The 72089-nt window shown below is 43.6% G+C and overlaps 1 protein-coding gene across 1 annotated transcript; it reads right to left on the bottom strand.

The window, feature by feature from the left end:
• Positions 1 to 31675: 31675 nt before the first annotated feature.
• Positions 31676 to 65588, bottom strand: LOC126199660 (proline-rich protein 36-like). The gene is made up of 4 exons (XM_049936588.1): positions 65574 to 65588; positions 40714 to 40989; positions 33372 to 33514; positions 31676 to 33275 (listed from the first exon to the last, which is right to left on the bottom strand). The coding sequence occupies exons 1-4, from the start codon at positions 65586 to 65588 to the stop codon at positions 31676 to 31678; spliced, it is 2034 nt and encodes a 677-aa protein (XP_049792545.1).
• Positions 65589 to 72089: the final 6501 nt, after the last annotated feature.

The following is a 72089-nucleotide window of genomic DNA, read 5'->3' as shown; positions in this document are numbered from 1 at the left end:
AATTGTCATGGTAGTGGTTCCAATGCAGTTAGAATCTGCATCTCCCTTTCCTATCCTGTTAAAACCCGTGTAATTTAAGTCAAGTGTAAGATTCTACTCTACTATTCTTTGACTGTGATCCTCATCCCCCCTCCCCTCCAAATTGAAGTTCACTGTAAGTGAATTTCACTTAAATTAACAACCCTTAGAATCACACTGCAATACCTACTTTTCCAGTGTAACGAGTCCGACGTTCAGTCGCCCAGTTAACTTCACCCGAACCAGCAGGTAGAGTACCGGTACTTATTTCTGTTACAGATATTCGATAGCTGTATCATAACAACAAGAACTGCATTCATACAAAAGACCTGCAAGTTGTGTGTATAGTGACGGGGTCACACGATATCTACGTCTACGTTTACATACATACTCTGTAAACCAATGCAAAGTGCATAGCAGAAAGCACTGAACCACATTTCTGGTTTCTTCATATTCTAATCGCGTAAGAATGCTTAAATGCATCTGTGCACCCTGTAATCTTGTCTTCACAAACTGGTAAAGTGGTTTTCAGCCGGTAATTAAGTCCCAAGTGGCCGTGCGGTTAAAGGCGCTTCAGTCTGGAACCGCGTGACCGCTACGGTCGCAGGTTCGAATCCTGCCTCGGGCATGGATGTGTGTGATGTCCTTAGGTTAGTTAGGTTTAATTAGTTCTAAGTTCTAGGCAACTGATGACCTCAGAAGTTAAGTCGCATAGTGCTCAGAGCCATTTGAACCATTTTGAACCTCACGAATATCTTTAGATTCTTCACTTAATACTGGTTCTTGAAACTTTGTAACAAGGTTTCTGTGGGATAGCAGGCATCTGTTTTCATGCGTTTTCCCGTTCAGATTTTTCAGCACTTCCGTGACGCCCTCAAATAAACCTGCGTGAGTTTAGAAATAGCTATTACAAAAAAAATATCAGCACTGCTTCACGAATTGTATTGTTCTGGGTGCTTAGTCTCCGCAAAAACAAACTACAAACATCTGCATTGAGTTATTTGTTATCTGTCTCTTTCCACCGTAATCGCACAAATCACGTGTTTGCCAATCTCTAACACCAAACGATTTTATGGCGCACTATGCGGAAAGTTCGTTAATTGCCCTCGGATTATAATGAGCGATGTTGCTGTATCACAGCTGCCGATTTTACTTGGACTGTCATTTCGAACTTCGACTACCGTAAATGCCCCAACTACGGTCCTTGAGCACAACTATGGTCCAAACTGTTATGAAGACTCCACCCAGTACCGTTTGGTAACGGCCGAGAGCTACCACCGCTCTCGAAATTCTGAGGTGCTCTGCCCTCTACTGGCAGGTTAAGAAACTGCGAGGTCGGGCACGGTAAAGCACCAACCACACTTCACAGTAGCCATAGCGAAAACGTGAAGAGGCTTGTTTTCAACTTGGTTGTCCGACTTTCCTTCGTACTGAGAGCAAGGTAAGAGTTATCTCCTTTGAATTGCCTTTATTTAGCTTTTAATATATTTGGAATAGATTATCTTTTTTTGGTGCATATCTGCTGACGTTATCTATGAGAAATGTGCAATAAAAGTAAAACGTGTGACACTGAGCACATCTATAGTGCACTTTCCAGGGTGGACCATAATTGTGTCCCATGTTCTTGACTGTTAAAAATACATTTCTTGGCACGTAATTAATAGCATGGAGACAAATGAAGAGTGATATGGCATTTTTTTTAGGCAACTCATAGACAGCAATGAGTGATCGTAAGAGATCAATGAGGAAGACTGAGGGTCCCCCATACAAAACTTATTCTGAAGCTGTGACACAACAATGTTTGGAAGATACTGAGGCAAAAAGACTATCGTCTCGCAAGTGTATATGTGTGTGGCGCCTCTGGTGTGAAGCGCCATGTCTTTGAACCGATGTTCTTTGACTTTACTTTCAGTTCACTTTGTCTATGTCTCGCTGCACACCATATTCGACAATTCTCTTGTATTTGTTTTGTTCAGTGTTAAAATGTTCATCAACTGCAAAATTGTGTTATTATAGTTCTACGCCACATAATACCTACAGTGGTGACCCTGACATCATCGGCGTGTGTTCGAAAATTATTTTGTGCTTCTTTTCATCATTAACAGACTTCATGTGCCAGTCCACATTGTCTTCAGAATAATGGATCTACAAGTGTCTTCCAGTGCAAGCATAGCAGACCTAATTGACTTTGCTTCTGGTCATGAATATACAGATATACCTAAAGTGTGTCTGGTTAAAAGTGGACAATTACCCATTCCCAGCCATGCCGGCAGCCACTTAACCTTATATGGCTCAACATGGTCACCATCGAGTGCAACTACACAGCAAAGGCTGCTTCATGGACAGTGCTGGTTCCACGCTACTCATGGGGACACCGCCCACTACTGCCGCACACCTTGCGCCTTTTCCAACCAAGACCGGTGGACGTGCTTAGGCACCACATCCCACCACGACCCTTCACGACACCTCCCTTCTGACGCCACACCACTTGCTCCAAAAAAAAAAAAATGGCTCTGAGCACTATGGGACTCAACTGCTGTGGCCATAAGTCCCCTAGAACTTAGAACTACTTAATCCTAACTAACCTAAGGACATCACACACATCCATGCCTGAGGCAAGATTCGAACCTGCGACCGTAGCCGTCACGCGGTTCCAGACTGTAGCACCTAGAACCGCTCGGCCACTCCGGCCAGCCCACTTGCTCCAGCGGCGCAACGCCTCTATGCCACTGATTTGTCATCGGGCACTTGCTTTCTCATCAACACTGGCTCCAAAGTCAGCATTATCCCAGCCAAGCACATGGGCAGCATACTTTCTCCTGCTAACCTTGCTCTGATCGCTGCAAATCACTCTCCTATCGCAGTCCTTGGCTCCATCAAAATGTCGCTTCGCCTGTCACCGGTCGCCGCCTTTCCTTGGACTTTCCACATTGCCAACTTGGATGAACCTGTGATTGGGTTGGACTTCTTACGCCGGCCGCGGTGGTCTCGCGGTTCTAGGCGCGCAGTCCGGAACCGTGGGACTGCTACGGTCGCAGGTTCGAATCCTGCCTCGGGCATGGATGTCTGTGATGTCCTTAGGTTAGTTAGGTTTAAGTAGTTCTAAGTTCTAGGGGACTGATAACCACAGCAGTTGAGTCCCATAGTGCTCAGAGCCATTTTTTTTTGGACTTCCTACACCATTACGAACCATCGCCAGACCTGCAGGCCGCCACGAATCTGGTTCTACCGTTCCGTGCTCGAACGAGTTCAGCACGACTTCGCTCTCCGCCTCCTTGGCAACACTTTCTCCATATGCATCTCTGCTCGAGCATATTACTACACAGCTCTCCGATTTGCCAGCTGTGCAACCACAAATCAACAAGCTCCGCACACAGAACGAGGCATTATGCGCCCGCATTGCCGACGCCTCTGCTGATTTGTCACATGCTTGGAGTACGATCGACAGCCTGTCCCCAGAGCCACTTCTTTTGGAACTGTCATCCGCTTCTACTGCATCTTCACACTGCATCACTCATGTGTCGAGTATCTCTCCCCCTGCTACCGGTTCCATGCCGTCGCTGGTGAATCTACAGGACGCTCATGTTCTTGCTTCACAGGATTCCTTGCATCGCGTGGCTGCTGCGCCACGAGTTCTCGTCTGATACCGACACCCTGCCCACACCACTCCGGCCCTGCAAGGATGCTTATGTTCTCGCTTCGCGAAATTCCTCACATCGTGCGCCAGATGCCACCTTCATCTGCCGCACCGGCGCGAGGATTTTGTGTTGAAGTGAGCTAGCTTCGCCCCTGTGCTCCACACTGCTGGGGCAGGCGAGGGGGGGAAGGATGCTCTGTGGCGACCATGGCGTGAAGCGCCATGTATTTGAACTTATGTTCTTTGACTTTACTTTCAGTTCACTTTGTCTACGCCTTGCTGCACCGTGGTTGACAGCTTCTCTTGTATTCGCTTTGTTCAGTGTTAAAATAAATGTTCATTCAACTGCAAAATAATAGTTAGCTTTTCAACGTAATTTTGATGTTCTTTGTGGTTTTCAAACTTAAAAATTTGACATATAGAAGACTCACTCATCTAAGACAAAGACAGGGATTGGCAATGCACACTTTGTTATATCTATATATGCTGGTGTGCAAAAGGACGGAAGTAATTTTCGCTCCATATGTCAGTTCCAAGCAACATAGCTCGATGAAATTTGGACCATGCCTAGAAAGTACTGCTATTTTATTGTACGGAAGGTACCTGAAAGAAATACGCAATGAGACGAATAGAAATTATACTTTTATGTAAGGACAGTGGTAGCTGCTGCTTAAGAGCACAAGAACATCCTAACTTTTGACAACTTGTGGATTTATTGGTTATTTTTCTCTGAGTGCTGCTAAGCATAATATAGATATGGTAATCTGAAACATACAGCTCTTAAATTTATTGTGCTATGCTACACTGCTGCTCCTCTAGACTCTATGAAACTTGGCATCAGGGTCGCGAGCACATCGGTTGTGCACGTTTCGAGCTGACATGACATAATTGCCTTATGAGTCAAATACATACAGATATGATAAACAATGCGCACGGTTGCGGTTCGTGGCATGCACAGCTGGGCCTTACCATTCAACTATAAGTTTATGTCAATGTCACCAGGTGGTAGAACACTGCGGCGGACATTTATATTTGTTCCTTTGGCAGTTGGCATAAATCCCGTTAGATGGTAGCACACTCCTCAGACATTCACTATATATTAAAATGATATTGGTCATCATTATAACAATAATATTATTATTATTTTTAGCAGTGGCTGAAATTGTATAAATTTGTTCATAATCATAACATTTGTACAGCAGTTGCTATTTCACACTTTCAACATTATCTAAAATTAATGAACATACAAAATTTATACTCACAAGCTGCCACAGCTTAAGCACAATAGTTACATTGAAGTCACCGCAATTCATGGTGATCCCCTGGGTGTTACAAAAGGTGGGACACAATTCTCAATTGGATGCGTAATCACCAGAGGAGGCAAAATACGTGCTCTGGAATGTGCTCCTATGCTGGCGACGAAGTTGGTAAGCAGATCATACGGTAGCCCGCTCCATTCCTCCAACAGCAACTGCTGGATGGTCATTGCTTCATGTGGATGTGCTGCAGAACGTCTCACCAATGTGCATCTCACAAGTGCTCGATGGGATCTAAGTGGGGGGGGGGGGGGGGAGGCACTCCATTAGCCATATATCCTCACGTTCTGAGAGCCCCTCCACCTGCACAGTTCAATGCGATCGCGTATTGTCCTCCCATAAACATGAAGTCAGGGAGAAATGCCCCCCTGATAAGTCACATATGGGTAAAGTGCATAGTGTCACAATAACATCAAACGGTGAGTGTATTGTGTTCAGACATATGGAGCTCAGTACGCCTACGCAACGTTATGCCCCCCACTCCATAACACCTGGAGCACTAAAACAACACCGAGCGAGGTGGCGCAGTGGTTAGACACTGGACTCGCATTCGGAAGGACGACGGCTCAATCCCACGTCCGGCCATCCTGATTTGGGTTTTCCGTGATTTCCCTAAATCGCTCCAGGCAAATACCGAGATGGTTCCTTTGAAAGGGCACGGCCGACTTCCTTCCCTAATCTGATGAGACCGATGACCTCGCTGTCTGGTCTCCTTCCCAAAACAGCCCAACCCCCCAGCCCAACTAAAACAATCACGTTCGACAATGTTCCTGGGCGCATTACGTGTTCCCTCCTCTCGCCATGTGAAGGTATGTCCAGCATTTCCATGTTTCACAATGTTTCTGGATGCATTTATGTGTTCCCACCGCCAGTATTGTCGAACATGATCGTTTTGGTGGTCCAGGTATTATGGTGTGGGGATGTATAATGATGCAAGGTTGCACTGACATCCAAATCTTTGACCATGGTACACTCATTGGTTGACGTTATTGTAGCACTGTACTTCTTCCCTATGTGTGTCTTTTCAGAGGAGCATTTGGCCCAGACTTCATTTTTATGGATGACAATGCGCGACCTCGTCGATATGTGCAGTTAGAAGAGCTCTTGAAATGGGAAGAAATTCGGCTAATGGTACGGTATGGCCTGCCCATTCTCCAGACTTAAATCCCATCGAGCACACGTGGGATGTGTTGGGGAGGCGTACTGCAGCGCTTCCACGAGCACCAACGACCATCAAGCAGTTGTCAGCCACACTAATGGAGAAATGGAACGCTCTACCACGAGAACTCCCTACCAACCCTGTGGCCAGCATGGGAGAACGTTGCAGAGCATGCAATGCCGTCCGTAGTGATCACACACCCTGTTAAGTACCATGCTCCATCTTTTGTAGTGCCCAGGGGATCGTCACAAATCACGGTTACTTCAATGTAATTATTGTCTTTGAATAAAAATGTCACTTGTGTTCGTCTTATTGGGCGTTTGCTGTAGTTATTTTTCGTACCTTCTGCACTCATGCTCATAAATTAAGGATAATGCTGATACATGGTGAAACAACGCTCTGGTGGGCGGTTTGCGGGTTTCAATCACCTCGGGGTATGACCATACGGTGCATCTGACCTGCGGTCGTCGCACGGTGGCGCTGGCAGCAGTCCACATACGCAGAGGTGTGTTGGTGCATGTCAGAGTACGGTGCAGCGAGTAAGTGTGCAGACGTTTTCAGACGTCCTAATGGTGACTGTGTGTTGAAAATGGCTCAAAGAACACATATTGATGACGTTATGAGGGGTAGAATACTAGGGCGACTGGAGGCTGGTCAAACACAGCAGGTCGTAGCACGGGCCCTCCGTGTGCCACAAGATTATGGTAATGATTCCAGCAGACAGGAAACGTGTCCAGGCATTACAGTACGGGACATCCACAGTGTACAACACCACAAGAAGACCGATATCTCACCATCAGTGCCCGCAGATTGCTACGGAGTACTGCAGGTAGCCTTGCTCGGGACCTTACCACAGCCACTGGAACAGTTGTCTCCAGACACACAGTCTACAGACGACTAAACAGACACGGTTTATTCGCCCGGAGACCTGCAAGGTGCATTCCACTGACCCCTGGTCACAGGAGAGCCCGTAGAGCCTGGTGTCAAATGGTTCAAATGGCTCTGAGCACTATGGGACTCAACTGCTGTGGTCATAAGTCCCCTAGAACTTAGAACTACTTAAACCTAACTAACCTAAGGACAGCACACAACACCCAGCCATCACGAGGCAGAGAAAATCCCTGACCCCGCCGGGAATCGAACCCGGGAACCCGGGCGTGGGAAGCGAGAACGCTACCGCACGACCACGAGATGCGGGCAGCCTGGTGTCAAGAACACAGTACATGGTCATTGGAACAGTGGTCCCAGGTTATGTTCACGGACGAGTCCAAGTATAGTCTGAACGTCTGAACAGTGATTCTCAGCGGATTTTCATCTGGTGTGAAGCAGGAACCAGATACCATCCCCTTAACGTCCTCGAAAGGGACCTGTATGGAGGTCGTGGTTTGATGGTGTGAGGTGGGATTATGATTGGTGCACGTACACCCCTGCATGTCTTTGACAGAGGAACTGTAACAGGTCACGTTTAGCAGGACGTCATTTTGTACCAGTATGTCCGCCTTTTCAAGGGTGCAGTGGGTCCCACCTTCCTCCTGATGAGTGATAATGCACGGCCCCACCGAGCTGCCTTCGTGGAGGAGTACCTCGAAACAGAAGATATCGGGCAAATGGAGACCTAACCCCCATCTAACACGTCTGGAATGCTCTCGGTCGACGTATCACTGCATGTCTTCAATCCCCTACGATATTTCGGGAGCTCCGACAGGCACTGATGCAAGAATGGGAGGCTATAACCCAGCAGCTGCTCGACCACCTGATCCAGAGTATGCCAACGCATTGTGCAGCCTGTGTACGTGTGCATGGTGATAATATCCCATACAGATGTCGGTGTACATGCACAGGGAATGGTGGCGTTTTGTAGCACATGTGGTTCTGGATGGTTTTCTCAACTTATCACCAAAACTGTGGACTTACAGATCTGTGTCGTGTGTGTTCCCTATGTGCCTAAGCTATTAGCGCCAGTTTTGTGTAGTGACACGTTGTGTGGCACTACATTTTGCAATAATCCGTAATTTATGTGCATGAGTGTACATATGGTCCAAGTTTCATGTAGCTATGTCACTTAGCAGTAACACATCATGCGAAAATTACTTTCGTCCTTAATTTTTGCGCACTAGTGTAAGACCATGGTTTTTGAGGTGATGTCTAATGAAGCAAAATTGGCAGAAGGTTTTTTCATGTCATAAGATAGAAGTATAGGCTTTTCTCTCTTGGTGTATTTTGTAAGGTTTCTGTTATGACAGATAGTCAAAATATGGATGTGTATTTAGAAGCTAGCGCGTTGGGGAGTTGTGAGAATAAGTGAAAATGCGTCTTTGGCCCCAACACCGTGTTTATTGGTCTTGTGTTAAGTGTGGCGGGCAGTAGCAGTCAGGTGTCACTTCTTGGCAAGCTGTCTTAGTTTTGTAACGCTCCTGAGCATCTGACTTTGAAATAATTCGTCTGCGGATGAAAAGAAAGTTTTCTGAAATACTGGGCGATCTCGTGAAATAGTCCAAGGTTTAATTATCCAGATAATCCAGTTTTACACAGCTTCATGTAGTATTCTGTGAAGTTTTATTACAGAGGGCAAGGCTACCAGTAGCAGTGGTGGTTGCAGTGTAAGAGCACAAGAAGACCCTAACTTTCGACACCCTGCGGATTTATTGGTTATTTTTCTTTGAATGCTGTTAGCGTAACACAGATGCTGCAATCTGAAATATATGGCACTTAAATCTACTGATCTACTACTCCGCTAAGACTCCATGACACTTGGCATCAGGGTCGTGTGCACACCTTCAGTTGTGCACGTTCTAAGGAGCTTTTGCGCAAGCGCAACTCGCGTGACGTAACTGCGTTATGGGCCAAATATATAAGGATTTGATAAACAGCGTGCACGGTTCACGGTGTGCACAGCTAGTCCTTGCCACTCAACAAGACGTTTATGGCAGTACCACCAGTGGTAGCACACTGTGGCAGACTTTTACCCCCGTTTGCTCGGCATAAATCCTGCTAGATGATGACACACTCCTCAGATATGCTAATTCACTCACTATAGACTGTAGTAAAATTAGATCGGACCTCAGTATATGTTATTCTTGTACTGACAGTAAACCTATTTTGTAGGTTTCTGAATGAGTTATGCTATATTATGTTATTAAGTTTATCATGCAGTAATCCATTTGAGGGGCTGACAATGAGAACCATAAGGGCCTAAAGCACATCACTGTAGATTGTGAGACTGTAGCATTTATTCATGATTCTGAAATCTGTTGACCTTATGGTGAGTCCGGTTTATCAGTGCTCTAGGCCCACACTGTATATATGAAAATTCAAGAAAAGCTGGATCACTGGTTTCTCTGATATTCACTTAAAAGTGGGATCGACGGCAGTGTTCTTTAGGCCCTTATGGATCTCAGCGCCTCGTTTGTGTTCCAGACAGGTGACCATGTTGGTAGACATTACTATTGTAGTTTAATCATTTCCACAAATGGCAGCTTCTGTTTGGAGTTTGGTTGTTGACTGTGGAAGAATCGACTTTCGAATGCAGTGTAAACATGAACTATGTTGAATCTACACTCCTGGAAATGGAAAAAAGAACACATTGACACCGGTGTGTCAGACCCACCATACTTGCTCCGGACACTGCGAGAGGGCTGTACAAGCAATGATCACACGCACGGCACAGCGGACACACCAGGAACCGCGGTGTTGGCCGTCGAATGGCGCTAGCTGCGCCGCATTTGTGCACCGCCGCCGTCAGTGTCAGCCAGTTTGCCGTGGCATACGGAGCTCCATCGCAGTCTTTAACACTGGTAGCATGCCGCGACAGCGTGGACGTGAACCGTATGTGCAGTTGACGGACTTTGAGCGAGGGCGTATAGTGGGCATGCGGGAGGCCGGGTGGACGTACCGCCGAATTGCTCAACACGTGGGGCGTGAGGTCTCCACAGTACATCGATGTTGTCGCCAGTGGTCGGCGGAAGGTGCACGTGCCCGTCGACCTGGGACCGGACCGCAGCGACGCACGGATGCACGCCAAGACCGTAGGATCCTACGCAGTGCCGTAGGGGACCGCACCGCCACTTCCCAGCAAATTAGGGACACTGTTGCTCCTGGGCGAGGACCATTCGCAACCGTCTCCATGAAGCTGGGCTACGGTCCCGCACACCGTTAGGCCGTCTTCCGCTCACGCCCCAACATCGTGCAGCCCGCCTCCAGTGGTGTCGCGACAGGCGTGAATGGAGGGACGAATGGAGACGTGTCGTCTTCAGCGATGAGAGTCGCTTCTGCCTTGGTGCCAATGATGGTCGTATGCGTGTTTGGCGCCGTGCAGGTGAGCGCCACAATCAGGACTGCATACGACCGAACCACACAGGGCCAACACCCGGCATCATGGTGTGGGGACCGATCTCCTAAACTGGCCGTACACCACTGGTGATCGTCGAGGGGACACTGAATAGTGCACGGTACATCCAAACCGTCATCGAACCCATCGTTCTACCATTCCTAGACCGGCAAGGGAACTTGCTGTTCCAACAGGACAATGCACGTCCGCATGTATCCCGTGCCACCCAACGTGCTCTAGAAGGTGTAAGTCAACTCCCCTGGCCAGCAAGATCTCCGGATCTGTCCCCCATTGAGCATGTTTGGGACTGGATGAAGCGTCGTCTCACGCGGTCTGCACGTCCAGCACGAACGCTGGTCCAACTGAGGCGCCAGGTGGAAATGGCATGGCAAGCCGTTCCACAGGACTACATCCAGCATCTCTACGATCGTCTCCATGGGAGAATAGCAGCCTGCATTGCTGCGAAAGGTGGATATACACTGTACTAGTGCCGACATTGTGCATGCTCTGTTGCCTGTGTCTATGTGCCTGTGGTTCTGTCAGTGTGATCATGTGATGTATCTGACCCCAGGAATGTGTCAATAAAGTTTCCCCTTCCTGGGACAATGTATTCACGGTGTTCTTATTTCAATTTCCAGGAGTGTATTTTAAATGCTAACAGAAAAGTAAAGCTGTGAGGACGGGTCATGGGTCATGCTTGGGTATCTCAGTCAGTAGAGCACATGCCCGCGAAAGGCAAAGGTCCAGAGTTCGAGTTCCGGTCTGGCACACAACTTCGATCTGCCAGAGTGAAAAATCTCATTCTGGGAACAGAAGAGTAAATTACCGCGATAAGTTAGCCGCAAATGAACTGGAGCCTCTGAGAACATATTCTCTGACTGAGAGAGTGACGAAATCAGATAAGCTTGTCTACAAGCGAACTTTTAACAAGGAAGTGTACAGTTAGCACAGGCTATTGTGTGGGTGCAGCGAAAGAACATCTGATTTTCATCCCGGAAGTAAATTCGTGAAATACATTTGTTAGAAATCCTGTTCATTTTTCCGAAATAAATGGAAAAGCTCGAAAATTCCCACTTACACAAAAATGCGAAATGGAGAGTTGGGAAAGCTTACGCATTATTTCATTATTGCCCTAAACTGTACTTAACTATGAACAAAACAACAAAAGTAAAAAATAAAATTGTTTTTTTTTCAGATAAGTTATGCATATTATTACTATTATTATTATTATTATTACTACTATTGTTATTATTATTGACTGTGGCTGAAAGTTGTATAACCTTGTAGATAAGCGTAACTGTTCTACAGCAGATGCTATTAATTTCACGCTCTCATATTTTTCTGAATCTAAAAATTTGTGAACACCCAGCCTGTATATTCGCGAGCCGCCACTGAACAGTAGTGTTGCCAAATGTCCCGATTTCTGCGTGATGTCCCTGTTTTTAGAGATGTCATGACACTTCCGCACGAAACCTTACCCGGGACAATTGAAGATTTGTGGTAAGTTATAAGGGACCAAACTACTGAGGTCATCGGTCCCTGTGCTTACACACTACTTAATCTAACTTAAACTAACATACGCTAAGGACAATACACACGCCCATGCCCGAGGAGGACTCGAACCTCCTACAGGGGGAGCCGCGCGAACCGTGACAAGGCGCTTCGGACCGCAAGGCTACCCCGCGCGACTTTACGAGAGACATCAAGTGCCCCGACTTTTGGGCACTGCTAACAATTCTAAATATAATGCGTATTCACTTCAGAAGTGGTCGAACACATAAAATTTCCGAACTGACTTCCTGAACGTGTCGATGGCATTAGCCATTACCTTACACCAGAGATCGCGAGAATCCAGTTAACTACGGGTACGCCTTAGGGCTTAGGAAATGCCATACCTGTCTGTTTCTCAAATACTCAGCCGCTGTTTTCCAAGGACGTTTAGCTACCAGAGGCCGGCGACTCCACAATGTCCTGGACCTTCCCAACTATAGCACCGCCAGAACACCTGACTGATTCGCTACTAATATACGCCAAAAATCAGTTCTCTTGCCGCTCGTAATCGTGTAGCATTTCTTACCGACAGTTCAATTTCTGTTGTGCCTGTGTTCACTGCAAGTGACCAGAAACGGCTGATACACGAACTGTGTTCGTAGCTGCGAATACTTACAGGGAATGCCGACACTGAAAATTTGTGCCGGTCCGCAATTGCAACCCAGATTTCCGGCTTTACGCGTGCGATCGCCTTATCCGCTTTGGCTGTCCATGTACTGCTCACGGCCAAACACAAACTTCCATATGTCGTCGTTCGTTCGTCACGTGTTTTACTCATACACGCATTATGTAATACCCGTACAGGGAAGGAGACTTTAACTGAAAGTCTTTCTTGGTGCAATAATTTACCAACAGACATATGTATTGTAGAAATTTGTTATATGAACTTCTTATGTGCTACCAGTTTCGGCATTACATTGATGCCATCTTCAGGCCGCTGTACAATGAGTAGAACAAATGTACTATTATAAAAAATATAGAACATACGTTAACAATTGACAGGTATCATGTTAACTATGTAAGTGGCTCCAAAAGACATATTGTACATCATTAAAACTATATGTAACATTAGGGCAAATATGCTTCTGCCTATGTCATGCTGTTGTTAATAGTCTTCACTGTTTTACTCGAACATAGCATGATTGATGAAAATATGTATAACTATTATTCATAAATCAGTATCCCACAGTTGTAATAGGCCATGCAACACATCAAATGTACTGCATACAATCATATGCCCAGTGGAAGGATATTTTTTTAAAATAATTAACCAATATACATAAATAATAAAATAAATTAAAATACAAGAAAATGTGACAAAACCATGTCAGAATACATAAGGTCGTATTGTGTGTGGTACGACAAATAGCTGCCGCAATATTAACGATAAAAAGCATAAAAGAGTTTGTCTTATAACCCAATTGCATTTACGAATTAAACCAATGCAATCGTACTATAAGAACACCTGGTCACCGTAGGCACTTCATTAGAACCCCTATGTAAGACCACCCCGCACTGTGCTGAGTGGATTAATGCAACGGCAGTAGCTGCCTCATATAGTCATAGCTACAAAGATTCTCAATCTCTGTATATCAAAAAATGTCTATCTCCCTACATACAAGTCCTATACAATTATGTAGGATTATATCAAGTGGAATCGAACGAATAAAAAGGAAAGGAAGAAGAAGAAAAAGAAAAATACAGGAGGCCGCCTATAAGTCCGAACACAAACCTCAAAATGAAATGTATACCGTCCCTAAGACTAAGGCTACCACCTGTAACCATGTCAAATCATTCTCATGGTTGCATTAAGGCCGGTTGTAGTAACGTATGAGATGACTATCAGGATCTTAAGTACATCATCCACTGTCATCATATTCTGTCTAATGACCTTAATGAGTCAAACTATCAGCATGGGTCAAACTGTCACGGTACCTAAAAACTGGTCAAAATATTTGACTAGCTAAAATCAAACAATAACGAAAACATACCCATCAGCTAAGTGTCAAGGAAATGAAGTGTTACATCAAGTATAAAACTGGTTAAGTGGCAACTCAAGAGTGCAACGACAGGTGAACAGTACAGTAGTCTAAAGGGATTAGAAAATGATGTTGGACACATTTGCAAGTTATGGCAGTGGACAACTTCCACTGGATATATGATTGTATTCAGTACATTTGATGTGTTGCATGGCCTATTACAACTGTGTGGTACGGATTTATGAATAATAGCGTATACATATGTTCATCTATCATGCTATATTCGAGTAAAACAGTGAAAACTATTAACAACAGCATGACACAGGCAGAAGCATATTTGCCCTAATGTTACGTATAGTTTTAATGATATACAATATGTCTTTTTGAGCCACTTACATAGTTAACATGATACCTGTCAAGTGTTAAATTATGTTATACATTTTTTATGATAGTACATTTGTTCTATTCATTGTACAGGGGCCTGAAGATGGCATCAATGTAATGCCTACACTGGTAGCACATAAGAAGTTCATAAAATAAATTTCTACAATACATACGGCTGTTGGTAAATTATTGCGTCATGAAATACGTGCCAGCCGTTGTCCCACGCTCCATAATGGATCAACGAAGATTAACTGAAAGTCGCTACCTGGTATCGACTGAAAAATACGATATTGAAGTGCTTCCGTTATTCAGAAGAACAATGCCATGTTCCTTCAGACATGCATGCATGTCTGAAGTTCAATTGCATCGTTCTTCAGAACACAGGCACTGTAATGACATATTGAAAACAACTGAGGTTGGACGGCGAGAATAACTCCCGTAAGAGCTTAGGCTAGCTACTGAATATGCACGTTATAGATAATGATTAACGTTTAAATAATTTTTGACTCATGTTCAAGCACGCTGGAAATTTTTTGTTAGCAGTTCGTACTTTTTATGAAGAGGAAAGTACTTTTTAGTGCAGTTGCACCAGTGAACCAACTTCGTTCGTAATATTCACTGAAGCAAAGAAATGGCAGCACCGCAAAATAATTAATGTAGCGTAATGAAATTTCAGAAATACATTTGTCTAGGTAACATATTTAAGTGATTGACATTGCAAGATCACAGGTTTATCAGGCGCTAGGTAAGCCATTGAAAATGTGAGATGGTGGTGATTAATACAGCCAGAATGCTGAATACAAGCATGCAAACGTGCGTGCATTCTGTTGTACAGGTGCCGGCTTCAGTTTGCGGGAAGCAGCACCATGCCTGTTGCGCTTAGTTTGTCAGAACAGCAACGTTCAAATGGTTCAAATGACTCTGAGCACTATGGGACTCAACTGCTGAGGTCATAAGCCCTCTAGCACTTAGAACTACTTAAACCTAACTAACCTAAGGACATCATACACATCCATGCCCGAGGCAGGATTCGAACCTGCGACCGTAGCAGTCGCGCGGCTCCGAACTGAGCGCCTAGAACCGCTAGACCACCGCGGTCGGCAGAACAGCAACGGTTACTGCTGTTTGCGGATGACGCTGAAGTTGCCATCCGATGCTGTTCCATATGTGCTCGATTGGATATACATCTGGTGATCGAGCAGGGCAAGGAAATGTGTCGACAAGGTGTAGAGCATGTTGGATAACAGCAGCGATATGTGGACGAGTGTTATCCTGTTGGAAAACACCCCCAGGAATGCTGTTCAAAAAAATGGTTCAAATGGCTCTGAGCACTATGGGACTTAACAGCTATGGTCATCAGTCCCCTAGAACTTAGAACTACTTAAACCTAACTAACCTAAGGACATCACACAACACCCAGCCATCACGAGGCAGAGAAAATCCCTAACCCCGCCGGGAATCGAACCCGGGAACCCGGGCGTGGGAAGCGAGAACGCTACCGCACGACCACGAGATGCGGGCCAGGAATGCTGTTCATGAATGGTAGCGCAACATGTTGAATCACCAAATTTGATGCACTACAATTTTTCAGTCAGGTTGCGTGGGATAACCGCGAGAGTGCTCCTGCTGTCATACGAAATCGCACCTCCGACCATAACTCCAGGTGTAGATCCAGCGTGTGTAGCAGACAGACAGATTAGTTGCAGGCCTTCGACCGGCCTCCTCCTAATCAACATCACCGGCAACGGGGCAGAACCAGCTTTCATTAGAAAACCCAACAAACATCCACCATGCCCTCCAATGAGCTCTCGCTTGACACCACTGAAGTCGCAAACGGCAGCTCGGGGCTGTTCTTGAAATAATCGATTTGTAACTTTTTGTTGTGTCGCTGTGGTGCCAACTGCTGCTCAAACCGCTGCTGCAGATGCAGTACGATGCACCAGAGCCGTACGCCGAATACGACGGTCTTCCCTGTCGGTAGTGCCACTGGCTGTCCGGGGCCCTTGCCGGCATGGTGTTCGGTCAGAGGGCTGCGTGCCCTCTGTAATAAAAAAACTGAGTCAAGGAATCAACGATCAACTTGAACAGATGTCTTGTGACGTCCGCCCAGACCAAACGCAACGAACTATATCGAACAAAATGAAAAAAAAAAAGAGCCCGGTCTGCTTGCGACCGTGCATTCTCGAGACCACCACTGCCAGTATTCATGTACAGCGGCTACATTTCTTCCAAGTCTTCCTGCAATATCGCAGAAGGAACATCCAGCTTCCCACAGTCGAATTACACAACCTCGTTCAAACTCAGTGAGGTGTTGGTCTTTGTCGCCTTAACGACATTCTTGACTAACGTCAACTCACAATGTCCAATCTCAAAGGTAACCAACGTTGACGACCGTTATAGCGTGTATTCAAAGCAAATCTGATTTGCATTCTCATAGTGGCGCTACTAGCGCCACTCTTATGCTACTGGCGCGAAATTTGAACAGACGTCATCTTTCAGATGTAGAAACACTACCAACTTTCGTTTATGTTGCACGATTCCCTTATTGGTGGTGCATTTTTTTTTTTTTTTTTTTTTGCCTTTAGTGTGTTATAAGAAGATATCTGTATTCGCATGACCAAAACTCTTGTTCCTCCTGCCACCGAACTTCACTAATTCCTTGAAAGGAGAAAATATAAAAATGCAGTAAATGAAGCAGGCAAAAAGGAGTACAAACGTCTCAAAAATGAGATCGACAAGAAGCGCAAAATGGCTAAGCAGGGATGGATAGAGGACAAATGTAAGGATGTAGAGGCTTATCTCACTAGGGGTAAGATAGATACTGCCTACAGGAAAATTAAAGAAACCTTTGGAGAAAAGAGAACCACTTGTATGAATATCAAAAGCTCAGATGGAAACCCAGTTCTAAGCAAAGAAGGGAAAGCAGAAAGGTGGAAGGAGTATATAGAGGGTCTATACAAGGGAGACGTACTTGAGGACAATATTATGGAAATGGAAGAGGACGTTGATGAGGATGAAATGGGAGATACGATACTGCGTGAAGAGTTTGACAGAGCACTGAAAGACCTGAGTCGAAACAAGGCCCCGGGAGTAGACAACATTCCATTAGAACTACTGATGGCCTTGGGAGAGCCAGTCCTGACAAAACTCTACCATCTGGTGAGCAAGATGTATGAGGCAGGCGAAATACCCTCAGACTTCAAGAAGAATATAATAATTCCACTCCCAAAGAAAGCAGGTGCTGACAGATGTGAAAATTACCGAACAATCAGTTTAATAAGTCACGGATGCAAAATACTAACGCGAATTCTTTACAGACGAATGGAAAAACTGGTAGAAGCCGACCTCGGGGAAGATCAGTTTGGATTCCGTAGAAATATTGGAACACGTGAGGCAATACTGACCCTACGACTCATATTAGAAGCTAGATTAAGGAAAGGCAAACCTACGTTTCTAGCATTTGTAGACTTAGAGAAAACTTTTGACAATGTTGACTGGAATACTCTCTTTCAAATTCTGAAGGTGGAAGGGGTAAAATACAGGGAGCGAAAGGCTATTTACAATTTGTATAGAAACCAGATGGCAGTTATAAGAGTCGAGGGACCCGAAAGGGAAGCAGTGGTTGGGAAGGGAGTGAGACAGGGTTGTAGCCTCTCCCCAATGTTATTCAATCTGTATATTGAGCAAGCAATGAAGGAAACAAAAGAAAAATTTGGAGTAGGTATTAAAATCCATGGAGAAGAAATAAAAACGTTGAGGTTCGCCGATGACATTGTAATTCTGTCAGAGACAACAAAGGACTTGGAAGAGCAGTTGAACGGAATGGATAGTGTCTTGAAAGGAGGATATAAGATGAACATCAACAAAAGCAAAATGAGGATAATGGAATGTAGTCGAATTAAGTCGGGTGATACTGAGGGAATTAGATTAGTAAATGAGACACTTAAAGTAGTAAAGGAGTTTTGTTATTTGGCGAGCAAAATAACTGATGATGGTCGAAGTAGAGAGGATATAAAATGTATACTGGCAATGGCAAGGAAAGCGTTTCTGAAGAAGAGAAATTTGTTAACATCGAGTATAGATTTAAGTGTCAGGAAGTCGTTTCTGAAAGTATTTGTATGGAGCGTAGCCATGTATGGAAGTGAAACATGGACGGTAACTAGTTTGGACAAGAAGAGAATAGAAGCTTTCGAAATGTGATGCTACAGAAGAATGCTGAAGATTAGATGGGTAGATCAAATAACTAATGAGGAAGTACTGAATAAGATTGGGGAGAAGAGAAGTTTGTGGCACAACTTGACTAGAAGAAGGGATCGGTTGGTAGGACATGTTTTGAGGCATCAAGGGATCACCAATTTAGTATTGGAGGGAAGTGTGGAGGGTAAAAATCGTAGAGGGAGACCAAGAGATGAATACACTAAGCAGATTCAGAAGGATGTAGGTTGCAGTAGGTACTGGGAGATGAAGAAGCTTGCACAGGATAGAGTAGCATGGAGAGCTGCATCAAACCAGTCTCAGGACCGAAGACCACAACAACAAGAAGATATCTAACTAATGAGCGAAAATAAACATTCCTCTTTATATCACGCCGGCCGGTGTGGCCGTGCGGTTCTAGGCGCTTCAGTCTGGAACCGCGTGACCGCTACGGTCGCAGGTTCGAATCCTGCCTCGGGCATGGATGTGTGTGATGTCCTTAGGTTAGTTAGGTTTAAGTAGTTCTAAGTTCTAGGGGACTGATGACCACGGATGTTAAGTCCCATAGTGCTCAGAGCCATTTGAACCTCTTTATATCCCGACTTTTTGTCCTTGAACCACGGATTTTTTTAAACCACCGTTCCCTAAGTTTCGATGACAACACTAACTCTCACTAACAATAAATGGCTTTATCAGTTTGAACCCTCGTGTAACGCTGCGTTCACAGTGACACCGTCAACGGTCACCAAACGACGTCGGTAGCGGTTGCCCGATCATATCGGCCGGCAGCTTGGCCACAGTGAGTCCGGTCTCCTTCGTCAGTTTATGGTTCGATCAAGGAACTTAGGTTGCGGTAGAATCTGTTTTATCGAAGAAGCTAGTATCTATTTTAGCCCCGTTGGGCGAGTTGGATGCCACGTAATGAGGTATCTCGGACAGATAACCTCTTCCATGCCAACCAGCGCGGATTTCGAAAATATCAAGCGTGTGAATCCCAACTCGCACTTTGCTCTCATGGAATACTGAAACCTATCAATCAAGGCAGTTACGTAGAGACAGTATCTCTCGAATTCCGAAAGCATTTGACTCAATACCACACCTTCGGTCGGCCGGTGTAGCGGAGCGGTTCTACGTGCTTCAGTCTGGAACCGCACGACCGCTACGGTCGCAGGTTCGAATTCTGCCTCGGGCATGGATGTGTGTGATGTCCTTAGGTTAGTTAGGTTTAAGTAGATCTAAGTTCTAGGGGATTGATGACCTCAGATGTTAAGTCACATAGTGCTCAGAGCCATTTTTTTGAACCTACGCTTATTATCAGAAGTGCGGTAGTATGGGGCGTTAGCTGAAATTTGTGGCTGAATGAGGACGCAGCATGTTGTCACGGATGGAGAGGTAACTTCGGATGTATCCTAGGAAAGTGCGTTGGATCCCTTGCTATTGACCTTGCGGACAACATTAGGAATAACCTCAGATTTTTCGCAGATGATGGATGCAGTTATCTATAGTGAGGCGTAGTCTGATGAAAGATGCACAAATATCCAGTCAGATCTTGATAAGATCTCAAAATGGCGAAAAGATTGTCAACTTTCTTTAAATGTTTAGAAGTGTAAAATTGTGCACTTCACAAAACGAAAAAAAAAAATTATCCTGTGACTACATCACTGAGTCAATATTGGATTCGGGAAATTCGTACAAATACCTAGGTGTAACATTTCGTAGGGTTATAAAATGGATCGGGAAATTCATACAAATACGTAGGTATAACACTTCGTAGGGTTATAAAATGGAACGGTCACATAGATTCAATGATGGGTAAAGCAGGTGGCAGACTTCGGATCATTGGTAGAATACTGGAGAAGTACAATCAGCCTTCAAAGCAGATTGGTCACAAATCACTCGCATGATCCATCCTAGAATATTTCCCAAGTGTGTGGAACCTGTAACAGACTGACAGGGGATATTCAACGTACACAGAGCAGAGCAGCACGATTACTCACAGGTTTGTCTGACCCGCGGGAGAGTGTCACGGAGATGTTGAAAGAGCTGAACTGGCAGACTCTTGGAGGTCGACGTATACGATCCCGAGAAAGCCTACTTAAGAAGTTTCAAGAACTGGCTTTAAATTATGACTACAGGAACGTACTACAAGCTCCTACACATCGCCCCCTTAGCAGATGAGGACAAGGTTAGATTAATTACAGCACGCTCAGAGGCATTTATACAACCATTCTTACCGCGCTCCATGCGTGAATCGAACGGGGAAAATTCCTACGCTCTGCCACGCATTTCACGATGATTTGCAGAGCATGAATGTAGGTCTAGATGTAGACGCCCCTGTGCCTCGAGACAACTGCTGCATTGTGGACTTTCCAATTAAAAAGACGCCGAATACATGAGAATGAGCTATCTCTCTCTCGAAAAGAACCTGACGGGTTCTCTGCACTCTTTCCTCAGCTGCTGGAAATTCTAGACAGGTTTTACGGATATGGGGGATGAAGACATACTCGAGATGATTCATGGTGACATTAAAAAAAAAGGTATACACTCTGTACAACTTCAAATAAATGAAGGAAAAACCGCGGTATGCCAGCTTATCTTGAAAGACTGTCATTCAGCATACGTGTAAAAGACAAACACGTATTTTAGAATAAGATATTCTGAATACCTTAAGCACTGAAAAGTTGAAACGAGTACAGTACATTTGCAATCTACTTCATATAACAGAATCATCACCGTATCGGCATTAAACACCCGTTGTTGTTGTTGTTGTTGTGGTCGTCAGTCCAGAGACTGGTTTGATGCAGCTCTCCATGCTACTCTACTTGTGCAAGCTTCTTCATCTTCCAGTACCTACTGCAATCCACATCCTTCTGAATCTATTTAGTGTATTCATCTCTTGGTCTCCTTCTACAATTTTTACCCTCCACGCTGCCCTCCAATACTAAATTGGTGATCCCTTGATGCCTCAGAATATGTCCTACCAACCGATCCCTTCTTCTAGTCAAGTTGTGCCACAAACTCCTCTTCTTTGCAATTCTATTTAATACCTTCTCATTAGCCTCCTCATTAGTTACGTGATCTACCCATCTAATCTTCAGCATTCTTCTGTAGCACCACATTTCAAAAGCTTCTATTCTCTTCTCGTCTAAAACTATCTATGGTCCACGTTTCACTTCCATACATAGCTACACTCCATAGAAATGCTTTCAGAAACGACTTCCTGACACTGAAATATATACTCGATGTTAACAAATTTCTCCTCTTCAGAAACATTTTCCTTGCCGTTGCCAGTTAAACACCCGTAAACAGTAACAATAATTCGTATAAAGCTAATTTTCGCATATGACAACCCAAAAAAGGTCCACTACAGTAACTTTGAGCATCAGAATTGACGTGCGCCATCTTTCTGACTTGAACACATAACTTTTTGAAATTATAATCTAGAAAGAAAATTTACAATACAGATTGTAACTACACTGAGTATAGACTTGAGGCTGAAACGGCTACACAACCAGCAAACATGCACAACGTAATATACAATGCACTGACAAAAAAAATCATGCGATTGCGTTATGCGCATACACAGGTGGCGGTAGTATACCGTACACGAGGTACAAAGGGCGGTGCATTGGCGGAACTGTTATTTGTATTTAGGTGATTCGTGTGAAAAGGTTTCTGACGTGATTGTGGCAGCACGACAGGAATTTACAAAAAAATGGCTCTGAGCACTATGGGACTTAACATCTGAGGTCACCAGTCCCCTAGAACTTAGAACTACTTAACCCTAATTAACCTAAGGACAGCACACACATCCGTGCCCGAGGCAGCGTTCGAACCTGCCACCGTAGCGGTCGCGTGGTTCCGGACTGAAGCGCCTAGAACCGGTCGGCCACAACGGCAGGAATGTACAGACTTTGAACACGGAACGGCAGTTGGAGCTAGACGCATGGGACATTCCATTTGGGAAATCGTTATTGAATTCAGTATTCAGAGATCCACAGTGTCAAGAGTGTGACGAGAATACCAAATGTTTGGCATTACCTGTCACCACGGACAACGCAGAGGCCGACGGCCTTCACTGAACGACGGAGAGCAGCGGCGTTTGCGTAGAGTTGTCAGTGATAACAGACAAGCAAGACTGCGTGAAATAACCGCAGGAATCAATGTGACGGACGACGAATGTATCCGTTAGGACAGTGTTGCGAAATTTGGCGTTAATCAGCAGACGACCGACCCGAGTGCCTTTGCTAACTGCCCATCGCCTGTAGCGCCTCTCTCAGCCTCGTGACAATATCGGTTGGACCCTAGACGACTAGAAAACCGTGGAGTGATCATACGAGTACCGATTTCTATTGCTAGGAGCTGATGGTAGGGTTCGAGCGTGGCCCAAACCCTTTGAAGTCATGGAGCCAGGTTGTCAACAAGGCCCTGTGCAAGTTTCACAATAGTGTGGGCTGTGTTTACATGGAATCAAACTGAACCGATCATTGACGGGAAACTGTTATATTTCGGCTACCTGGAGATCATTATCAGCCATTCAACGATGGAATTTTTGTGGTTCAAATGGTTCAAATGGCTCTGAGCACTATGGGACTTAACTGCTAAGGTCATCAGTCCCCTAGAACTTAGAACTACTTAAACCTCACTAACCTAAGGACATCACACACATCCATGCCCGAGGCAGGATTCGAACCTGCGACCGTAGAGGTCGAGCGGTTCCAGACTGAAGTGCCTAATATGATTGTGGACGAGAATGCACCATGGCACCGGGCCACAATTGTTCGCAACTGGTTTGAAGTACATTCTGGACAATTTGAGCGAATGATTTGGGCACCCAAGTCGCCCGACATGGATCCCATCGACATTTGTGGCCGGCCGCGGTGGTCTCGCGGTTCTAGGCGCACAGTCCGGAACCGTGCGACTGCTACGGTCGCAGGTTCGAATCCTGCCTCGGGCATGGATGTGTGTGATGTCCTTAGGTTAGTTAGGTTTAAGTAGTTCTAAGTTCTAGGGGACTAATGACCACAGCAGTTGAGTCCCATAGTGCTCAGAGCCATTTTTGACATTTGTGGGACGTAATTGTGAGGTCAGTTCGTGCACAAAATCCCGCAACCGCAGCACTTAAGCAATTATTGATGGCTATAGAGACAGCCTGGCTCAATATTTCTGCAGGAGGCTTCGAACAACTTGTTGAGTCCATGACACGAACAGTTTCTGCACTAAGCGGGCAAAACTAGGTGCGGCACAATATTGGGAGGTACCCCATTACTTTTGTCACCTCAGAGTAAGGCTATGTTCAGTGAATTTTTATGAAATTTTTGAATTGTTCGAAACATGTGGTTTCGAATAAAGTAGCGATTTCAGACCTTATATTCCGAGACGTACCCCTGTTATATTATTTTCTCAACCCCAGAATGCTACAAACTCCTCCTTTCTTCTACTAAACTTAAAAATATCTCACAATCCATCTTTTTCGTGTGGAAACGTCGGCCGATTTGACCGAAGAAACAAACTGATTTGAATTTCACCGATTTTCGTCCGAAATCTTTACGTTCGGGGGATGAGATTGGCTGCACTGAGACGGCGCGCGTACTGGCATATTAATTTGTAAAGATTAGCCGATGTCGCTAGTCGGTGGAATTCCCCAACGTCGGTGCTACAATGATCGCAGCCTAAGACAGCTGCATTCGATTTCCCGAACCAAGAGTTAAAGAACTACGAGACTGTGACCAAGGACAGTATAATGGTGGCGACCTTATAATGTGGAGATTGCCGTTGTAAGCCGAAACAGGTAACGATTGCGTGACAGAATGTGACTGTGCCTGAAACTGAAGGGAGTTCACAATACGTCAGTCACTGATCTCCTCCGTCCGAATGTAGTTTTTTTTATTCTTTCTTTTTTTTTTCAAAGATAAAATGTGCTTACGTCTTGGGTATCGAAACAGGCTACATCCAAAAAATATTGAGGGGATAGTTATCACTCCTTGAGACACAATGAGTTCTGTGTATCTCCTACAAAATTTAATATTTGCCTCACAACACATCTTCAGTGTCACCGAATCGGGTATATCATAAACGGTCAGTTTAGAATCTTCCCCGCCCCCCCCCCCCCTTTCATACATATCTACATGTTTATTTTGCAATTCACATTTAATTTCCTGGCAGAGGGGTCGTCGAACCACTTTCACATTATTTCTCTACCGTTACACTCTCGGACAGCGCACGGGAAAAACAAACATTCAGTTTTTCAGCACGAGGTCTGGTTTCTCTTATTTTATTTCGATGATCATTTCTTCCCTTGTAGGTGGACGTCAACACAATGTTTCATATTCGGAGGAGAAAGTTGGTGACTGAGATTACGTGAAAAGATCTTGCGGCAACGAAAACCGCCTTTGTTCTAATGGCTGCCTCCCCTACTCGCGTATCATATCCGTGATACACTCCTGGAAATGGAAAAAAGAACACATTGACACCGGTGTGTCAGACCCACCATACTTGCTCCGGACACTGCGAGAGTGCTGTACAAGCAATGATCACACGCACGGCACAGCGGACACACCAGGAACCGCGGTGTTGGCCGTCGAATGGCGCTAGCTGCGCAGCATTTGTGCACCGCCGCCGTCAGTGTCAGCCAGTTTGCCGTGGCATACGGAGCTCCATCGCAGTCTTTAACACTGGTAGCATGCCGCGACAGCGTGGACGTGAACCGTATGTGCAGTTGACGGACTTTGAGCGAGGGCGTATAGTGGGCATGCGGGAGGCCGGGTGGACGTACCGCTGAATTGCTCAACACGTGGGGCGTGAGGTCTCCACAGCACATCGATGTTGTCGCCAGTGGTCGGCGGAAGGTGCACGTGCCCGTCGACCTGGGACCGGACCGCAGCGACGCACGGATGCACGCCAAGACCGTAGGATCCTACGCAGTGCCGTAGGGGACCGCACCGCCACTTCCCAGCAAATTAGGGACACTGTTGCTCCTGGGGTATCGGCTAGGACCATTCGCAACCGTCTCCATGAAGCTGGGCTACGGTCCCGCACACCGTTAGGCCGCCTTCCGCTCACGCCCCAACATCGTGCAGCCCGCCTCCAGTGGTGTCGCGACAGGCGTGAATGGAGGGACGAATGGAGACGTGTCGTCTTCAGCGAAGAGAGTCGCTTCTGCCTTGGTGCCAATGATGGTCGTATGCGTGTTTGGCGCCGTGCAGGTGAGCGCCACAATCAGGACTGCATACGACCGAGGCACACAGGGCCAACACCCGGCATCATGGTGTGGGGAGCGATCTCCTACACTGGCCGTACACCACTGGTGATCGTCGAGGGGACACTGAATAGTGCACGGTACATCCAAACCGTCATCGAACCCATCGTTCTACCATTCCTAGACCGGCAAGGGAACTTGCTGTTCCAACAGGACAATGCACGTCCGCATGTATCCCGTGCCACCCAACGTGCTCCAGAAGGTGTAAGTCAACTACCCTGGCCAGCAAGATCTCCGGATCTGTCCCCCATTGAGCATGTTTGGGACTGGATGAAGCGTCGTCTCACGCGGTCTGCACGTCCAGCACGAACGCTGGTCCAACTGAGGCGCCAGGTGGAAATGGCATGGCAAGCCGTTCCACAGGACTACATCCAGCATCTCTACGATCGTCTCCATGGGAGAATAGCAGCCTGCATTGCTGCGAAAGGTGGATATACACTGTACTAGTGCCGACATTGTGCATGCTCTGTTGCCTGTGTCTATGTGCCTGTGGTTCTGTCAGTGTGATCATGTGATGTATCTGACCCCAGGAATGTGTCAATAAAGTTTCCCCTTCCTGGGACAATGAATTCACGGTGTTCTTATTTCAATTTCCAGGAGTGTATTTCCTCCCGTATTTCGCGATAGTACAAAACGAGCTGCTCTTCTTTGAACTTTTTTGCTGTCTCTGTCAATCCTATTTGTTAAGGATTCCACACTGCACAGCAGTTCTCAAACAGAGAACCGACAAGTGTAGTGTAGGCAGCCTCTTTAGTGCATTTGTTACCTCTTCTAAGTGTTCTCCCAATAATGGGCACTATTTGGTTCGCCCTCCCCACAACGTTATCTGTGTGATCGTTCCAATTTAAGTTGTTCGTAATTGTAATCCCTGGGTATTTAGTTGAACTGACAACCTTTAGAGCTGTATGATTTACTGTGTAACTGAAATTTAGCGGATTCCATTTAGATGATCTCAAACTTTTTATTATTTACGGCACATTCCGCGCCATACAGATATCTTATCTAAATCATTTTGCATTTGGTTTTGATCTTCTGACTACTTTGTTAGACAGTAAATGACAGCATAAACTGCAAACGATCTAAGAAGAAAACTATAGACCTATATCTCTGACGTCGATCTGTTGTAGAATTTTAGAACATGTTTTTTGCTCGAGTATCATGTCGTTTTTGGAAACCCAGAATCTACTATGTAGGAATCAACATGGATTCCGGAAACAGCGATCCTGTGAGACCCAACTCGCTTTATTTGATCATGAGACCCAGAAAATGTTAGATACAAGCTCCCAGGTAGATGCTATTTTTCTTGACTTCCGGAACGCGTTCGATACAGTTCCGCACTGTCGCCTGATAAACAAAGTAAGAGCCTACGGAATATCAGACCAGCTGTGTGGCTGGATTGAAGAGTTTTTAGCAAACAGAACACAGCATGTTGTTATCAATGGAGAGACGTCTACAGACCTTAAAGTAACCTCTGGCGTGCCACAGGGGAGTGTTATGGGACCACTGCTTTTCACAATATATATAAATGACCTAGTAGATAGTGTCGGAAGTTCCATGCGGCTTTTCGCGGATGATGCTGTAGTATACAGAGAAGTTGCAGCATTAGAAAATTGTAGCGAAATGCAGGAAGATCTGCAGCGGATAGGCACTTGGTGCAGGGAGTGGCAACTGTCCCTTAACATAGACAAATGTAATGTATTGCGAATACATAGAATGAAGGATCCTTTATTGTATGATTATATGATAGCGGAACAAACACTGGTAGCAGTTACTTCTGTAAAATATCTGGGAGTATGCGTGCGGAACGATTTGAAGTGGAATGATCATATAAAATTAATTGTTGGTAAGGCGGGTACCAGGTTGAGATTCCTTGGGAGAGTGCTTAGAAAATGTAGTCCATCAACAAAGGAGGTGGCTTACAAAACACTCGTTCGACCTATACTTGAGTATTGCTCATCAGTGTGGGATCCGTACCAGATCGGGTTGACGGAGGAGATAGAGAAGATCCAAAGAAGAGCGGCGCGTTTCGTCACAGGATTATTTGGTAACCGTGATAGCGTTACGGAGATGTTTAATAAACTCAAGTGGCAGACTCTGCAAGAGAGGCGCTCTGCATCGCGATGTAGCTTGCTCGCCTGGTTTCGAGAGGGTGCGTTTCTGGATGAGGTATCGAATATATTGCTTCCCCCTACTTATACCTCCCGAGGAGATCACGAATGTAAAATTAGAGGGATTAGAGCGCGCACGGAGGCTTTCAGACAGTCGTTCTTCCCGCGAACCACACGCGACTGGAACAGGAAAGGGAGGTAATGACAGTGGCACGTAAAGTGCCCTCCGCCACACACCGTTGGGTGGCTTGCGGAGTATAAATGTAGATGTAGATGTAGATGGCTGCCCAGGTTGTCTCCTAAATCACGTACATTGATTATGAACTACAGAGGGCCAAAACACTTCCTTGGGGAACACCAGATATCACTTCTGTTTCACTCGGTGGCTCTCCGTCAGTTACTACAAACTGTGACCTTTCTGACAGGAAATCATTAAACCAGTCGTACAAATGAGACGATACTCCATAGGCACGTAATTTGATCAAAAACCGCTTGTGAGGAACGATATCAAAAGCCTTCTGGAAATCTAGAAATACGGAGTCAGTCTGATATCCCCTGCCGTTAGCAACCATTACTTCATGAGAATAAAAGGCTAGTTATGTTGCACACGAGCGATACTTTCTGGAACTGTGGTAACTATGTGCCAATATCGTTTTCTTCGAGGTTATTTATAATGTTCGAACGCAGTATATGTTCCAAAATCCTATTGCAAATCGACCTCATTGATATGGTTCTGTAATTCAGCGGAATACTGCTATTTTTTTTAAAAATTATATATTCGGTGCGATCTGTGCAACTTTCCAGTCTGTAGGTCGAGCGATCGGTTTTGTATGATTGCTAAGTCTGGGCTATTACATCAGGAACTTATTGGTATACAGTATAGGCAGGAAGACTTGTCTTTATTGATTTAAGTTGCTTTGCTAAACCGAGAAGATCTACTTCTATGTCACTCATGATGGCAGTTGTTCTTGATTTGAGTTCTGGCATGTTTACTTCGTCTTCCTTGATGAAGATATTTCAGAAAACCACATTAAATAACTCCGCCTTTGTGGCGCTGTCGCCGGTAACATTGCCATCGGTATCGTGCAGTGAAGGTACTTTGAAGGTACTGATTGTCTCTTGCCACTTGTGTTCTTTACATACGATCAGAATCCATGTGGATTTGTTGCCAGATTTCATTGGGGAAATTCTTAACAGGATCTCGCACTGAAGTTCTAAATTTCGAGTTTCTGTGAAACTTCGCCAATCTTGGGGATTTTGCATTCTTTTAAATTTGGCTTGCTCTTGGATAAATTTCTTCTGACTCCCATTATAGGCAATACAACACCATCTGAAGACGATCTCCCCATATTGAGAATAAACGTATGTTTCCTTCAATAAATTCATTCGACCACGGCATAAGAACCCAGCATATTTTAATAAGTGCCAGATTTCATTACAAAACCAGGTGAAAACCATTATTAGCATCACTAATGAAGAAAAGTAGGCTCATTGCTGCATATAGTAGAGACCTGTGAGTGAAAACGGAAGACAGATACAGGAAAGATAAAATAGAATCGAAGAATGAATAAATAAACGACAACTGACAAAACCAGATTTCTGGTGAAACATGTTTGGATATACACAGACATGAACTTGTGTTCTTGTCGGGTGACGGACTCAGTTAATCACTATTTTGTGCATTTAGGGGAACACAGCTTAAAACACAAGTGATGTGCATGGTACTGGCTACTTCCAGTTCCAGTCGCGTATGGAGAGCGAGAAGAATGTCTGCGAAAATGCCTCTGGGCGCGTTGTAATGTGAACGTACCTTCGCGGCCCCTATGGGAGCCATACATAGGGGGCTGTAATGTATTACTAGATTACTCACGTAATACTCGTTGCTGTAACTGATCATGTTCGACGATGCTGCATGTTCCACCGAGAAATGGGAACATGTAATGTACCCAGGAACGTTGTCGAACATGACCATTTTAGTGATCCCGGTGTTCGGGTGTGGGGAGGCATAATGTTGCATGGGTGTACTGCTCACGACACACTCACTGGTCAATGTTATCGTGACACGGTCGTCCTTCGCCGTGACAACTTTCCAAGTGGATTCGGCACTGACGTCATTTTTATGGATGACAGTGAGCGACCATATCGAATAGCAAAGGTGGAGGAGCTCTCGGAACGCAAGAATATACGGCAAATGGAGTGGCGTGCCCATACCCCCCACTTAAATCTCATCGAGCACGTGTGGAATGTGATAGGAAGACCTATTGAAGCACGTCCACGTACATCAACGACCACCCAACAGTTATCAACTAAACCGGAAAAGGAATGGAATGGCTCAAATGGCTCTGAGCACTATGGGACTCAACTTCTGAGGTCATTAGTCCCCTAGAACTTAGAACTAGTTAAACCTAACTAACCTAAGGACATCACAAACATCCATGCCCGAGGCAGGATTCGAACCTGCAACCGTAGCGGTCTTGCGGTTCCAGACTGCAGCGCCTTTAACCGCACGGCCACTTCGGCCGGCGGAATGGAATGCCCTACCACGAGAACTCGTTACTAATCTTGTGTCGTCATGAGAGCATGTTACGGAGTATTCTTTGCCGTCCACGGTGATCATACCCAATATTAAGAAACATGTCCGACCTTTTGTAATGCCCAGGGGAGCACCGTGAATCGCTCTGACTTCTGTGAATTTATAGTCTTTGAATGAAACTACCAGTTCTCTTCGTGTCATTGCGTGTTTCTTTCAGTTGTCTTCTGTACTATACTGTAGCAGTTCTTTCTACCGTGCTATGTTACTTGGCAAAGACACGTCATGGGAAAGTTACTTTCGTCCTTAACTTTTGCACACCAGTGTATTTCCGCCACTGTATAAACACATGATAGTACTCACAAAAAACCGATTATATCGGATTACATTGTTAGAAGTGACTATCTGGAGGACCTAACATCCTTTGAACATTTAGGAGTAACACTATAAAATCAGCCTAAAATGACTTGAACATGCAAAATCTGTTACAGGGAAGGCTAATGCCTGACTTAGAGTTGTTGGCTGACTCTGTAAAGGAAATCGCGAACAAGAGGCAGGTCGAACCATTTCTTTGGTACTGCTCCACCATTTCTTCATCAAGTATGCACGACAGCAGACACCGAATGTATTCACAGATGCGCTGCGATGACCGTAACACGTCAGTATAGGCTGTACGAAATTGCAAAAGAGATGCTCTGTGAAGTTAAATGAAAATCTTCATAACAAAAATGAAACTCTGTAAAGTAAATTTAACGAATCCGCTTTCGAACAGGATGTGTGACCTTTATGCTACCACAAATATACAACCTGCGTAGCCATCATGAGAAAAATACGAGAGTGATAGTCATTCTTCCCTTAGTCAGTATGCAATGGAATAGGAAAAAGAACTAAAAAACTGTTCAAATGGCTCTGAGCACTATGGGACTTAACATCTATGGTCATAAGTCCCCTAGAACTACTTAAACCTAACTAACCTAAGGACATCACACGACACCCAGCCATCACGAGACAGAGAAAATCCTTGACCCCGCCGGGAATCGAACCCGGGAACCCGGGCGTGGGAAGCGAGAACGCTACCGCACGACCACGAGATGCGGGCTGGAAAAAGAGCTGATAATATTGATACAATGTACTCTGCGTCATGCGCTGTACAGTGGAGTATTTATGTATATGTAGATGCGGAAGCTGTGAGGCACATGGTGGTGAATAAAGCATTAGGTACTTACCACGAAGCTATCTTCCGAGTTGAAGATTTCTGGGCTGTAAGGCTGAGAGTTGCGGAAGGCCGCAAAGGAGCTGACTTCCGACGGGGAGGCCAGAGGGTCGTGGATCTCGTTTGCAGAGTACGGCAGGCTGGGGCCGGGGTAGTAGGTACCGTCGTCCGGTCCGAACTGCTGTGGAGCGTAGCCGCCATCGTGGCTGAAGCTCGGCGGCGAGTAATCCAAGTTGCTGCCATACGAGTCAGGAGGGGAGAACGGCTGGTGGGGGAGACCCGCAGGTGGATACGGCGGTGGTGGCGGAGCAGGTGGATACGGTGCCGGCGACGGGGGAAGCTGAGGTGGTGCAGGTGGCTCCGTGGACGGCTCCAGGGGCACAGCCTGAGGGTAACGCGCCTCCGGACGTTCGGGGACCTCGACCTCCTGCTCCTGTGACACCAACTGTTCCTCCATCGGAGGGGGTTCGAGGGGAGGCGCGTACGTGGCGCTCGGTGGGCCGTAGCTGGGGCCGGGCGGACCGTAACCGGGACTAGGCGCGCCGTACCCGTTGTCGTGCTGTGCCTGGGACAGAGGGTACGGCGAGATCTGGATCTGGAGCTGGGGGATCACTTGCGAAGCGTGGTACGCGACGGCCGGCTCCGGCTTGGAATCGGGCTCGGGAGGAGGAGACCGCGGAAGCTGATCTGCGCCGTACGGTGGGGGGCTGTACACCGGAGGGCTGTACACCGGTGCACCGTACTGTGGCGGTGGAGGCGGCGGCTGAGGAGGATATTCGTAGGGTGCAGAGTACGGTACCGGGCCGTCCGCGTACTGCGTGCCGGTGTCCTCTTCCGGGGGGCTGGCTCCGTTCTGAGGGTAACGTACGGACACGTAAGGCTGACCGCCGGCGACGGGCTGGAAGATGAACTTGGGGGGCAAGCCGAAGCCGAAGAGCCCGGTCTTGATGGGAATCGGGGGCAGGCCGGGGAGCACGGGCAGTGCCGAGGTGTCCAGGTAGGACCCCGGCGGGAGCGGCGGTCCGGCCGGTCCCGGCGGTCCCGGCTCCTCCTCCTCCTCGTCGTCGAAGCCCAGCAGTCCACTGACGAAGCTCGGCAGCACCGTCTTCAGACCCTCCTTCACGAGTTCGAACGGGCCAGGAATGAAAGAGAAGGGGTTGAAGAGGCTGAAGGGTTCCTTCTTGCCGGATTTAATCTTTTGCAGCTTCGAGATGGCGCCCAGCACCGCCAACTTCTTGGGCAGCAGGAGGAGCGACCGCTTGGAGATACGTTGCGGCGACCTCCGCACGCGGTTGGGGTCGAAACCTCGGCCGACGGCCAGCGAGGTGCGGAAGCCCACCGGCTTGGAGTGCTTCAGTTGCTGTAGCACGGGCAGCAGCGAGGATACCGCCTGCACCGCCTGCACTTTCTTGTTGATCGGGCCGGAAGCACTCTCCAAGAGGCCGGACAGTGACCCCAGCGCTTCGAGAGGCGAGCCCCCACTGGCGTCGCCGTTGCCGCTGCCTCCGAATTTGCCGCTCTTGAGGCTGACCAGGTTGTTGATCAGTGGGAGCAGCGAGATGAGCGCGGACAGGGGGCTGCCGCCGCCCCCGCTGCCGCCGCTGTCGCCGCCGCCCAGCAGGCCCACGAGGCCGCCGAGGTCGTCCAGCACGGAGAGGTCGGAGCTGCCAGAACCGCTCTCGGAGCTGGACTCGGACTTGGTGTCGCCGTTGGAGCCACCTTCGGAGGCGGTGAAAGTGTCCGAGGTGGCACTGAAGCTGGTACCCGCGGGCGGCTGGTAACCAGTCACCGGGTACTGCGGGGGGCCGTACGCCGGCGGGCCGTATGCCGGTGGGTAAACCTGCCAGCAAACCGGAGACAGGACGTGATATCTTCATTCACTGTATTACAACATCACATAAATTTAAAACTTTGAACATAGCTGCTAAGGTTCAGTGACTGTGTCAGAATTATATTAGAACAAATAAGCCCTCGGTCACAAATATTAAGTCAAAATTGACCAGGTTTCGACGCTACTATGAGCGTCGTCTTCAGAATTAGACTAACTGTACTAAAACATATTAAGTATATAACACATTAATAAAATTAAAGTTTGTACTGACTGGAAAAAGATGCAGTACTTACGAGTCACACATTAAAAAAAGATCTAAGCCGGAAAGGCGACGTCATGACGTACTGCATCTTTTTCCAGTCAGTATAAACTTTAATTTTCTTAATGTATTATATACTTAATATGTTTTAGAACAGTTAGTCTAATTCTGTAGACGACGCTCATAGTAGCGTCGAAACCTAGTCAATTTCGACTTAATATTTGTGACCGAGAGCTTATTTATTCTATTATCACATAAATTTGTTCAGAAGAATACACAAGATTGTTCTTTCATCCAGCATAGGTGAGGGGAAAACCAGTAAACCCTGGATTCTGTAAAGAATCGAACTGTCGTGTATGAAACAGCTTCAAACCTCTTATTACTCCACAAATGACTTAATATGTTAAATATTTGACATTAAGTATGTAAGCCAGAAAAATTTTTAAAAGCTTTGAAATTATGTTTAAAGTTTCTCAGAAGTTGCCAAGTGCTTGAATACTGGATCAGTATAGTCTGGGTAATTTGCGCTCCGTTTTAAGCAAAAGCTGGTTTTTGGGACATCCTAATGTTTATGATGTCATATTTCCCTGAAGTATGCATTGTACAATGATAAATTTTTTCAGGTACATTCAGTGATAATATATCTGAGGGAGCTATGGCCCTGTTGGTGTTATGGCGTATCTTTTATTGTGAGCTTAATAAGCGTAGCTTCCGGTAGATGGGAGCGAAACGCACTGTAGGAAGTTCCCAAGAGTTAGGACGTTTGGAGGAGTGGAGAACAATGTGGCCTTGAGTGTAAGCCGTCATTTGCTAGAGTAAAACGAAGCTGGATTCTGTGTTGTTATTTTTACTCCAGGTTCGTAGCATCTATTTTCTTAGCTAACAACCATATTTTATTATTTGATTGTTAATATTTCATCAAACAGCTACCTAGACTGTAGTAGCGGATACATTTTTGCGTAATGTAAATATTGATGCGATTACGATACATTGTTTATATAAAAAAAAAAAAACTGTATGATGGTGCGGCCCGTGTACTGCCAGGCGTGCCGTACCACCAAACACTGTTGTAGCCAGCTGCGCCATGTCACAAACACGTTAATAACAATTCAGAATGAATGCTACAGTATGGTTTCTTCCTTGCAGATTTTCAATAATGGCAAAAGAAGATAAGTCTGATGGCAACCAGTTGAAGAGCAGGGGTACATGGACACAGCAATCCTTATCCAAGGCGATCAAAGAGGCGAAATGAAGCAAGATTTCCGTTCTTCAGGCAAGTGACAAATTTATCTCTTCCCGGATTGTACATTTAAATACACTTTTGGTGGTAAACCCACTCTCACTACTGAACAACAAAACGATCTACGTGCTGCCGGCCGCTGTGGCTGAGCGGTTCTAGGCGCCTCAGTCTGGAACCGTGTGATCGCTACGGTCGCAGGTTCGAATCCTGCCTCGGGCATGGATTTGTGTGATGTCCTTAGGTTAGTTAGGTTTAACTAGTTCTAAGTTCTAGGGGACTGATGACCTCAGATGTTAAGTCCCATAGTGCTCAGAGCCATTTGAACCATTTGATCTACGTGCTCGTATTTTCAGAATGCGTAATGTTAGTTATTCAATCACATCCAAAGTTTTGTAATTTAAGGTTTACCGATATTGTACTGAAAACACCATCAGCAACGGTTAGTGCGACGAAAGGCTGGGATGTGGCGGTTGAAATTTTTTTCAACCATAAGCCCGGACGTTTCAAAAAGAAAAGTGCCAAGATTGAACACTGCTTGGGCATAGAAATTAAAAAAGTTAATTTTAAACGATCATTTTCAAAAACTCAGAGCAATTTTTGATGAATGCAATTCCATTAATTGTCACCAAAGAATAAAAATGTTGAAACTTCCTGGCACATTAAAACTGTGTGCCGGACCGAGACTCGAACTCGGGTACTGACGGAAGTAAAGCTGTGAGGACGGGGCCTGAGTCGTGCTTGGGTAGCTTAGTTGGTAGAGCACTTGTCCGCGGAAGGCAAAGGTCAGGAAGTTTCATATCAGCGCACACTCCGCTGCAGAGTGAAAATCTCATTCTGGAAATAAAAATGTTGATGCAAAAGGGTGCAGGAGAATCTCCATTAGGAACCGTCAGTTTTGGCGAAAAAAGGGGATAAGTACTTTCACATATTCGCTAAAGAGCACGGGGAAATTGCCACCCTCTTGCCTTGTGGTGACACTATTGGCACAATCATCCCCCCTAATGATCTTATTCAAAGGCGTAAGAAAAAGCCGCTGATGTGGAAAAATCTGCTGCCAGGAAGTGTGATTAAGCCGACTCAGAAGAGAAGAATGAACGTCGATATGTTTGTATAATTTATGCATAACCTTGTCAGATTCAAGCCACAAGGTAAATGTATGTTGATCTTCAGCGGAACCAAATGTCGCAGACTCCTAAATCTGTGATGCTGCTGAGGAAAACGACATCATCTTGTACAGTTCGACATCAAATAGTAATCATATGTGGATACTGTCTGCAAAACGCATTGTAAATAGAGTTAATAGTAAAGAAGAAATAAATTAAAGCGTCATTCCTTATGCGGCAGCTTTAATGCATGAACTGTAAAAATGTAGTAAGCGATAAACGTTTTCCCTTTCCGTCACTTTGTGTGTGGGGAACGGGGTGTCACAGAGAAAATGTTTCGTAAAAATTTGAAATGATGTGTAAAGTTTGTTACTGTTCACTAAGTGCTCACGTTCTCAAAAAGGCTAGGTGAATATAGTCTGCGTCATGAGTTACAGAGCCTCAAGATATAAACGTGCAATGGTTAGCACAATGGACTCGCTTTCGGGAAGACGATGGTAAAAACCCGCGTCTGGTCATCCACATTTAGGTTTTCCGCGATTTCCCTAAATCGCTTAAGGCAAATGCCGGAATGGTTCCTTCGAAAGGGCACGGCCGCTTTCCTTCTCCATCCTTTCCTAATCCGAGTTTGTGCTCCGTCTCTAACGACCCCGATTTCGACTGAACATTGAACACGAATCACCTCCTGCTCCTCCTCCTCAACACGTATACGACGTTTCTCACTGTAATATTTGTCTGACTGCGTTAAATATTACAATAAGATTGTACCTCCTAATGAGTATATTACGACAGCATTTCAAATTTTTAAATTCGCCCTGTAATTATAAGAAATATTCAAAATCAAATTTTCTTTACCCCTGGAAGCCGTTATATAGGCAACCTGCAACAGGAATTTTGGACCACGGACCATCAACCATGAACCGAATTAGCCGTTCAGTAATATAGATTTCTCGGCCTGTAATGTAACTTTCGGAACCATGCCGTACGAATTCTACGTCTATATTGATACTCTGCAAACCACTGTGAAGTGCATGGCTGAGGGTACTCGTTATTGTACCACACAGGGGCTACTAGAGTCTCACAGCATTCCATTTGCATATGGACCGCAGGAAGAAGTAAGGTTTCTGTGAGCGCTGCAATTAGTCTGAACGTGTCTTCGCGTTGCCTACGTGAGCGACACGTAGGGGGTTGTAGTATATTCTTACTTTCTTCGTGTAACACTGGCTCTTGAAGCTATGTAGAGGTGCTTTCGCGGGATAGGTGACATCTATCTTCAAGCATGTGTCAGCTTTTGGTTTCCAACATTTCCACGACGCTTTCCGTGAGTCAAACGGACATGTAACTACGCTCTAAGTGCCGAATCTCTCATTTGTGAGAAGAATCAAATAAAAACTGAAAGAGCTGAAAACAAGTCGCCAGGTCCGGATGGAATCTCAGTTTGCTTTTGCAGAGAGTATCCTGTGGCAGTGGCCCCCTACTTAGCTTACCGCGAATCTCTAGCCCAGCGCAAGTCACAAGCGACTGGAGAAAAGCGCAGATGACTGCCGCTTGTAAGAAAGGAAAAAGAACGGGCCCGCGTCATTACAGAGGAATATCCTTAACATCGTCCGCCTCTGTAGCGCAGCGGGTAGCGTTACCGTCTACCACACAAGGGGGCCCGGGTTCGATTCCCGGCAGGGGACTGGGTCTTGTGTGTCTTTCATCATCATTGACACGCAAGTCGCCGAAGTGGCGTCAACTAAAAAGGATTTACAATACGGCGGCCGAATCCCGAAGGGGATATCCCGGCCAATACATGCCATACGATCATTTCATTTTATCCTTAACATCGGTATGCTGTACAATTGCTGAGCACTGCGTTAGAATGTAATAAATTTCTTTTAGACAAATAAGCTTTTGTCCAGAGATCAGCGCGGATTTACAAAGCATCGCTCGTGTGAAACTCAGTTTGCTCTTTTCTCGCACGGTATCCTGCGAACCATGGTCGCTGGGCGACATGCAGAGTCCATATAACGAGATGTCGGGAAAGCGTTTGACACAGTACCCTACTGCAGCGGCTCGAAGACTTCATAAGCAATAGAACCCAGTACGTTATCCTCGGCGGCAAGTCTTCGTCAGAGAGATGGGAATCCTCAGGAGTACCCCAATTTTAGAGCCGTAATAACCTTCTTCAGCGTCTAGCTGGTACATCATGAGGAGCTGACGCCAACGCATTGAGAACATCTGCTCTAGCACTCGTCTATTCCTCAGCAGAGTACTGCTTTGCAGTTTGGCTTAATAGCTGCCATACTCACCTTGTGGACGTTCAATTTCGTCACACTATGCGTATCATATTTGGAACATTGCTTGCTACTCCAGTCCAATGGCTGCCGGTGTTGTGTAAAATACCACCTCCTCACATCAGAAGTCAAAACATCTTGGTCATCTGTGGTCAACAGTACTGAATAACTCGTCACTCCCAATTCACGAAGATGTGATCCAGGTTGAAGTCCTGTAAACCGGCATGTAAAACGGCCATGGAATTGTTAAGCAACCATTTCGACCCCAAAGACAGCTGGCGGAAAGAATGGACATCTTCTGCTCTACAGGGTATCTCGAAAGTTGAAGATATAACAGTAAGACTCAATGGTTTGGGCTTGCCAAGACACCTTTGGAGCAGGCTTATCCGTTTCAGATGTGGTGTGGGAAGAAGTGCTTCGATTCTTTATAAATGGGGTTGGGTGGACACCCCATACTGTGACTGTGCTGACGTTCCGCTAACAATGAGGCATATAGCAGTGGACTGCCCACTCCGTGCCTTCCCTGGAAGTCTAGTGGATTCTAACCTGGTAACTTCCGAAGTGGTTGATTGGATCAATGGCTTAGGTATAAAGATCTAAACTGTATTTTAATGTGTGTGGTACTGTGTTTTATATGTTATTGTGATTGTTATGTATCATACGCTAAATAAATAAGTAAAGGAGTACCCCAGGATAGTGTGATATAATCCCTCTTATTCTCTATATAAAAATCGATCTGACAGAGTTAGCAGCAAATTATGGTCTTTTGCTGATGATGCTGTAGCGTATGAGTTGTCGTCGTTCTCTGACTGTAGGAAGATACAGGATGACATGGACTCAGACAGAATTAATATTTCGTGTCGTGAATGGCAGCTAGCCCTGAATGTAGAAAAACCTAATTTAATGCAGAGAAGTAGGAAAAACAACTGTGTTATATTTGAGTACAGTATTGGTTGTGTGCTGCTTGGCACAGCAGCGTCGATGAAATACCTAGGCGTAACTCTTCAAAGCGATATGAAATGGATCTAGCACGTAAGATCGGTAGTAGGGAAGGCTAATGGTCGACGACGGTTTATTGGGAGAATTTTAGGAAGTGTAACTCGTCTATAGGAAACAGCACATAAAAGACTAGTGCGACCCATTCTTGGGTGCTGCTCAGGTATTTGGGATCCCCACGAGGCAGGGTTAAAGAAAGACGTCGAAGCAATTCAGAGACGAGTTATTAGGTTTCCTACTGGTAGGTTCGATCAACACGCGAGTACTACCGACATGCTTCGTGAAGTCAAGTGGGAATCCCTGGAGGGAAGGCGACATTCTTTTCGCGAAGCACCGTTGAGAAAATTTAGAGAACCGGCAGTTGAGGCTGACTGCGGAACGATCCTGCTGCCGCCAACGTACATTTCACGTAAGGAGTGCGAAGATAGACAAGAGAAATTAGAGCTTGTACGAAAGCAAATAGATAGTCGTTCTTCCCTCACTCTTTTTGCGAGGGGAACAAGAAACAAAACAACCAGTGATGGTGCAATGTAACCTCCGCCACGCACAATACAATGCTTATGGAGTGTGCTTGTAGATGTAGATGTACCTCTTTTCGTACACAACTTATTTATATCTAAAAAATTGACTAGGTATTTAGAACCGTAGATTAATGAGGCAAATATTAGAAATTATTAGCAAATACAGAATTTATTAGAACCAGGAAACTGACTGGTTCTAAGGGCCAGTAAGAAAATTTTTTGTTTCAGTTGTCATTAATACTGAGGCACTATGTTTTACTCGTACAGAAATACAACAGTAACGCTTTACGTACTGCAGTAGTAGGCAACGGAAACTGTTTGTCACATCTTTTAATCTTTTCGCGAGAAAATAAAAAAAATAAATTCAAGAAAAAGTCTCTCAGTATTGAGTCCAGTCTATGGATCGGATGCTGCGAAGTTTGCTGTAAAACACCATGTCTGTTGAGGGAGACAACATCGTCAACAGTTCTTTCTGGGTCGGCGCTAACAGATAGAAAGTTAAAATTTACGTCCGATACTAAAGTCTACGGTCCCTTGGCCACGTAAAAAATTTAAGCTTCTATGTCAATGCAAATCAGAGGGTAGGCCATTTATGTTACATATTCTGATACTCGCAAACCTATAGATTAACTACCTATATACAGAATTACGTTCGTACGGAAGGAACACTCAGAGAGCGAGTCCTGCTTGCACTTGTCCGGTTTTTTCTTGTGAGCTACTACAATTTATAGACATGAAAAGATTTCCGCAGTACAGCCTTCGGGTGGTGATAGCAACAACATCAGTGTGAAGATGGTTGAAGAAACTGACCTGCTTGGGCTCGGGTGGCTTGTAGGGCGACCGGACGTCGACGACCTGCACGGGCCGGAGGTCGATGCCATGGTACTTGTGGACCTTCCAGATGGGGTACTTGAGCGGGTCCGGGGCGCCGGCCTCGTCGTCGCCCCCGCCCAGAAAGCCAGTGAGTCCCGACAGCAGGTCGAGGGAGCGGCCCTCTCGCCGGGACCCCTGCGGGCAGCCGCCCACGCATTCCGCCTCCTGGCCGCCGCTGACGCTCGCAGCCAGCAGCACCGCCCAAAGCAGCGCCTGCGGACAGCGCCACAACACACGTCAGGCGGCGGCTCTAACAAGCAGCATCGCTAGTCAGTTAGTTAGATACGTGTTCCATTGATCAATAGCACGGAAAAACCGTTATGATGTGGAACGTGTCAAACGCACAAGAAATGCGCACAGGAAACAAGGTATTTTTTTTTTTTTACATTATAGTGTTGTACCTAAATATTTCTATTATCTACCCCATTCCCTTAAATGGCACAAAATGCATATATTATATCTCCAGATTTATTTACTCGTATTCAAGAATTCATCTACGGTATATGTAAGTAGGCTGTTTAGGTTTTTATATTGGTAACGCCACGTAGCGCTCTGTATGAAAATCTCTGGCTGTGCTGTGTGCAGTCTGTGGCTGGTTAGCATTGTTGTAATATTCGCTATTGTAGTGTTGGGCAGTTCGGCTGTTAACAGCGCGTAGCGTTGCGCTGTTGGAGGTGAGCCGCCAGCAGTGGTGGATGTGGGGAGAGAAAGATGGCAGAGTTTTGAAAGCGGACGATCTGGACGTGTGTCCGTCAGAAAAAGGAAATTTGTAGGATTGGATGTCATGAACTGATATATATATATATATATATATATATATAATGACTTTTGAACACTATTAAGGTAAATACATTGTTTGTTCTATCAAAATCTTTCATTTGCTAACTATGCCTATCAGTAGTTAGTGCCTTCAGTAGTTTGAATCTTTTATTTAGCTGGCAGTATTGGCGCTCGCTGTATTGCAGTAGTTTGAGTAACGATGTGAGGTAAGAGATTTGTGAAAGGTATAGGTTATTGTTAGTCAGGGCATTCTTTTGTAGGGATTATTAAAAGTCAGATTGCGTTGCGCTAAAAATATTGTGTGTCAGTTTACTGTTGATCAGAATAGGTAAAGAGCGAAATGTCTGAGTACGTTCAGTTCTGCTCAGCTGTTTGAAAATCAAATAATGTAAGACTTTTATCAGCACAGTAATTAATTAATTTTTCTAAGGGGCCGTTTCATATAGAATGAGTTGTGAAGGAGGTATGATTTCAATTTGTTTTTGAAACTATTACTGCTGTCTGTCAGACATTTTATTTCATCTGGTAATTTATCAAAAAGTTTTATAGCAGCATACTTTACCCCTTTCTGTGCCAAAGATAGGTTAAGCAAAGTATAGTGAAGGTCTTTCTTTTTTCTGGAATTGTAATCGTGAATGTCGCTGTTGATGTTAAACTGGTCCATGTTGTTGAGAAAAAAATTTCATTACTGAGTAAATGTACTATGAAGCAGTTGTAAGAATTCCTAACCTTTTAAACAGATGCCTACAAGATGTGCGACTATGAACCCCACACTTTATTCTAGCTACTTTCTATTGAGCAGTGAATACCTTTTGCCTAAGTGTTGAGTTGCCCCAGAATATTATTCTGTATGACATCAGAGAGTGGAAGTATGCAAAGTACACTACTGACCATTAAAATTGCTACACCACGAAGATGACGTGCTACAGACGCGAAATTTAACAGACAGGAAGAAGATGCTGTGATATGCAAATGATTAGCTTTTCAGAGCATTCACACAAGGTTGGCGCCGTTGGCGACACCTACAACGTGCTGACATGAGGAAAGTTTCCAACCGATTTCTCATACACAAACAGCAGTTGATCGGCGTTGCCTGGTGAAACGTTGTTGTGATGCCTCGTGAAAGGAGGAGAAATGCGTATCATCACGTTTCCCACTTTGATAAAGGTCGGATTGTAGCCTATCGCGATTGCGGTTTATGGTATCGTGACATTGCTGCTCGCGTTGGTCGAGATCCAATGACCGTTAGCAGAATATGGAATCGGTGGGTTCAGGCGAGTAATACGGAATGCCGTGCTGGATCTCAACGGCCTCGTATCTCTAGCAGTCGAGATGACAGGCATCTTACCTGCATGGCTGTAACGGATCGTACAGCCATGTCTCGATGCCCGAATCAGCAGATGGGGACGTTTGCAAGACAACAACCATCTGCACGAACAGTTCGACGACGTTTGCAGCATCATGGACTATCAGCTCGGAGACCATGGCTGCGGTTACCCTTGACGCTGCACACAGACAGGAGCGCCTGCGATGGTGTACTCAACGACGAACCTGTGTGCACGAATGGCAAAAAGTCATTTTTTTAGATGAATCCAGGTTCTGTTTACAGCATCATGATGGTCGCATCCGTGTTTGGCGATATCGCGGTGAACGCACATTGGAAGCGTGTATTCGTCATCGACATGCTGGCGTATCACCTGGCGTGATGGTATGGGGTGCCATTGGTTACACGTCTCGGTCATCTCTTGTTCGCATTGACGGCACTTTGAACAGTGGACGTTACATTTCAGATGTGTTACGACCCGTGGCTCTAACCTTCATTCGATCTCTGCGAAACCCTACATTTCAGCAGGATAATGCACGACCGCATGTTGTAGGTCCTATACGGGCCTTTCTGGATACAGAAAATGCTCGACTGCTGCCCTGGCCAGCACATTCTCCAGATCTCTCACAATTGAAAACGTCTGGTTAATGGTGGCCGAGCAACTGGCTCGTCACAATACGCCAGTCACTACTCTTGATGAACTGTGGTATCATGTTGAAGCTGCATGGGCAGCTGTACCTGTGCGCTCCATCGAAGCTCTGTTTGACTGAATGCCCAGGCGTATCAAGGCCGTTATTACGGCCAGAGGTGGTTGTTCTGGGTACTGATTTCTCAGGATCTATGCACCCAAATTGCGTGAAAATGTAATCACATGTCAGTTCAAATATAATATATTTGTCCAATGAATATCTGTTAATCATCTGCATTTCTTCTTGGTGTAGCAGTTTTAATGGCCAGTAGTGTATGTTAACTTACTAATTTCTACATCCTCAGAATTGGCAATTATTCTGATTGCAAAAGTTGCTGAACGTAGTCGCTTTAGGAGACCCAAAATACGAATTTTCCAATTAAGATTCTCATCTATATGTACACCCAAAAACTTAGTATGCTCTACCCCGGCTACTGACTTCTTCTGATGTGTTATGTTTATTGAAGGAATTATACTTTTTGCACACAGAAAATTGGATGTACTGTGTTTTTTCTAAGTTCAGAGCAAGCCCATTCGCAGAAAACCAATTAACAACTTTTCCAAAGACCTTATTTGTATCATTTTCTATCGACCTTTTTTTTACTGGATTTATAATTATGCTTGTATCATCAGCAAACAGTGTCAGTTCAGCATCTTGTTTCACATAAGAAGGGAGGTCATTCACATATATCAAGAACAGGAGGGAACCCATGATGGAACCTTGTGGAACAAAATTCAAATGGTTCAGATGGCTCTGAGCACTATGGGACTTAACTGCTACGGTCATCAGTCCCCTAGAACTTAGAACTACTGAAACCTAACTAACCTAAGGACAGCACACAACACCCAGCCATCACGAGGCAGAGAATATCCCTGACCCCGCCGGGAATCGAACCCGGGAACCCGGGCGTGGGAAGCGAGAACCTTGTGGAACACCTAATGTAATTTCACCCCAGTTAGATGAAGTGGCAAGCTCCTTTGAATCACTTGAAGCATATAAAGAGACATTTTGCTTCCTGTTCTTTAGATATGACTTTAACTACTCATATGCTGTTCCATTTATACCATAGAATTGTAATTTCTTTAACATAATGTCATGGTTCACACAATCAAATGCTTTGGATAAGTCACATAATATTCCTGCTGCTGACATTTTACTGTTTAAAGACTCTATTATGTGGACAGTGAAACTGTAGCATTTGGCTCATTATATACATCTTCCCAGTTTACATTTCCTAAACTTTCTCTGAAGTGATTTATAGATACCAGGTTGAGCACCCTCACACTTTTACTTAATGGTTTCTGAAGCGTACGCCCTGTTAGGTTTTGTAAGTTAATCAGTTGTGCATCAGGGTCATATAATCCATTTACCACAGGGAAAGCATGTGTTTGTTCTACGTGGTACAGGCGCGACGTCCACAGATGGTGCTAGCGAGCTTTTACACCAGCAACTTTCGTATCTCAGTCGCTTGCTTGTGGCAAGTGCGTACACTGCAGCATCCCTGGTATATTATTCCTGAATATTTAGTACTACACAATCAAACATTACTCACAAAACACAGAGTTGGGATTAATAAGATAAACAACGTGACTGCTAATGCGTAATACTAATGTCTCACAAATTTTCTTAGTTCATCATCTGACAGGGTTCGACTATTGAGCCTCTAATGCTCTTCCTTGATGTTAAAGATCTACCATTTAAAATTGAATCAGGAAGCAGATTTAGTCAATTTTGCAGAGGATACAGGCATTGTTGTGAAGCCGAACAAAGAGACATCATTAGTGAAAATAGTGAATGATTGCTTTATGAAAGTTACCAATTGGTTTTGCTCAAATGAGTAAACTTTGAACTTTGAAAGAACGCAGCTCATTCATGTCAAAGGTACCCCACGTTTTGCCAACCTAGTATGCCAGAGCAATAAATGAAAAAAAAGGGTAGAAAGTTCTTAGTTCTCAGGTGAACATATACGTAGATGAAAAATTACCGATTTTGGTGGTACAGAATCATTAAGTAAATATACTTTCATTAACTGATGTCTTGCGGGATAATATTCTGGAGTAGCTCCTGATTTAACCAAAAAATATTCATTGCACGAAGAAAGTAGGCACAATTATTTGTGGGTTTCGCGCTCGTACATCTTGCACCCATCTCTCTAAGCAGCTGGAAATATTAACTATAGACTCACAATACTTCTATTCACTTATGAAATTTGTTAGCAACAATCCAGCTGAGTTCTATCGTGGCAGAGATACTCACCAGTACAACAATAGAAGAAAAAAATGATCTGCATTGCCATTTAGTGAACTACTGTAGCACGGAATGGGGTGAGATATGCAGCTGTTAAACTCTTTGACAATCTGACGCAGCAAAGTGTTGTCAAGGCATACTACCTGATCAAAAGTATCCGAACACAACCGGGTAATTAGAAATTGATGGCTAGATGTCACGAGAGGTGGACCCGCCAGTATAAAAGGAGACGGGAACTATTGCGTTGTCAGGAAAGAGGCAACAACAATGGGTGGATCGGGAAAGTTCGTGGCTTCGAATGTGGATTAGTCATTGGATGGCTTCTGAGTAACAAATTCATCACGGACCTTTCAACTTTTCTAAAGCTGCCGAAGCTCTTGGTGATGTGACTGTAGAGTGGAAATGCGGAAGAACAACCACAGCCACAATAAGACAGGCGGATCTCGTGTATTGCCCGTCGAGTGTTGCTGAGAGTGGCTGTAAAAAATGTCATGAAATCAGCAAAAGAAATAGCTCGTGAGTTCCACAGTGATATCTACAGTCCAACCAGGACAATGACTGTTCGTAGGGAGTTAAAAGGAATGGTTACAAAGGGCGAGCACCTCCTCATAAACCAGACGTTTCTGTAATCAATTCCGACGATGCTTGAAGAAGTTGTCTAAAGAAAAACTACACTGCACTGTGGATGAAAAGAAGCGAATGATCTGGAGTGATGAATGACGCTATACCCTGTGGCAATCCGATGGGAGGGTTTGGGTTTGGCGGATGCCTGGAGAAGTTTCCCGCCGTCGCGAGTAGTGCAAACACTGAGGTACGGAAGAGGCTGTGTTTCGGTATGGGGGCGTTTTACGTGGTTAGGGTGTGGCCCCCTTATTGTACTTAATAAAACGCTAATGGGGAAGGATATAAACGCATTTTACATCATTATGTACTTTGTACACTAGAGCTACAGTTAGAAGACGATCATTGTTTCTATCAGCATGAAAATGCACCCTGCCATGAAGCAGCATCTGTGAGGCAATGGTTGGTGGACAATTACATTCCTGAAACGGAATGGCTTCCCCAGAGTCCCAAACTGAACCCAGTGAAACACCTTTGGGATGAGTTAGAAAATCAAATTCGCTCCAGACCCCAGTGTCCAACATCACTACCTACACTGATTTTGGCTCTTGAGGAAGACTGGGTTGCCATTCCTCCGCAGACATTCAGAAACTTCACTGAAAGTGGTGCCATCAGAGGTCAAGCCATCATAAAGACGAAGTGTTGTTACACCCATGTGTTAATGCTCACTAACTGGCCTCAAGTAATCTTTATCGGATAGTGCAGGTTAACTTCCGATACTGAGAGACACCACCACAGTCCCCCGCATCTACGCTTGCTCAGTCTTCAGCATATCCAAGATTTCAGAACTGTATACTCCGTACAGTCAACTGATCATTAATGACACTAATCTATTCGCGACGTGGTTGACTGCTGATTTACACGCAGGCACGTGACGCGTACGCACCACGAGTAGTCGATTTTTACCAGAGAGTAGCTCCTGTAAAACGGTCTTTAGACCATAGATGAGATAAACAGCACATGAGTTCCAATGTTGAAACCTACATCTCCATTGGCTGACGGATGGATAACGGTTACAGGAGTCTCACGAAGTAAAAGTTAATTTTCCTTCATTATGGTAGTTACAGCGAAGGTTTTTTGATTAGGATGATGATGAAGTCTTGAGCAGCAAGTACTTACGCGGGAAGATATGTGAAAGGATTCGCTCCGTCCGTAAAGCAGCTTTAAACTACGAGCTCAAGTAATTCAACTGTAGGCTGAAACTACACAGCGATACCATTTACGAGCGGATACGAGTGGTCTTACGTTTAAGAATAAACAATTGTATACGAAAGTCACGAATTTCTTGATAAAGATAATTGTACATTGGTTTCATAAATGTACAAGTCCGAACATTTTATATTTTCTGTCAGTTTTATCCTTCCATCATATGGACTTTCTGCCTTCATTTTGCGTGTTCACCAATATTGTTAATGCGTTTCCCTCTGTAGAAAAGGAAGAATTTTCACGCAAACAACCGAACTTAACTTTTCGGCTGACAATTTCAACAGTTGGCCTTTGGTGTCGGAAGTAAACTGAAGCCAGGTGATATGCTAACAGTTTTTAATTTTCGTCCGCATTTTTCACTTATAGGAACTAAAGATAGGCGTCATTTCATAGCAATATGCAAGGCACCTGGTCAGTATCGTAAAATGAAATGTTAGATATTTTTTATCAGAGCTTCTATCTACATGACTCAAAGCCAATACTCCAGAAAATTACGCAAGACGTGTAATTTCAATCGGATAGTGAAACATGAAATGTACTTTTATCATTGTGACTGTAAGTAAAATTGACGAAGATTTTTATGTATCAAAAAGTTCGTGTTACTTGACTCACTATAACAATTTTGTTAATAATCAGCGTCTCCTAATATTGTCTGCTTCTAGTCTAACAGTGAGTATTGTTTCAGTATTTTTAATTGTTTCCCTACAAATCGCGAAACGCATTCCTATTATGAGTAAAAAACTGATATGGCGGATGAAACCGAATACTATTTAAGTTTAGTTTTAAGGGGTCGTCTTCGTACCAAACCGTTACATAGCCTACGGGTTCACTGTGAATGTGAATCAGGTTGATACAATATACCAATAAAAGGAATTCACTGGAGGTAATTCTGGTGCTTCTAAACGTATATTAAGAGTGGACTGTAAAGACAATGTTGCAAATTATGCTTATTACGCTTTCATCCGACCGAGTGTAAACGATAACCATTGCATTAATATTGCAAATCTTAGTAGAAATTATGTAAACTGTAGCGTTACATACGTAACATTAATAGAGAGCGTCACTCGTCTGCTGAATTCAGCACTTGATTTCAGCCGTAAATGAGTAAATCTGTCACTGTTAGCACCCAGTCCCACAGCTCGTGATGACAGGGAGTCGGCCGTAAACACCCGTCACGAGACTTTGATGTTCGTTCCAAAGGTCAGCACGGCAGAGGCGGGGGTGTGCGTGGCCTGTAATTAATTATCTCTAGTCTGTTGTAGGAAAGCGAGATGACAACAGATGTTGCGAGATAAAAATTCAGTATGTTCAGCAGTTATTGATCGATCCTTAGGTCTACGTCGTGTTTCACATACTTCTTGGAGCTTGTATGCCAATGTGGTAACGCCCCATTTTGTTAGCGATTGACGCCATGTTATTTCTTTTTATAATGAGTAGTGGTGTCTATTGTTTGTTTAATATGTCGAGGCACTTGTGTCCCCAAAAAGAAGTATTTGGGAAGAAAAATGGACCTAACAACCATTCTTCAGAATAGGTATAAAACATGTTCTCTTTTTAAGCTGTGATATCCTAGCACACACAGAGCAGATGTTGAACTCAAGGATTTGAGAAGTTATGCAATGTTTGATTTTCAATTCAAGTTCTGATTAGTGTAAACACCAGGAATTCAAAATATCCCACCGGGCATGGTGCCTCAGTGGGTAAGAAGCTAGACTTGCTTCGAAAAGGCGACGGCTAGAGTCCGCACCCAGCCATCCAAATTTAACTTTTCTGCGGTTCAGTATTAGCGATTCATTCAATCATAATTTTCATTCCTCCCACCTCCTCCTCCTCATACACAGGGTGATTCAGATGCCCCTGTCTCTGGATTTTATGCAGCCCACAACGCCTTCAAACACCATGTGCAAGATTTTCATATTCTCTCCCACGTTACATGTAAACTGTTATTTCACAAAAAATAATAGGACCTTTTTGTAGGAAATGTAATTATTTAAATTTTGTATTGGGTTACGTTTTAGCTGGAGGCCTTCTAGAAAAACACGTTTCAAGGTCACTTTGGTACGATTTTGTTGAATAGTTCAGAAAGTGCACCCTCAAGCGAAACCCCATCCCACTACAAATTTAACCACATTACATTTCCTACTAAAAGGTCTTTTCATTTTTTCTGTAGGACTGTAATTTGTGAGTAGCAAGTGAGAGAATATGAAAACCTTTAGAGCGGTACTTGAAGGCTTTGCATATACACTGAAGAGTCAAAGAAACTGGTACATTTGCCTAATAGCGTGTAGGCCCCCCGCGAGCTCACAGAAGTGCCCAACATGACGTGGCATGGACTCGACTAATGTCTGAAGTAGTGCAGGTGGGAATTCACACCATGAATTCTGCAGGGCTGTCCATAAATCCGTAAGAGTACGAAGGGGTGGAGATCTCTTCTGAACAGCACGTTGCGAGGCATCCCAGATATGCTCAATAATGTTCATGTCTGGGGAGCTTGGTGGCCAGCGGAAGTGTTTAAACTCAGAAAAGTGTTCCTGGAGCCACTCTAGCAATTCTGGACGTTTAGGGTGTCGCATTATCCTGCTGGAATTGCCTGCTGGAATGCACAATGGACACGAATGGATGCAGGTGAACAGACAGGATGCTTACGTACGTGTCACCTGTCAGAGTCGTATCTGGACGTATCAGCGGTCCCATATCACTGCAGCAGCACACGCCCCACACTATTACAGAGCCTTCACTAGCATGAGCAGTCCGCTGCTGACATGCAGAGTCCATGGATTCATGAAGCTGTCTCCATAACCGTACACGTCCAACTGCTCGATGCAATTTGAAATGAGACTCGTCCGACCAGGCTACACGCTTCCAGTAATCAACAGTCCAATGTCGGCAATCGCCACACAAGCGTTGTATTGCGTTGTTTTGTTTTGTCAGATGACAGTCGCCAGATAGTCAGTGTTTTGTTCTTAGTTGCACCTAGTTACTCGAGTAAACTTGGCTGGCGCAAGGCTTACATTCGATGAAAGGAAGTCAGTTTTGAAGTGGTATTTGAAGTACGAAAACATTAATGAGGTTCAACGGCAATGGCGAAATGGGTATCAAAGAGAGCCATCGACACGTTTAACGATTCGTCGCATTCGAGACAAATTTGAAGCCGAAGGTTGTGTTAAAGATGCATACAAACAACGATCTGGACGACCTGTAACAGTAAAATATCCAGCTAACTCCCGTCGTGTGTTACAACAATTCACTCGCTCACCACAGAAGTCTGTGAGACAGTGTGCCCGTGAAACTGGAGTGAGTCGCTCAAGTGTTCGGCGAATTTTGAAGACAGCAAAGTGGATGTGCTACATCTCACGATTGCTACACGCAATGAACGAGGACGACCCAGATCGTAGAATGGAGTACTGCGAGTGGTTTACTAACACGGTGCGCAACGATGAAGAGTTTGCAGAGATGATAGTGTGGTCTGATGAGGCACAGTTCAAACTCAATGGTACAGTAAATCGCCACGACTGCATCTACTGGGCCGCCGAAAATCCGAACGTCCATTTAGACAAAGCCGTGAATTTGCCAGGAGTAAATGTGTGGTGTGGGTTGTCTTACCGGGGCTTGATTGGGCCATTCTTCTTTGACGACACAATTACTGGTGAGGTGTACCTTCAGAAGCTTCAGACATCCATTTTACCTGCCATCCGAGACATGTATGGAGACGGAAGAGTTTACTTTCAACAAGATGGTGCCCCAGCCCACTACCAAAATCGTGTTAGGGCGTATGTCGACGAAAATCTACCAGGAAAATGGATAGGCCCTAGAGGTGCTGTGGAGTATCCACCACGTTCCCCAGACCTAACTCCTCTGGACTTTTACCTGTGGGGAACACTAAAGGACGTCGTTTATCGACAAAAGCCACGTACATTGGAGGAACTTGGAGAATCCATCTTACATTCGTGTGCAAATATCCAAGTGAACACGTTGCAGTCAGTAGTTCGTGCTGCAGTTCGGCGGCATCGTTTGTGTGTGGATGTTAATGGTGACCATTTCGAACACCTACAGTGATATCTTTAAGGTGGACTTTAAGCTACACTTTTACCAAAAATGAGACAACTCCGTCAATTAGTTTGCAAGTGATGGACTTTTAAACAGTGGATACATTTTTTTTGGATCCCTCTATATACTATGTTATTTGACACTAAAGCTACACAGTTACAAATATTACAAATTAACTAATATAAATGCATTTATTGCTATGTCGCAACATCCATCCAAACATCGTCAAAATGAGAAATGGTCAATCGGCCCTTTGTTACTCACGGGCTAACAGGGGGACACGGGGGGAGGGGTGGGTTGCAGAGGTAAAGCAACACGGCCACTGCGGGGCACGGGGATGTGTGACTTGAGAGGAGAAATGTACACTGTTACCACTTTCAACAGCCACACTTTGCGAAGCCGGATTTTCTGTGTTGGTTGCTTTGAAGATGAAATATAAATCTCAGATAAACATAGTAAAGAACTCAGAGAGCCTATTTCTAATGTTAAACCATCCCTCGAAAAACGTTGCTCCACAAACCAGGTCCAAAGGAATCACTACTAATTAGCAAATATGTCATCTGTTTAGTATTGAATAATTAATTATAAATGCATTGTGCAGTACTGATACAGTTCTGTTCGCAATGTACATTTCAGTTTTTTATCACGTCAGAATGTATTTTGCTTTGTTTTCCTTTCAGTAAATTAATCTTTTTTTCTTTCAATAAGCTCGCGCCCACCATTTGACGTTATCACGCGTGGCGTGCTGAGATCTCTTAATGCAGAGACCGGTGTGGTTCCACTCCCTTCCCTCCCCAGCCCGAGCATCGGCTCCGCCCCTAACGTGCTCGTCCTCTGTGGCACGTTAAGCCCTAATCCTCCTTCCTCCTTTGAACATTCATATTGGCGGATTTCTTAAGATGCGTGCTCTGTTGCTATTTATCATGATGTATTCTCCCTTTAACGGAATTGAAGGAACTGTGTTTTTTCTATATTAAATGATAGCTCAATTAGCGAAAGGTTTTGATGATTTTGCTGAACATTTCGTTCATTGTTTCTTTTGTTGTTGCTTTCTATTGGATTTCATTATGTCGCTTGTGTCTTCAGCAAAGAGTACTGTTTCTGCGTAATAACTCTAAGATGGAAGAACAAGACCTTTAGATACTCATGGAAGACCTTAAGAGAGCAACTTGTAAAGCCACAGCTCTAATTAAGCAAATACTAACAAACACCAACTCTAAAGGGAAATTTAGAAATGAAATTTCTAAAAGTTTTGAGATGAGAAGTAGAGTAAGGCAGGGAGATGGTCCCTTCCAAATGCTCTTTAATTATGTTCTAGAAAAAGTCATAATGTAATGGAGACTATCATTAGGAGAAAGCCAAATCAATGATGATATTAGGTTAAGCCACAAAAGGGACAACCTGCAAACAGACTAATCAGCATCTGCGGATAACCTAGCTATTTTTTCAGACTCATGGAAACAGCCACTAGACAAATAGAATTTTTAAAGAACAAGCGGAGAAAGCAAGCTGACAAATCTGTTTTGAGAAAACTAAATTTATGACAAACATAAAGGCATCCCCAAACATAATGAAAACTAAATATGGAAAAATTGAGAAGTGACAAGTAGAAGTATCTTGAAGAAGTAATGGACAAGACATTTCTCAGAAGGATGAAAACAGCAGACTGCCTCACTAAGGACGTTTAGAACAAGAAATAAATATCCATCAATGCTAAACTTACAGACTATTTTACAGTAATTCGCCCTGAACCACTTTATGCATTAGAATATTTAACTTTGAACAAAAAGGCTATGATGGAAGCACTGGAAATCACGGAAGGAAAATACTGAGGAATGTTTTGGACCAATTAAAGAGAAAGCACAATACAGACGACGTCGTAATACTCAACTTTATATACAAGTTGAAAAATTACAGGCAAGATTAGTAAAAGGAGAATACCTTTTCATTGCCACATCCAAAGGATGAATTCCAACAGACTAACGAAAAGGCTGCTCTTTCATTTCGGTAAATTAAAAATGGATAACACATGATGGAAAGAAATTAGAATGGACGTGGATGAACTCCAATTTGCTCCAAAGATATCGAGGAAAGATTGTCACTCAGAAACTAATTGCAGGACTCCTAAAGTTTCCGTGAAAAACGCAAGAAGAAGATAGTAGCCATTTGGGCAGAAGAAAGAAGAGAGAAACATCGGGAAATGATGAGATAAATGTGGAAGAAAAGAAAAGAGAAACAGTTGAAATAATCGTAGTCCATAGCGGCTCATACGTGAAAGAAGATTGAGGGCAACTGAAGATAACTTCTGGATGTACAGTAAAAGTATTAAAGAATCAGAACTTGTCTGGAGCTTAAAAACAAAGATTCCGACGTGAGTCTTACTAGTTTTAACCTGAGGAAAGCCGAAATGCAAAAAAAATTCAAAACCTGAGGTTCGCTCAGCAGACAGTGAAGAGATGCAAAAAGTTGGGTAAGTGGGCAGACGAGGTTAGAGAAAATTCAGGGATAAGCTGTAGCTGATGACCATAGTCTATTGAAAACTGTAGAGGTGGCATTTAGACAGCATGGTTGTCCAATGACTGATACTGATGATGATGATGATGATGATGATGCACTTTTATTTGATATTAGCAGTAATATAACGTTATGCAACAGACAGATTGTAATCACTTTGTAAATTATTGCAGAACATGGCATCTTAAAGTCGTGGAGAAATCAGTGATTGACAGAAATTTTGTGTTAAGTTAATATCTTTCATACAACCACCTAGCAATTTTTGATACCTTATATGTCTGGTTGATCGTTGTCCGTCTTTGTACGCACTATAGGAACATATAAGATTGTACATTGCAAACTGATCCATATTCTGATACAGTAATAATTAAAAATTAAAATACAGTGACGTACGTGGTCCTTGATACTGTAAACACGCAATTCCTTTAATATGCTCACAGGATTTTGCGATGACGGTTACACATTTGCTGTTGTACTAAGGTATCACGTAATTATGTAAAGTGCTGTTATGTTTAAATTAAAGATAGACAGCATGGAATTCCCATAGAATTATACAAACCATTTATGCGAGAATGCTAATAATATATTAAATTTGCAACCCTTTTAAAGGCAAAGTATGCTAAAAAAAGTTCTCACAATACGCTCACCAGAGGGCGTCGTACACATACATCTCGTTATTGCTCAGGTTGTACATTAAAGAGGTCCCTACGATTCAGATTGGTTGTTATTTCACAACATACAAACGTACACAGTGCTAAAGTGTTATGTGTAGTTGACGTGATGTGTCATCGTATTTTATTTCTCGATTAGAACTGTATCAGAATATAGATCAGCCCGCAATGTGACATTTCTTTTATGTTCGCTCGAAAGCTATCATGTTGTGAAAACTGTATACTGATCGCGTCAATGAAATAAACTTTGTACAAATACAATATTATGTAAGCGTCGAATATCACTGTTCGACATGGGTTCTATTTCTGATATTAAAGTATGTGCTTCTAGACCATTTTACCGTGGGAAATTCAAATATGTAAACAAAATATCGTTGTCAGGGATACTTTTTATGTAATATGTATATATATATGTATATTCACAATTCATGGCAAACACAGAGACGTTATAGAGAAATACGGTTATGTTGCCGCATCCAGTAGTGATAGAACGTGATAATTTCTTGTGCAAGAGCAGGTGGGAAGAATCAGACATCATTAGGTTACCGCTGCCACACCTATGTCATTAAGACCACCTGAAACATCTCATTAATTCGAACGGCGACAGCCGGTCGCTGCCTCGGCAGTAAAGCTTCACGCCTCCTAAGGGCAGTTGCATCGAGTTTACAACAGTGGTGTTAGCCGCAATTTGTGTCAGTCTTAGCGAGTGGTTGTATTGGCTGACAAGTAACTGTCTGTCATATTTCTGAGCACGGTTGAAATTTTTAGTTCGTGTGTAAACTGATTGAGCCTGGTGCTGAAGGTAAAACGACTGGTTGTTTTTACACATCAGCGTTCCTCTAGTTCCCTACTATTAATTTAACACAGGTGTATTACCAAAGTGGTATTTTTAAATTTGCAGAAATGCCACGTCATCGTGGATGTCGATATAAGCCGGAAAACTTCTGCTACATCTGTGGGAAGTTCACTTTTGCCAGAAACAGGAAGAAAATTTCTTCAGTCATAAAGAAAGCATACAAACATTACTTTGGAGTAGAGGTAGGAGACCAAGATAAAGAATGGGCACCACATCTCTGTTGTGCTACATGTTACTGCAAACTAATTCAGTGGTGGAAAGGTAAAGAGAATGTGGCGTTGTTTGCTGTTCCCATGGTGTGGAGGGAGCCTAAGGACCATGTTACGATTGTTATTTCTGTCTAACAAAAATTCAGGGTTTTACAAGCAAAAAGTCGAGGAGGCACATTGTTTACCCAGATCTGTCTTCAGCGAGAATGCCAGTTCAGCATTCCGACAACCTTCCAGTACCTTCAAGAGCTCGAGGTCAAATTCTGAGTGACAGTGAAATAAGTAGTACTGAAAAAACACAGAAGATGATTCTTTATATCACTGCACAAGTGAGTCATCGCCACATTGGTAACACAGGCAGATTTAAATGATTTAGTACGTGATCTAGGACTAAGTAAACAAAAGGCGCTGCTGCTTGGTTCAAGATTACAAGAGTATAATCTACTGCACCAAAGTACTAAAATCAGTGTGTTCAGGCACAGAGAACATGCCTTTATTTCTTATTTTTCAACTGACGAAGCACTGACATTTTGCAATGACGTTGCTGGCCTGATAAAAGTGCTGAACTTCACTTATATTTCACTGGAGTGGAGACTTTTCATAGATGCATCGAAAACAAGTCTGAAGTGTGTTTTGCTCCATAACGGAAATAAAATACCCTCTGTTCCAGTATCTTAAGCTAGTTTGACAAAAGAGAATTACGAATTCGTACAAAGGATGCTAAATTCATTAAAATACAATGAACACAAATGGAAAATATGTGCAGATTTCAAGGTAATTGCTATGGAACTGGTAATGCAACAAGGCTACACAAAGTATGCCTGTTTTCTTTGCGAGTGGGATAGTCGAGACCAAAATTCTCACTACGTGAAAAAGAAATGGCCTAGGAAAAGAGGGAAAGTTGGCGAAAAGAATGTACATCGTGAAAGTCTGGTAGCTCCTGAATATATACTACTTCCACCGCTTCACATCAAACTTGGCCTGATGAATCAATTCGTGAAGGCCATGGATCCAACCGGCTGTGGGTTTGCATATCTAGCTACCAAATTACCCCGTCTTTCAGCTGCAAAAATAAAGGAAGGTGTATTTGTGGACCCACAAATCAGAGAGCTGCAGAAAGATGCAAATTTTGAAGCATGTTTAACTGATAAAGAAAAAACCGCATGGGACTGTTTCAAGATGATGTCGGAAAACTTCCTCGGAAGAAGAAGAGCTACTAACTACAAAGCAATGGTGAAGGATATGATCAAAGCATATCAGGATTTGGGGTGCAATATGTCTTTGAAAGGTACATATGATGGACTCTCATCTGGACTACTTCACAGAGAGTTGTAGTGACGTATCGGATGAACATGCGGAAAGATTCCATAAAGACATTTCTACCATAGAAAAGCACTATGAAGGGAAGTGGGTACCTTCTATGTTAGCAGATTATTGCAGGAATATCATTCGAGAGAAGAAAGATTCACAATACAAGAGAAAAAAGTGATGTGCATTACAAGGCATTGGCTCATTGTTTGTCAATTTTCTGTAATTTCTCATGTCAAATAAATGCTTCAAAGTGTATACACAAAGGTTACTGTGTTATATGTTAGATCCCACCCTCCATTAATGTGATGAACTTATAACATCATAAAGATGTGCATTTGTTTGTCGAATTTCACCTCACGTTTGCTGCACTATATCAGAAACTGAAAAGAGAAATAAAATTGCGATTACTCATAAACTATCCCTGACAGAAAAAAAACCAAAAACAGTTTTCAATTCAGCACTCAAATTACAACTAGGATCACAGTACTTTTTATCAGAAATAGAAAAAAAGGTTTTTTTTGTAGAACAGTGATATCACAGACATCGTCATGTGATAGTGAACAAGTGCACGTGAGGAGAGACAAGTCGTGTGTTGACAACAGCATAATGCATAAATACATCTTTCTTACTTTATTGGTTTAGTGGAAGGACTGAAAGAGGAACCTGTAAAAATCTTCATTGTATCAACGTGTCACGTCTGCTGTAATTCTGATATTTACTCGAATAATTTCCATTTCAGATAGAAAATATACCCTAGTAAACACACTTACTGTCTTTATTTTGTCAGTTGTACTTAGTAGTAAAGGGTGTAAACATCCACTATTGTCTCAACTGTGGCTTTCGTATCATTTATCGTGATAGTTCCTAAAATAAGTAGAAAAAATTGATCCTCCTGTGACCCTAACATGTTATAACATCGCTTAAGCCATTACCTAGAACAGGCTCTAATACTGACAGTTTATTAGAACACATAAGATGATTTTTGCTACCAGGATTTACTTTCTCGGTCCTGCAGATATTTTTACTTTGTGTTCACCAGTAAAGGGGTAAAAATATGATACCTTCCATTTATTGTGGATTTGTGAGCCATGATCCACAGTAATAGAACCACAGATGGACGGTGTGGATAGCCAACGGCGCAGTAAGCTGTCCGGCTGGACTTCGAATAATCAAAGTTGAAATGTCGACTAAAACATCAGTCCAAGAAATGAAAAGTCTTCACAATTGTTTCACTACTTATTACAAAAATTAACCTGGAGAATCTAACACAAAAACTTTATAATTCTCCTCTTAGAAGATAGTATGGCAGAAAATGGTAAGGGAAAAGAACGAAAAGCTAAATTCAAAATCGTCATGCTGGCAAGAAGCAAAATCAATTTATTCTAATCACTTTAAAACAGAAATCGACAGACCACCTCAAAAGTAAAGTTGACGACGGGGATGTAAGATAAAGAGAAGCACAGCAGTCAGCTGTCCCTGAATTAGAAGCAGCTGCAGGACATCAATTAATGCATATATCAAAAGACACAGTGCCATTCTGAAGATTGCAAACTCACTCATAAAAGTAAGATGATGAAATGGTAACATTATTGAGCGGTTCTGAGACGTCGCTGATTAGTAGACACGTGAATTGAACCCAATGAAGCACGTACTAGTATAACAGTGTAAGGGCTCCTCTTGGAGTATGGTGACGTTATATCTCTGTATTTAGCAATCATGTACAACTGTTTTCACGCCGAAAGATCCGTACCTCAGGACTGAAAGGCTGTACATATCACACCAATAAACAAGAAAGTGAAACAGAAGCAATCTGCTGAATTATAAACCAAACATTACGAATTACCTCGAAGGTAACGAACTATTGTGGCATTGCTTGCACGGATTCAGAAAATATCGTCTTTTTTTTTTTTACACCACGAAGTAATGAGTGCTATCGACAGGGATCTTATATTGAATCTATATTTATAGATTTCCAGAAATCTTTTGGTAACGTTCATCACAAGCGGCTTCTGATCAAATTGTATGCTTATGAAATCACTGCAGTTGTGCGACTGGGTTCGTGGTTTCCTATCAGAAGGGTCGCAAGTCGTACTAACTGACCCAAAGTCATCGAGCGAAACAGAAGTGACATCTAGTGTTCCCCAACGAAGTGTTATAGGGCCTCTGCCTTTCCTAATACATACAAACAATTTAGAAGGCAACTAATCCTCTTAGATTGTTTGCAGACGATTCTGTCGTTACTGTCAAGTAATGTCATCAGAAGGTCAAAACCAATTGCAATATGACTTACAAAAGATATCAGTATGGTGCAAAAAGTGTAAGTTGTCTATGAACAATAAAATGTGTGAGGTCATCCGCATGAGTACTAAAATTACACTTCAATTACACGATGTATGGCACGAGTTTTAAAGTTGTCACTTCAACTAAATACCTAGGAATTACAGTTGGTTCGATCACACAGAAAATGTTGTGGAGAAGGCGAACCAAAAGCTGCTGCGTTTCGTTGGCAGAAGGTTGAGAAGACGCAAGAAATCTACCAAAGAGACTGCCTGTATTACGCTTGTCCGTCGTCTTCTGGATTGTTGCTGCGCGGTATGTGATCCAAAAAATTAAAAGAAAGGAAATTTGTTTTGTATTATCGCGAAAAAGGGAAGAGTGTGTCGCGGATATGAAACACAAGTTGCATTGGCAATCATTAAAACAAAATCATTTCTCATTGCGCGAGATCTTTTCACGAATTTCAATCACCATCTTTCTCCTTCGAATGCGAAAGTATTTTGTTGCCTCCACAGTATATAGGGAGAAATAACCAATGAAGTAAAATAAGAGAAATCAGAGCCCGCACGGAAATACTTAAGTGTTCCTTTTCCCTACGTGCTGCTCAGGACTACAGCGGTAGATAAATAGTATGAAAGTGGTTTGATGAACCACCTGCCAATCGCTCAAGTGTGAATAGAGAGTAGTCGTTAGATGTACATATAAGGGAAGAGCAAATGATCATGATGACAAACTTTATCTAAACATTCTATCTGTCAGAACAGTCTGAAGAGAGAAAGGCAACAGGCAACAGCGCGTTAACGAATAGCCAAACGCCAAGTACAGACTCTTCAAACATCCCAGCTACAGAAAATAAAGGTAAGTTAGGACCCTACTAGCTTCATCCCAGCAACACCCCCTCTCCATTCCCTCCCATTTTTAACTTCCCCGTGAGGCAACGAAGTTATCCGTAAATGTGTAGCTGCTATTTACGAGCAACAGTTAACTTGTTTATGTACCGAAATCTTCCAGAATTATTTCAGACTATTGAGAAATCGAAGTGAAGACAGGCTTACGGTCATCAACTGTTAGTTGTCTAATTCATCAACAAGACTTTTACTATCAATAATTAGGGCGACAATGCGCCTCAAAGAGTGATTAACACGCATGAGGACATTAAAGCCCATCAGTTAAGTTCAGCATAGACAAAGGGAAACTCTTCTCACAACTCCGAGAAAAACCAAACTAAAGATGTCTCCAACCACGCACGTAGACTACTAATTATTCTACTCAGGCAGAAGAAACACTTCTTAAAACTTAAATTGCAAACACCAAGACATGTATGGCATTACCACACGACAGACTGCTAAGACCAAAATTAAAACTTGATGATAACCGAATTCCGGCATTTCTCTCTGCTCGTTTTGTACTGATATCTCGACAGTGCAACATTCCATTTTCTCCTTATCTGAAATGACGTATTTTCTTGTTAGGCTATAAATCATGAACTACTACACATCAACCATAATCGTAGTTCTGAATATTTTAATTTATGTGAAACTACTTTTCGGATAAAGGTCGTTTCACACTACACGCGCAATATCAACGTCTGCAGAAACTGCTATCGACTTTCGTTACGTAGCACTTGTTACGGGCCTCTCACAAGACTTCATGCACGCCTATCGGAGATTTATAAAAGCACATCATTCTTGGGATGATTAATTATAATTATTGCTATAATTAAACATAATTCGTATAAGAGTGCTCCCTCAGGAGTGAGTTAACAACGTCAATAATTTACAGATTAAGGATGAACACGCTTGTATTATAATTTTCAGTATGCCGTTCCAAGATAACAGAGCATTGAAAATTTATCCCAGACACGTAACTATTATCATTAAATGTCAGTGAACAACACAGCAGTGATATAAGCCTTTAAGAGGTACTATGATAACTAAGACAAGAGACTATTTACATCAGTCAGTGCTACCGTAAAGGATAGCGTCGTTGTGACTGGAGTCGAAAAATGCAAGTTCGTATGTATATTTTTTTCATGTCAGCTTTGTTACGACATTCTGGGACTTTCTTATGACTGTAATACAAGTCTGTTCTGCGATATTGGATGTTATTTAGATTTCATCGTGATTAGAGAAAGAAGGATGTAATAAATACTTAGCGATTTGCGAGTGTGTAGTTACTCAAGAGCCTAAGAGAGCAGCTTAATTTACTGCGACTGTATTTGGCTTTTTATTTGCGAATGTGTGGAGACTTCAGAGTGTGTGGTCAGGCAGGAACCTAAGAGGATAGCTTAAATTGCTGCGGGTGAAACGAGAAACAATAACATTCATATTCTTCCTTGTCACAAATATTTAGTTCTTTATTTCCAAATTTGTGGCGCTTTTCGAGTGTGTGATTAGGTAGGAACCTAAGAGGACAGCTTCAATTGCTGCAACCGAGACGAGCAGCAAGGAAGTTCATAATCTTCCTTTTCACAAATGTTTGGATCTTTATTTCTGAATATGTGGTGATTTCCGAGTGTGCGGTTAGGCAGAAACCGAAGAAGACAGCTTAAATTGCTGCGAGTGAAACGAAGAACAATAACATTTATATGATCCATTGTCACAAAGTCGATAACCGATAGTGCTGTCGTCGATATTGCGCGTGACGTCAAAATTACGTCACATATGAGTGAAGTTTTGTTAAACTCCTACTTTTCGGATGTCACAGAGTAACACACCACTGCATCCTTCTCTTTTATATACAGGGTGATTCAAAAAGAATACCACAACTTTAGGAATTTAAAACTCTGCAACGACAAAAGGCAGAGCTAAGCACTATCTGTCGGCGAATTAAGGGAGCTATAAAGTTTCATTTAGTTGTACATTTGTTCGCTTGAGGCGCTGTTGACTAGGCGTCAGCGTCAGTTGATGCTAAGATGGCGACCGCTCAACAGAAAGCTTTTTGTGTTATTGAGTACGGCAGACGTGAATCGACGACAGTTGTTCAGCGTGCATTTCGAACGAAGTATGGTGTTAAACCTCCTGATAGGTGGTGTATTAAACGTTGGTATAAACAGTTTACAGAGAATGGGTGTTTGTGCAAAGGGAAAAGTTCTGGACGGCCGAGAACGAGTGATGAAAATGTAGCACGCATCCAGCAAGCAGTAACTGGACTACAGTATCTGGAGATGTTAGAGAATTGGCTGTTCCCTCAGCTCGAACAAGAAGCACAACAATTCATATTTCAGCAGGATGGAGAGCCACCACATTGGCACTTATCTGTCCGTAACTACCTGAACGTCAACTACCCGAGGCGATGTATCGGCCGCCAGGCAGCCCGTGACAGAGCACTTCATCACTGGCCTCCAAGAAGCCCTGATCTTACCCCCTGCGATTTTTTCTTATGGGTGTATGTTAAGGATATGGTGTTTCGGCCACCTCTCCCAGCCACCATTGATGATTTGAAACGAGAAATAACAGCAGCTATCCAAACTGTTACGCCTGATATGCTACAGAGAGTGTGGAACGAGTTGGAGTATCGGGTTGATATTGCTCGAGTGTCTGGAGGGGGCCATATTGAACATCTCTGAACTTGTTTTTGAGTGAAAAAAAACCTTTTTAAATACTCTTTGTAATGATGTATAACAGAAGGTTATATTATGTTTCTTTCATTAAGTACACATTTTTAAAGTTGTGGTATTCTTTTTGAATCACCCTGTATATGATAGTTACAGCAGATATTATTATTCTTGCATTTAAAAAGACTAATTGATACCAGTATCTCTGCAAATAATATTCATATGGCAAGAGATTACAGTGGTTTAGTGATTTCTTCCTCACAAGTTATCTGGACAAAATTGGAGTTACAGTATCTTAAACGGTTCCAAAAATATATGAGGCTAACAACTTAGGTGGCTCAGCTCTGTATATTTCTAAGACAAGTACTTCTGTGCGCCATTAGTAGAACAACTAACAACGAGTCACCATCTACGATTTCCTACATATGGATAACTCTGAACTGACTTCACCATTGAGTTTCGAAATGCAAGAGTAGTCTAGAGCGATAGCAAACCCTTATTGAAGAGTGGAACTACCATTTCAGCAGTGGTGAACCACACAATACTCGACACCTGCCAATGTGTACAGGAGCGGCATAGCCCTGTGCCAAATGGAAATGAGCGTACGCCATTGTGGGCGGGGAGTCCCCAATTCGGGGAAGTTCTGCCGGCGAGGGCAATTACTTACTGCATTCGTCGCCACATTAGGCGACTTGCACGTCGGAGATGGGGATGAAATTATGATGAGGACAGCACGACACCCAGTCCCTGAGCGGAGAAAATCACCTGCCTCAGCCGGGAATCGAACCCGGGCCCCTTGGCGTGGCATTTCGCCGCGCTGACCACTCAGCTAACGGGGGCGGACATAGCCCTGTGCAAAAGAGAGCCCACTGGCGGCAAATATCAAAGCTCTTAACGTCGCGAAATGTTGGACTGACGACGTGGCATTTGGATCCATACGGTAAATGCCTTTTCACCGATCTCTTGAAAACTTGCAAGATGCAGGCTGTAATGCTTCAACAGATGACTGAAAAAAAACAAGATTACAAATATCTCATGAAAAGACAGATGTGACGGACCTATCACCAAAATTAGAAATCAAGTACGGAATGAGTATGGCTCAAATGGCTCTGAGCACTATGGGACTTAACATCTTAGGTCATCAGTCCCCTAGAACTTAGAACTACTTAAACCTAACTAACCTAAGGACATCACACACATCCATGCCCGAGGCAGGATTCGAACCTGCGACCGTAGCAGTCCCGCGGTTCCGGACTGCAGCGCCTAGAACCGCATGGCCACCGCGGCCGGCACGGAATGAGTAAGAGAGAAATTTGAATACCTAGGAAAATGTGTAACATAAATTGAGTTTTCAACTAGGCATTACAAGAAAGAGGAAAAAACAGAAACAACATACTAATGACGTAGAGAGTTTATAACAAAATGTCGATCTCAGTCAACGCATAGCTCAGGCATCACAAATCCGTGATAGAACTAGAAAGTCTGTATGTCATTGATTGTATACCGTTGAACAGAAAAAGTTTGCTAGACGTCTAGAAAATAAAGGAGAGAAAAATTCCGACCGAGGTCGAAGGGTCTTATGAAAACGCATAAGTATACAAATAAGGGACTAAACTAGGAAACTGTAAACCTTCAACAACCTGGGCTTTGTGGGCACGTAAAAGAGAATGATACTGGAGAGAACTGCTAAGAGAATCTTGGAATTGGTGTAGAAACAGGAAAACTCAATTTAACTGGCTGAAAGAAACAAAGGGGCATATAGGAGAAATCAACTTCACATCAGAGGCAGTAAACAACGGAATAGCACACAGGAATACATTCAAGTGATTCAAAGAAATAAAGGTATCGATAGACCGAAAGTGTTCGAAGAATACGCAAACTATTTGTGCGGCCACTCAGAAAAAATGAACAATTGCTGGACTGAATGCAAGAAGAAATACGAGAGATGACTGGTACTTTACGTAATGGATAACTAACCTGAACAAAATCATTTAAAAAATGTGTTATCGTAGTTCATTACAACCATAATGGAACAGAACATAAAATATTTTGTTGTTATTTTCAACGTTTTCACCATCTGATGGCCTCAAAATATAAACACCACTCAGAAAAATTGAACAGTTGCTGGACTGAACGCTAGAAGAAATACGAGAAATGACTGGTACTTAACATAGTGGATAGCTGACTTGAACAAAATCATTTAAAAATATAGTATCGTAGTACATTACAATCATAATGGAACAGCACAGAAAATATTTTGAAACTAGTTGTTTTCAACGTTTTCACCATCCGATCGCCTCAAAATATAAACACTGTTGTACATGTTAATACAGCACTAAAAGGCAGCTCCAGATATTCGTTGTTTCAAGGCCAACGGGAGGTCTCTTGCGTCTGATTACGCCTTCAAAGACATCGTTACTCCAGTAGTAGCTCCCTAAGGGAAACAGCACATTTCTGATTGCCAGCGAGATGCACAAGTGTGTACTTACCGCTCGGGTGTCCATATCGCGCAGCAGAGCGAAGCACCCGAAAGAAAATTGTATGCGCGCTCGGGAGCACGGCAACTATATAGTCCACCCCACGCCGCTACACTTTCACCCCAATGCGGACGTCTATTGGGGGCGGCGGGCGATAGCGTGCTAGGCGAGACATCCCCAGGAAGCCTTTCACTCTCGTCAACGATCGAGTTTTCAAACTAAGTCACGAAATCAGCTCTTGCAGATAATTTCCCCAAATCGCTCCAGGCAAATGTCGGGATGGTTCCTATGTAACAGCACGGCAGATTCCTTCCCCGTCTTTGACACAATCCAAGCTTGTGATCCGTCTATAATGACCTCGATGTCGACATGACGTTAAACCCAATCTCCTTTCCTTCTCGGCAAATTAGTTACTCTTTATCCTGATATTAATGACAGAAATGATTGTGGGTAGATTTGCGCTGTCTGAAAGTAAATAAACTACCTAGTAAAGGATGGAACGGCTGGCAGAAACCGACCTGGTGACGATCATTTTGGGTTTTGGAGAAATATACATGCATGCGAAGCACAGTGCGTTTCCGGACATGTTTTGTTTCAACAAATGTCCTGCCTGTATTATGTAGGTGCTGGCTGAATGGTACGTACGTCAAATTCTAATAAATATTTTCTTCCAGTTGGTTATCCTGCTTCATGCTGTACAGGAAAACCAAAGCTAGAGAAGGGACACAGTAATAAGACATACGTTAAGAAATCAAGGAATAACTTCCATTGTACTAAAGGTAGCCGTGCTTTTGATGTTGTTGCTGTTGTTTTCTGTCCGAAGACTGGTTTGGTGCGGCTCTCCGCGCTACTTTATCCTGTACAAGCATCAGCATCTCCAAGTAACTACTGTAACCTTCATCCTTTCATCCTTTTGAACCTCTTTAGTGTCTTCATGTCTTGGTCTCCGTCTCTACACTTCTTACCCGGCCTTCCCCCCCCCCCCCCCCCCTTCCGCCCACACTTGCCATCAATACTGAACTGGTGATCCCTTGATGTCTCGGAAGGTGTCTTATCAACCAATCCCTTCTTTTAGTCAAGTTAAGCCACAAATTTCTTTTCTCCTCAGTTCTATTCAGTACCTCCTCATTTGTTAGTGATCTACCCAACTAACTTTTAGCATTCTTCTGTAGTATTGCCGAAGTTTCAATTCTCTTCTTGTCTGAACCGTTAATCGTCCACCTTTCAATTCCACGCCTACACGTCAGACAAATACCTTTAGAAAAGACTTCCTAACACTTAAATCCATATTTCTTTTCTTCAGAGACGCTTTTCTTGCCATTACCAGTCTATATTTTGTATCCTCCCTTCTTCGGCTATCGTCAGTTGTTTTACTGCCCAAATAGCACACCTTATCTACTACTTTAAGTGTCTCATTTCCTAATCTAATTGCCTCATTTAATTCGAATACATTTCATTACCCTTGTTTTGCTTCTGTTGATGTTCATCTTATATCCTTCTTTAAGAAGGCTACTAAGTCCGTTGAACTACTTTTGCAACTCCTTTGCTGTCTCAGACAGAATTACAATGTCATCGGCAAACCTCAGAGTACCGTATTTATATCTTCTCCCTGAACTTAATTACTTCTCCAAATTCTTCTATAGTTTCCTTTACTAATTGGTCAGTGTGCAGATTGAATAACATCGGGGTCAAGTTAAAATCCTGTCACACTCCCTTCTCAACCACTGCTTCTCTCTCATGCCCCTTGATTCTTATAATTGCCGTCTGGCTTCTGTACAAGTTGTAAATATCCTTCGCCTCCTGTATTTTACCCCTGTTACCTTCAGAATTTCAAAGAGTATTCCTGTCGACGTTGTCAAAAGCTTTCTCCAAATCTACAAAAGTTATAAATGTAGGTTTGTCTTTCCTTAATCTATCGTCTAAGACAAGTCCTAGGATCAGTACTGCCTCGAGTGATTCTACATTTCTCCGGAATCCAGACTGATCTTCCCCGAGGTCAGCTTCTACCGTTGTTTCTTTCTTCCGTAAATAATACGTATTAGTATTTCGCAACCACTGTTTATTAAACAGATAATTCGGTACTATTCACACCTGTCAGCACTTGCTCTCTTTGAAACTGGAATTATTACACCCTTCCGTAGGGAGGCATAGAGGACAAGAACTGTCGAGGAGGACTGATATTGTAATATCTACGAGAAATAATTGAGGATGTTGGGTGCAGTTGCTACTATGAAATGAAGAAATTGACACGGAGGTGCAACTCGTGGCGGATCCCATCAATGCAGTCTAAAGACTGATGATGAAAAACGAAAGTAAAATGGAAATACTCTACAGCTAAGGAGAAGACGATTAGAAGCATGAATATTTAATTGATTGAGTTCTGTGTAGCATAAAACTATTCCGTAATCGAAAAAGCCGAGGTAAAGCCCGAAATTGAGTCTCCAAGAATTTCTACATACACACCTATACGCTGCAAGCCACTGCGAAATACATGAAAGAGGACACTTAGCATCATACGGAGTTTCTTTTTCTTCCAATCGCGTATGGAGCTAGGAAAGAATGCTCCTATGCGTGACCTAATTAATCTAAATTTGTCTTCACTGTGGCTACGGGAGCGATATGTACGAGAATGCAGCATATCTCTAGATTCTTCACGTCATACTGGTTGTTCAAACTTTCTAAGTTTCAGGCTTTCATTGGATAATTGACATCTATTTCCAAGTCTCTGCCAATGCAGATTTTTCAGTATTTCCGTGACGCTCTACCCTGTGTCAAACAGCGTATGACATCGCGCCGCCTTCCTTTCCGTAGGTGCAATAGTCCATCTTAGTCCTATTTTGTAGGGGTCCCACGTATCGGAGCAATATTCACAGATAGGACGGACAAATAATTTGTCGTCAGTCTCCTTTGTAGACCGACAGCATTTTCCCAGTACCCCATATAACATGTATACGTATTTAGCAAGCAAAATGACTGATATTATAATTGCCTATATTACCTGGTGACACATGGCAAACATAGAAAATAATTTATTCATAAATTGTAGTACAAGATAATTAATAAAATCCAAACATATTATAAAAAGTTATGTATGTATGTTAACGTATGTGCGCTCCACATCTCCTCCTAAACCATTTAACCGCTTTCAACCGAGCCGGCCGTTGTGACCGAGCGGTTCGAGGCGCTTCAGTCTGGAACCGCGCTGCTGCTACGGTCGCAGGTTCGAATCCTGCCTCGGGCATGGGTGCGTGTGATGTCCTTAGGTTAGTAAGGTTTAAGTAGTTCTAACAAGGAAACCTCCCCATCACACCCCCCTAAGATTTACTTGTAAGTTGGCACAGTGGATAGGCCTTGAAAAACTCAACACAGATCAATCGAGAAAACAGGAAGAAGTTGTGTGGAACTATGAAAAAAAAAAGCAAAAAATGCAAACTTAGTAATCCATGCGCAAGATAGGCAACATCAAGGATAGTGCGACAGCAGGAGCGCCGTGGTCCCGTTGTTAGCGTGAGTAACTGCGGAACGAAAGGTCCTTGGTTCAAGTCTTTCCACGAGTGACAACTTTAATTTTTTATTTTCAGACAATTATCAAAGTTCAGGCACACACACATAATCAACTTCCCTCTCCAAAATTCCAGGACATGTTCAGATTTGCTTGGACATATGCAGGATATGACGGTCTACACACGGAAAAATTTGAAAACGTTAAAAACATGTTTTGACAGAGCACAGGGAAAACTGTGCGACTGTGAAACTGTTGCATTCATTTGTTGCAGTTTATGTGACAAACTCTTATGTTTTCATCACTTTTTTGGGAGTGATTATCACATCCACAAGAAAACCTAAATCGGACAAGGTAGAAGAATCTTTTTACTCATTCGCCAAGTGTACAAGTTAGGTGGGTCGACAACATATCCCTGTCATGTGACGCACATGCCGTCACCAGTGTCGTATAGAATATATCAGATGTGTTTTCCTGTGGAGGAATCGGTTGACCTATGACCTTGCGATCAAATGTTTTCGGTTCCCGTTGGAGAGGCACGTCCTTTCATCTACTGATCGCACGGTTTTGCGCTGCGGTCGCAAAACATAGGCACTAAACTTATAACAGTGAACAGAGACGTCAATGAACGAAGGGAGAGATAATAACTTTGCGAAAATAAAGAAAGTAAACTTTTCACTCGAGGGAAGACTTGAACCAAGGACCTTTCGTTCCGTAGTTGCTCACGCTAACCACAGGACCACGGAGCTCCTACGCTTAATTTATCCTATATGTTGCCTATCTTTCGCATGGACTACTCAGTTTGTATATTTTGCTTATTTTTTTCATAGTTCGACACAACTTCTTCCTGTTTTCTCGATTGATCTGTGTTCAGTTTTTCAAGGCCTATCCACTGTGCCAACTTATAACTAAATCTGAGGAGGGTGCGATGGGGAGGTTCCCTTGTAAGTCTAGGAGACTGATGACCTCAGATGTTAAGTCCGATAGTGCTCAGAGCCATTTGAACCGCTTTCAAGCAAAGTTTCGAAATAAACTTCACACATAATTTCAAACCATTTCGAAATTTTTTCTCGCTGGCAATTTCTACAAAATAATGAAAGAAAAGAAGTTTATTGCTAACTACTTTTCCGCTGTTCGTGGAGTGAAAGTACGGCATGAGGCATGACGTAATAATTTATTACTTCTTTACTCCAAGCTGTATTTGCAACACATGTTGCAGACAGTTTGCACATATACCACTGAATGTAAGTGCAAAATTATAAAACTGTGCGGCACATAATTCAGGAGATATGACGTCATAAACAATGAGATGCGTGAAAAACTGCCGCATCATGCTTGACGTTTAAATTTATTACTACTTTGGCACTGATTCTATTCGCAATAAATTTCGCAGACAGTATCCACATATGCTGCTGAATGTACGTACAACATCATACCGCTGAACAACTCATAGTTCGGGAGATGTGACGTCATAAACAGTTAAAGCGTTCAAAACTGCCGCATCGTGCATGACGTTTAAATTTATTACTTCGTTGCTACTAACTCCATTCGCAACACATTTTTCAGACAGTATCTATATTTGTCGCTGAATGGACCTACAAAATTATATCGTTGTACGACCCGTAGTTCAGGATAGATGACGTCATAAACACTAAGCACAAGGCAGGACGGATCGGATGGACGTATAGCTATAAATAAATACCTGGGCAACGCCGAGTTTCTTTGCTAGTTAATTATAAGGCTGCAGGTTCGTGTCTCTAATGTGATTATGACACGTGAGCATACATTTTCTCTAGCGATTACCTTTCCAGATAAGAACACAAATACGTAGCATACTATAAATTGTCTGAAAAATTCTGCCGTTGCTCATTATTTAAACCTTTCTTTGAAGTGATAAATTGTAGTGGACTGACAAGGCAGCCAGTCCACAGTGACGGGTAACCGAAAGGCACGCGTACACACACGCCGACTGGCGTTAAGTCTGAAACAGGATACGTGATGAAAGCTATAAAGAAAAGAACGGAGCTTCTCGTATACTTAACTTTAATTCATTGTGGTACATTTCTCTTGATAATACAAGTGAGACTCTCTCCAGATATGGTTAATGCGCCTTGCTAGGTCGTAGCCATGGACTTAGCTGAAGGCTATTCTAACTGTCTCTCGGCAAATGAGAGAAAGGCTTCGTACGTGTAGTCGCTAGCAATGTCGTCCGTACAACTGGGCCATTGCGTAGCAACAAAACGCAAAACAGTAGCAAGGACAGGGTCAGCAGCTGTGGCTGTAGCTACACGACGAAAATCAATCGGAAACGATTCGACCAAGTCATCAGTTTCCGCATCAACGAACATGCAAGCAAGTTCGGAAGAATCGAATGCTCTTGCGACCTCATCACTCAATGCGTGGGGATTGACAGTGGCGACACGCGGGTCCGACATGTACTAATGGACCGCGGCCGATTTAAGCTACCACCTAGCAAGTGTGGTGTCTGGCGGTGACACCACATAAATAACTCAGAGATTGAAGGAACATAATAAGAACGCTTTAATCACACATAACGTTAACATATTCGCAGTTTATTTCTAAATTTATATGTAGGCAGATCACGTATCCAACTAGAAGGGAAGGGGGAATTTAAAATCGCCGTAATGAGTTGCATAATATTTTTCAGCTGCCACTGAACTAAAATCTGCTACTTGCCTTACCTGCGACTGAGGTTATGTGACGGTTTCCTTTAACTTCCCTATAAACTGTTACACTCGGTTATTTGTACGAGTCGATTGATCTAACCGTTTACCGGAGAAGATCACCAAACAGCCGTACGTTTTTAAAGCTTATTTTATTTTGACAACCAGTTTCGGCACAACAATACGCTATCTTCAGGCACCATATGCACTTCATGTGCACGAAAAAGCTGATCCTCCTTGGTACACAAAACGGGTCAGAACACTGTTGCAGAAACAACGAAACAAACATGCCAAGCCGGCCTCTGTGGCCGAGCGTTTCTAGGTGATTCAGTCTGGAACCGC

This window comes from Schistocerca nitens, chromosome 8 (assembly GCF_023898315.1).
Source record: "Schistocerca nitens isolate TAMUIC-IGC-003100 chromosome 8, iqSchNite1.1, whole genome shotgun sequence".
Lineage (NCBI taxonomy): Eukaryota > Metazoa > Arthropoda > Insecta > Orthoptera > Acrididae > Schistocerca > Schistocerca nitens.
Note: the sequence above shows the minus strand (reverse complement) of the source record. Positions and strands in the feature narration are given on the sequence as shown.

What these genes read in the sequence shown, in the direction of transcription:
- LOC126199660 (XM_049936588.1), bottom strand. An exon ending in AGCCACCCGAGCCCAAGCAG is followed by an intron (nt 33,515 to 40,713) that starts GTCAGTTTCTTC and finishes GTTTGCTGGCAG; the next exon opens with GTTTACCCACCGGCATACGG. An exon ending in GGCTCCAACGGCGACACCAA is followed by an intron (nt 33,276 to 33,371) that starts GTCCGAGTCCAG and finishes CGGCGGCGACAG; the next exon opens with CGGCGGCAGCGGGGGCGGCG.